Source organism: Nannobrachium achirus, assembly GCF_963921795.1.
Source record: "Nannobrachium achirus genome assembly, chromosome: 4".
NCBI classification, from domain to species: Eukaryota; Metazoa; Chordata; class Actinopteri; order Myctophiformes; family Myctophidae; genus Nannobrachium; species Nannobrachium achirus.
Genome location: NC_137813.1, coordinates 36,218,225 through 36,290,313, shown reverse-complemented (window position 1 = coordinate 36,290,313; position 72,089 = coordinate 36,218,225). Strand labels below are relative to the sequence as shown.

The 72,089-nt window shown below is 42.8% G+C and overlaps 5 protein-coding genes across 5 annotated transcripts in view; 4 read left to right on the top strand and 1 right to left on the bottom strand.

Moving 5' to 3' along the window:
• LOC308282872 (large ribosomal subunit protein uL3-like) overlaps nucleotides 1-1,665 on the top strand; it is a gene marked incomplete at its 3' end in the record, with an annotated part of 29,585 nt that extends 27,920 nt beyond the window's left edge. Inside the window, exon 13 of the mRNA XM_080723259.1 lies at nucleotides 1,441-1,665. Within this exon, the coding sequence (XP_080579385.1) occupies nucleotides 1,441-1,665 (225 nt within the window). The remainder of the gene's footprint in view (nucleotides 1-1,440) is intronic.
• A 14,924-nt stretch (nucleotides 1,666-16,589) lies between these two features.
• Nucleotides 16,590-18,524, top strand: LOC308282871 (thimet oligopeptidase-like; the record flags this gene model as incomplete). The annotated part of the gene is made up of 1 exon (XM_080723258.1): nucleotides 16,590-18,524. One exon carries the CDS (start codon nucleotides 16,590-16,592, stop codon nucleotides 18,522-18,524), a length of 1,935 nt encoding a protein of 644 aa, XP_080579384.1.
• Nucleotides 18,525-32,649: 14,125 nt separating this feature from the next.
• On the top strand, nucleotides 32,650-39,451 carry LOC308282870 (large ribosomal subunit protein uL3-like; the record flags this gene model as incomplete). The annotated part of the gene is made up of 12 exons (XM_080723257.1): nucleotides 32,650-32,694; nucleotides 34,685-34,877; nucleotides 35,124-35,292; nucleotides 35,922-35,961; nucleotides 36,074-36,202; nucleotides 36,427-36,613; nucleotides 36,844-37,004; nucleotides 37,091-37,192; nucleotides 37,277-37,372; nucleotides 38,065-38,184; nucleotides 38,985-39,005; nucleotides 39,317-39,451. The coding sequence occupies 12 exons, from the start codon at nucleotides 32,650-32,652 to the stop codon at nucleotides 39,449-39,451; spliced, it is 1,398 nt and encodes a 465-aa protein (XP_080579383.1).
• Nucleotides 39,452-56,897: 17,446 nt separating this feature from the next.
• On the top strand, nucleotides 56,898-58,829 carry LOC308282869 (thimet oligopeptidase-like; the record flags this gene model as incomplete). Its single annotated transcript, XM_080723256.1, has 1 exon — nucleotides 56,898-58,829. The coding sequence occupies one exon, from the start codon at nucleotides 56,898-56,900 to the stop codon at nucleotides 58,827-58,829; it is 1,932 nt and encodes a 643-aa protein (XP_080579382.1).
• Nucleotides 58,830-66,296: 7,467 nt separating this feature from the next.
• Nucleotides 66,297-72,089, bottom strand: part of grna (granulin a) — a 15,027-nt gene continuing 9,234 nt past the window's right edge. The window contains exons 11-16 of the mRNA XM_080722954.1: nucleotides 71,505-71,801; nucleotides 69,261-69,557; nucleotides 68,844-69,143; nucleotides 68,263-68,499; nucleotides 67,758-68,030; nucleotides 66,297-67,442 (exon numbers count right to left, since the gene is read on the bottom strand). Coding sequence (XP_080579080.1) covers nucleotides 67,299-67,442; nucleotides 67,758-68,030; nucleotides 68,263-68,499; nucleotides 68,844-69,143; nucleotides 69,261-69,557; nucleotides 71,505-71,801 — 1,548 coding nt within the window. The 3' untranslated portion in view covers nucleotides 66,297-67,298. The remainder of the gene's footprint in view (nucleotides 67,443-67,757; nucleotides 68,031-68,262; nucleotides 68,500-68,843; nucleotides 69,144-69,260; nucleotides 69,558-71,504; nucleotides 71,802-72,089) is intronic.

Sequence of the window (72,089 nt, the reverse complement as noted above, 5' to 3'; positions counted from 1 at the left end):
ACTCCACGGCTATGCCGCTCCGAGATGTGGTTCCTAGTCACTCCATGCCCAAATGAGGCGTCGCCGGGGGTAGTTCACCAGGTTTTCAACAGCTCTTACCGTCACCAAGCGTTGTATCCAAAAAGCAATGGTCCTGTACCCGTCTCTTGCATCTCTACTTCTTTAGCAGAAAGGGTAATCCAAGCGCTGTGTTGAAACAATACTTAAACTAGAAGCAGTGCTCTTCCGAGCACAGGTCTCCACCAGGCCTTGCGTCCTGGTGGTGCTACTGTATAATAGGCCAATGTAAAAAGGGTGGCATATGTTCTTCACCTTAGACCTTTCATGGCAATCGGACGCTGCATGCATGATTTGAAGCATTGTGTTCCAAAAATGTATTTTGCTAAAGTCTACCTGCTGGTGGCGCTATAACAGTCTAATGTGAAAATGGTAGCATTTTTTCCTGTCGAGATACGTAAGATTTTTGGACAAAATCTGTAAGAGTAGTGCACAGAAATGTGTCTTGCGAACATCGGCCACTAGGTGGCGCTAGAAAAAGCCCATTTGAAATATTTAAGGCAGAGGTTCTAGATTGGCATCCAGGGAATGTGTGTGCTCACTTTGGCAGCGACCGGGCCAATGGCGACTGAGATTAGCTGCACACAAACTGCGAGGACACACGCACGCACGCACGGACGCACGGACGGACACACGGACGGACGGAGGGGAAAACATATTCTCCCCCATGCCTTCGGCTGGTGGAGACAAAAACGCTCACTTTGTCAGGCCGGTCTGACGGGGGTCTGACGGGAGCAACCACGTGACTCGCCATTAATCTCAAGCGAGAAATGGGAGCGTGTCGCGAGATTTCCTCGCGAGAAATGGCAACAGGCTGACGAAAAACACAGACCGGGCTGACAAAGTGAGCGTTTTTAAAGTATTGCTTGAACAAATCGCTTGGATTACCCCCGCCGCTAAAAAAGTAGAGATGCAAGAAACGGGTATAGGGCCATTTCTTTTTGGATACAACGCTTGGTGACGGTAAGCGCGGTTGAAAACCTGGCATAGAGTGACTAGGAACCACATCTCGGAGTGGCATAGCCGTGGAGTGAGTGGTTCCGAAAGGAGCTAATGTTTTATATACACTGATTTACAAATAAAAGAGCACCGGTAATGGTTTATGCTTTCAATTATAACCCAGTATCCCAGTCCCAATGATATTACTTATGTCATTTGTTCTTTCAATCTGCATACTTGGATCAATGCAATTTTCTTTAATAAAAGTTAATCTTTCAAATTCATCAGACCTTCATCAGCGCCGTGGTGAAGTCTGACCAAACCTTGGCTCCTTCCCTCATAGATGACCATTACCTGAGCCCTGATCTGATGAAGCTGCTGTAAGTGTGCAGATCGAACCTCCTTCCCTTATATTATATTCAGTTTTATCTTTTCCAAATATAGCTTACAACCCCAATATCATCTCTGGTGATGGAGGTGCAGCTCCCACTGACATCAACCATTGGAGTGTACGTTGATCAGCCCACCGGCATCATCAAGTTCCTCATAGTAGAGGGAGAGAGTGAGGACGAGAAGGAAGTACGGCTCATTCACAAGTACAAAGCCAACTTCAAAGACAAGCTGCTTCAAGCTGTTACCCGGACTCTGGATCGACACAAATTCATTTAGCCAATTCAATCAACAGCATATTTTCAGATGGGGGTCTGATGTGAAATAGCCTACACATTTATTATAAAAAGTTCTAAAAGCACTGCTCTGAAACAACATCAGACAATACAGTTTGACAGACTCTTATTATGGGCTTGCTTCAACTGTAGACAGAGTTTTCAGAAGGTGGCTTATACCTGTTTCCTCTTCCAGTTCTGTTTCCCATAGCTTTGTTTTATCTCAGCAGCAGGTTTGAACCAGAAACACACAACACCTTCACTTGTTTCTAGTCCAAATCCGCTGCTGAGCCAATCAAACAAAATGACCAAAATAGTGTCACCAGGGTTACAATGGGTAATATATGTATAACTGATGTATATTTGAACATTTACTCTACTTGTCTAATAAAACAATGCCGTCTTTCAGAATGATCTGTCTGAGGGCTTTGACAAGATTTGGCTGTTGTCCCCTAGCTGGCCCAGGTAATCCAGCCTTGGCCGAACACACACATGCACACACACATTTAGACACACATAGGCCTAGTTTAGATTCAGTGAATAAACGGTTCCGACGGGAAACACTGCTGTCCTGAGGGCCACCAGTGTAGCACAGACTCCTGCATTAAAAAAGGCTGATGCTCGCTGATGTTTTATACACAAGTCTCTTATTGTCATCATGTATATTTGGAAAATCAATACAGTTTTCAAACAATCTGTTTCTTCTATCTTTGCAGAGCTAGTCAGCACAGTGACGTGCAGTGATTGCAAGTCTGAATGTTCTGAAGAGACCACCTGCTGTGAGGCCTCAGATGGGAGCTGGAGTTGTTGTCCATTCCAAAGGTACAGATCCACTGAGGGTGTTTTCCTCCACAGTAAAATCCTGAGTGTTCAGTTAAGTCTACGCTTTCAGAGTTAAGAGAAGTTTACTATGTGTAGACAGACATTCACAAGATGCTGACTTTGGGCGTAAAACTCACCTTCGATGATCTTTGAGAGTCTGTGAACTGGGGACAAAACCAGAAAATTACTTACTGCTGGACTGATATTTTAGATTCCACGTCTGCAACCAACATCATTGAATAATTGCGACCGTAGGTCGCACTTTACTATCAAAACCACCACAAAGTGTAAGTAAGTAACTCCGTCTGTCTGTCACACCTCACACGTCACACTTTTTCCCTGCTTATATCTCCGCAACCGTTGCCCCGATCCATGCCAAATTTTGCACACACGTTCCTTGGCTGCCAAACTACAACCTCCAAGGACCCCCGGAGCTCCAGGGACCCCCAGGTCCCTGGGGGACCCCCAGATGTAAAAAATGACCAAATGCGCAAACATGACCAAATGACCACCCCAACGGGGCTGCTCACGGGGAATTCCCGGGGACCACCGACTCCTGGTGCTCCAGAACGGATGCAAAAGTGGTGGCGCCCCCAGTGGAGGACCCCATCACTGCAGCTCACATAAAATGCCGTAACTCCGGCTAGGAGCGACCGGGACAGCCGGGGCCGGTACCTATTCGTCCGCCTTGCCGGCGCGGAGACCCCACCCCTCATTTCTCACATGGCCCTCTTCTAGCGCCACCATGAGGCCGATTCTTGCAAAACACATTTTTGGACACTGCTCCTACAATTTTCGCCCTAAAATCAAGCAAATCTGTACACAGTATGTCTACACTCATCCCATCAACATGAATCTGTCCCATATAGCGCCACCTACAGGCCGATTTTTAAAATCAAATTTTTGGACACTGCTCCTACAGATTTTGCTCTAAAATCACGAAAATCACTACACAGTATGTCTACACTCATGTCATCAACATGGATCAGGAAGATTTTGGCAAAACACATTTTTGCCCTATTTGTGGAGATAAGTGACCTACGGTCGCTTATCTCCCGATTAGGGAGCCTTACTGGTAATAATCCTAATCTATCTATAAATGCGAGAAGTCTCTGCGTGTGTGTGTGTCTGTCTGTCTGTCTGTAATCCGCGTATCTCGAGAACCATTCGTCCCACCGGCTTCAGATTCGGCACGCGCGTTCCCCGCCGCGGCACGGAGTGCAGTGCCGGGTCTCGACCCGACCCGACGCGCGGTTTTCCCGAACCGGCGCGAAACGTTCGGAATCTCCTTATGCGGTGTTGATTGTTGACATCAGGCTGTTCCGGAGGAAATCGGCACAAGCGCTGACTCATTGTGACATCACTCATAAAAGGCTCTGACATCACGTACGCCACATGAGTCAACAAAAAATCTCTGAATATCTCCATATATAGCATATATGGGCATAAAATATAAAGGGACACAGACAGACGGATACAGAGATCTCCATAAATGGGCATAAAATGGACGCAAATGGCATATATGGGCATAACATTTACGCAGAATCACAAAGATCTCCATATACGGGCATAAAGGGACACAGACAGACAGATACAGAGATCTCCATATATGGGCATGAAATGGACGCAAATAGACAAATATCTCCATATATGGGCATATATGGGCATAAAATGGACCCAGAACTATATCTGCAGTGATCTCCATATATGGACATAAAATGGACGCTGACAGACAGACAGATAACAGATATCTCCATATATGGGCATAAATGGACACAGGCAAACAGATGGTCAAAACGGGTCCTATGACAACAGGTATAATGGGGTTTGCATTAAAGGGCGGGGCATTCATTCCCTATTTACATCGTTCCCGAGTTGGCCAGGTCGCCGACTAGACGCCGACTAGACGCTGCCAGCGTCTAATCAAAAATAGGAATAGTTACAATAAAAAACCTTGGATAACAAAAGGATTACAGAATGCATGTAAAAAGAAAAATACACTTTACAAAGACTTCATGAAATTTAGGACAAATAATGCTGAAAGCAAATATAAGGTTTACAAAAATAAATTGACAATAATAATGAGACGGGCAAAGAAAGAATACTATAACAAGAGATTAGAGGAAAATAAAAATAACCTTAAAGGTACGTGGAAAATCTTAAATCAGGTAATGGGGAATAAAAAGGCATCCACTGATTTTCCTACTTATTTTACAAAAGATAATAATACAATTATAGAAAATATGACTGAAGTGGTAAATGAATTTAATTCTTTTTTTGTAAATGTTGGGCCTAGTTTGGCTAGTGCTATTCCACAACAAGATGAGCATAATGATGGGGAATTGGAAGGAGGAAGTAAGATTATGCAGTCCATGTATCTAGGAGAAGTGAGTGAAAGTGAAATTAAATCTATTGTAGCAAAATCAAAGAATAAAACATCAACTGATAGTGATGGGATAGACATGATTATTGTGAAGAAGACAATTGACTGTATAATTAAGCCTCTGACCTATATCTGCAATCTTTCTTTTAGTACAGGAGTTTTTCCAGAAAAGATGAAAACGGCTAAGGTAATTCCACTTTTTAAAACCGGAGACAAACATGATTTTACCAATTATAGACCAGTGTTGTTGCTATCACAGTTTTCAAAGGTGCTTGAAAAGTTGTATGTACAGAGATTGGATTCGTTTATTGAAAAGAATAATTTGTTGAGTGAGAGCCAATATGGTTTTCGGAGCAATCGATCTACAGCTTTGGCACAGGAAAGCGTTTGACACAATTGATCATCAAATATTAATTTCAAAACTGAACAGATATGGTGTGAGAGGTATAGTTTCAGACTGGTTAGTTAGTTATCTTCATAACAGGCAACAATATGTAAATGGAGGGTTATTGTTGGCGGCGCAGCCATATCTAGGCAGCTAAGGTCTGGCTAAGCCTTGGACTAGCACGGAGAATAATGAGAGACAAACGCACTGCTTGGGGTTCACATCCCGACTGGCGTAACTGATGAGTGGCGCAGCCGTGAACACTTTATTGAATAAGCATTGTCACACACACACCCACATTGATTGTGATTGACAGGCAACAATGACGTCATAAGTAAAGAGCATTCAAGATACCCACAGTTCATAATAGTGCAACACCCCCACTTGCTCTTATACTGACAAATCCTGTCATACATTTATTTATTTTTTTATTTTTTTTTCCTTTACATTTTAACCTTCAACACCAAAAATAAAATACAGAAACTTTTCAAGTGTAACCTTTGATACCGGTTTAGTTAAAATATCAGCTACCATTTCTGATGTTGGACAGTATTCAATGACAATATTTCCATCACTTACAGCAGATCGGACAAAATGATATTTAATGTCGACATGTTTACACCTTTGGCGACAAACAGGATTCTTTGATAGTGCAATTGCGCCCTGATTGTCCTCAAAGATAGTAACTGGTTCATAGTCACATCCATTATCCATTCCCTTCAATAACTGCATGAGATAGAAACTTTCCTGTGTAGCAGCGGCCAATGCCATGTATTCTGCTTCACATGTGGATAAAGCTACTGTAGGCTGTTTCTTAGACTTCCAAGAAATAACAGGGCCTGTCTCACAAAGACTAAAACAATACCCAGTTGTGCTTCTTCTGTCATTTTGATCGGCTGCCCAATCAGCATCACAATATGCAACAAGTTTAAGTTTTGAATCACTTCTCTTGTAACACAACTCCTGTTCTACAGTTCCTTTTAAGTATCTTAACACATGTTTAGCAGTTACCATATGTTGTTCTTTTGGGTCGGATAAGTGTTGAGACAACTTACTGACAATATAACTTAGATCAGGTCTAGTACATGTCATTACGTAGATCAAGCTGCCTACAACTTCACGATACCTCTTTTGATCAACAAGTTCACCTTCATTGTCAAATTGTAGTTTATACTCGCATGGAGTGGATCTTGCCTTGCAGTCAGACATGTCAAACCGTTGCAAAATTTTCATGATGTACCTTTTCTGGTTCATCTTTATTTCACCATCTGTCTGTGTGAAATCAATACCAAGAAAGTTCTCAAGTTTGCCAAGATCTTTCATCTTAAATTTGGCTCCCAACATTTCTTTCACATTTCGAATGGTTTGACTGTTGCTTCCTGCAATGATAAGATCATCAACCCAGATTATCAAAATAATCTTTTCACCTTTAGATGTTTCTTTGTTGTAAACACAATGGTCAGCCGGATTTTGAACAAAACCATTTTCACTAAGAAAATCATGGAGCATTTTATTCCAATTCCGTCCTGACTGTTTTAAACCATAGAGTGATTTGTTAAGTTTACAGACTAGTTTCTCCCCCTTCTCTGACTTAACCTCAAATCCCTCTGGTTGTTCCATATACAACTCACAATCTATAGGAGCATGCAAATATGCAGTTTTTACATCCATTTGATGCACCTCTAAATTGTGTTGTACTGCAATTTGCATTAGACTACGTACCGATGTCATATTTGCGGTTGGAGAAAAGGTTTCTTTATAATCAATCCCAGACACTTGACTATAACCTTTTGCTACATACCTTGCTTTGTACGTTTTTACAGGGTTGTCTTTAATTGTGTAAACCCATCTGCCCCCCACTGCATGTTTACCTTTTGGCAGTGTGGTCAGGGTAAATGTGTCATTTTCTTTCAAAGAATCAATTTCCTCCTCCATAGCTTTAAACCACAAGTCTGAATTTGGTGATGTCATAGCCTCCTTCACTGTGCAAGGAACATCACAAATGACTCTATAACAATAATCAAGGGTTAGTTCTTCTTGGTCAACACATTTTACTTGACACTCATAATCCTTTAAATATTCTGGAGCTCTCCTTTCCCTTTTTGGATAGGAAGTGCTCTGGCTACTTAGGCCTTCACTGGTCTCAATGTTAACCATATCAGACTCTGTGTCTTGTTCCTGAGATTCTTTTGGAATTTCTTTTACCTTTTCAACTTTTGGTTTTACAGCTCTGATACTGAAATCATCATCACAAATGTCCTGCTCAGTTTGAGTCTGAATCTCAATGACACTCTTTGTAATGAATTTTACCTGTCTATTTTTGACTACTTTACCTGTGTTAGGAAAGAACACCAAATAAGCTGGGCTGTTTTTGTCATAGCCTACAAAAATGCCCTTTTCACACCTTGAGTCCAACTTTTTCTTGTCTTGCTTGTAAGCATAGCATGGTGACCCAAATGTTCTCATTTTAGAAAGGTTAGGCTTCTTTCCTGTCAACATTTGATATGGAGTCTGACCTGCACGTCTGTTGTAACACCTATTACGAATAACAGCAGCAGTCATGACTGCATATGTCCACAACTCCTTTGGTAGGTTACTCTCAATGAGCATGCATCTTGCCATCTCAAACAATGTTCTCCAATTTCTCTCAGCTGTCCCATTCTGATGGGGTGAATAAGGAGCTGAGGTCTCATGCCTGATAGCATTTGTTCTTAGCAGTGTTTGAAATTGGCCAGAAGTATACTCGGTACCATTATCCGACCGCATGCATTTAATTTTCCCATAAGGTGACACATCAGCAATAAACTTCTCAGTAGCCTTGACTGTGTCACTCTTAGCTTTTAAGAAATAGACAAAAACTGCTCCTGAATAGTCATCAGTAAATGCTAAAGTATACCTGAAACCATCTTTAGCAGTAGGATCAATGGGTCCTGACAAATCTGTGTGTACAAGGTCAAGTGCAACTTTTGCCTTTGCATCTGGCTCTCTGCTTCTGCTCTGAGCAAATTTACCTTCGGTGCACACTTCACATGAGAAATTAGATTTATCAATTTTGCCTTTAATTGCCATACCCTCTCGACCCGTGTCATCTTTCAGCCAAACTTTTGCAGCACCTCTCTTCAGCGCAATGCCAGAGGCCCTCACTCCATCAGCCAACTCAAGAACGTGCTTTCTTGGCTCGAAGCTGTCGTCAAAACTGTTGAATTTGCCCTCGTCGGTCACGATGTGCGACGTAGCACCGGTGTCGACCATAAGCCCCCTCTGCTTCAGTCCGCCGCCCCGGTCGCTGTCGCCCACCTTGAAGGCAAACGTGTGGTGCTCCTGGTCCTCATCATCCACGGCCTGCTTCGCGTTGTCGCGCCGTCCTCTCCGCCTGCAGTTGGCATCGTTGTGCGTGGAACTTTTGCAGAAACTGCACCACTGCCTCTGCTCCCTGTGGCCAGCACCACGGCTGCTGCTGCACTCACGAGCCCGGTGCCCTGGCTTCCCACAGGTGAAACAGGTAAGCAGCTTCACGTCTTTTCCTCTTACTTTCATCACGCTGTCGTCACCGGAGCTTGCACTAAACTTCTCAGTGCTCTCGTAGCTCCGCAACTTTGTCTTGAACTCGGCGAAGGTGATCTTCTCGTCACTTTGTGTAGTGTGGATGGAAAACGGTTTAAATGACTCTGGCAGCCCCTTCAGAATCATAGCGATTAATAAACCGTCACTCAAAGTCTCTTCTGCATTCCTCAGTGCAGTGATGGCTGTCTCTGCTCGTATAATGTAATCGGTGATGCTTTCATTAGCAGCTTTCTGGAGAGACGTGAGCTCTGTGTACAAGGCGATCACTCGTGGTTTCCCCTTACCAGCATAGTGATCCCGCAGAATCTTCAACGCTTTTCTCCCATCGTCTGCTGCATCCCTCATGACCAGAGACAAACTTTTGTCGTCCAACACCTGAATGATTTCAGCGTACACTTCTTCATTTCTATCGGCGTCTTCTGCAGCTCTCGCGGCGGCGTCCTCTTGACTCTCGTCGTCGCCAACCACGGGCGGATTCAATATTGTGCTTTTCAGCCCCTGGAGCCGCAGGTGCCCGAGAAACTTTGTTTCCCATAATTCGTAGTTTTTCTCATCTCCGTCAAAACACAAACGATTCCATCGGCTTCCGAGATCCTTCCTAGGCCCATAACCTGTTGGCGGCGCAGCCATATCTAGGCAGCTAAGGTCTGGCTAAGCCTTGGACTAGCACGGAGAATAATGAGAGACAAACGCACTGCTTGGGGTTCACATCCCGACTGGCGTAACTGATGAGTGGCGCAGCCGTGAACACTTTATTGAATAAGCATTGTCACACACACACCCACATTGATTGTGATTGACAGGCAACAATGACGTCATAAGTAAAGAGCATTCAAGATACCCACAGTTCATAATAGTGCAACAGTTATAGTTCGGAATGCATGAAGCTTGAATGCGGGGTCCCACAGGGTTCGGTTTTGGGACCAAAGCTCTTTATTTTGTATATTGATGACATTTGTGAAGTATCAAGGATTATGCAGTTTGTTTTATTCGCAGACGACACAAATTTCTTTTGTTCAGGGGTCAATTTAATAAGTGTAGCCGAAATTATTACTAATGAAATGGTTAAACTCAAAAATTGGTTTAATAAAAATAAGTTATCATTAAATTTGAAAAAAAACAAGTTTATGATTTTTTCTAATTTGAAAAAGGATGAAATTGTACTTTCTATAGATGGTGTGAATATTGAGCAAGTTTATGAATTTAGGTTTTTGGGTGTTATTTTAGATGACAAATTGACATGGAAAAATCATATAGCATATGTAAAAAGCAAGGTGGCTAAAAGTCTTTTTATTTTGAATAAGGTAAAATATGAGTTAGACATGACTATATTGAGGATGTTGTATTGCACACTGGTCTTACCATATTTTGTTTATTGTCTTGAAGTATGGGGCAATACATACAGGAGTAATATCGTTCCCTTGATAATGTTACAAAAGAGAGCTTTAAGAATTATTCACAAAGAAGACTTCAGGGCGCATACTAATAGACTCTTTATGTTATCAGGGTTGTTGAAAATTATGGATTTGATTGAACTTAGAACATTATTAGTTGTGTATAAAGCAAAAAACAGAGAATTACCAATACAGCTGCAACAGTTATTTGAGTTTAGTTCCGAAAATGAGGACCACAGAAGAAGATATGATTTCAAACACTTGTTTGCGCGGACAACATTAAAACAAATGTGTATCTCTGTTACAGGTATAAAGTTATGGAATGCCCAAAACAAGGAGTTGAAGAGTTGTACATCAATGTTTCATTTTAAGAAAGTGTTTAAAAGGGGGAAAATTAGAAATTATGAGCTAGAGATATGATTATCTTTCTTCTTGCCGTGTGGGTGTACGAATGTATGTTGTTGTTTTTTTTGGGGGGGGGGGGGGGTTGTGTGCATTTTTTTGTTTTGTTTGTTAGTCCTTGATTGTGTTTGGTTTTCTTCCTTGAATTTGATGTACTGTATATACAGAGGCCATAACAAGGGTGTTAAAATGTTTTTAATTTGATGACCGGGGCAGGCTTAAATAAGATGAATCTTCTGCCTGCTCCCTTTCAGTTCATTTATGAATGATGTATAAATAAAACAAAGTAAATTGTATGTAATGTAAAAAAGAAAAAAAAAACATGAATGAAATGAAATAAACAAAAATGAAATGAAATGAAATGAAACAATAGACACAACACATAACAAGAAAACAAACAATACATTGACAATACTACACTATTTCCATGGCATTGGTGACTTTGGCCCAGCTCCTCATCCAGACATTCAAAACTCGAGTACTGTAACTATCCTCTGTGGCCTCCCAGCATGTGCACTTAAGTCTCTCCAATTGATCCAAAATGCTGCAGCATGATTGCAAGGACAACAATCCACTTGTCCTAGAATCTTACTGTGTAGTACCACCTTGCGTGATTTTAGGGCAAGATCTGTAGGAGCAGTGTCCAAAAATGTTTTTGAAAAAATCAATCTGATGGGGTGCTAAATGGGACAGATCCATGTTGATGTGTCGAGACATACTGTGTACCGATTTGTGTGATTTTAGGGCAACATTAGGAGCAGTGTCCAAAAATGTGTTTTGCAAGAATGGGCCTCATGTTGGCGCTGATGCTAATCAGTGCCGTATTGATGTATAGGGGGTGCGCTCTATCCCTATAATAGCTTTCCCCATCAGTGAGTACCCGGATCTCGTACATTGCTGTCATACAGCTATCTTGCTGGATACCTGTACATTCCCGATTGTAGCTGTCCCAGCAATGGGGGGGCTAGGTAAATATATAATTTTATTGTTGGATGTTTGGGTTTTGCTGAAATGTTGGGGTTTTGCCAATATGTTGTATTTATGTGGGTGACATATGTTTTGAGGCCATCTGGTGTCTGTGTGGTGCCATGGTAGGGCATAGACAATGGTCACATGTTACCAATCAGGGCTGGTAGGCTATATAATGGTGCACCTGGTAAGGTGCAGGTAATGAGAAGCTGATCAGAACAGAAGGAAGGAGCTCTCCTGTGTGAGAGTCTCCGAGTTAATGGACAGAGCCAAAGAGGTCTCTACAATTTAAAGATAACTTAACTCTCCTAAATGTATTCAGAGCAGAAGGCCACACGGTATGTCACTTTTATGTTTATTGTTTTGTATCTTATTGTTGGTTCACTGTTTTTGTAAAGTTATTGTTATTTGTTCATCTTATTTGCATTGCCTTTTATTGTTTAATTGGTCATTGCATTGTTTTGAGTATTGTTTGTAATTTCATTATGGCTAAAACATGTTTATTTGTATGATTCACAGTTTTTCACCTTGTCCACAAATTGGTGCAAATAAAAAGCCATATTGTGAGATATGAGTTTGGAGCTGAAGTTATTCTGCCTGGAAAAAGACTGTTTGGGAGCGTTACAGTGAAAAACGTCCGCCCTCACTGCCATGCCAAGGTGAAGACCGTTTGGAGCCCCAAACGAAGTCACGGCGTGACGGAGTCTCCTTGCCTGGAGAGCGTCAACCACTCATCTTGCTGCACCGGCGGTGAACATTGGCACTTAGGTCCAAATCTACACAACGATCCAAAGCTACACAACATTGGAGAGGAGCGGCTCCAATGCCTCACATCAGCCTAGCCTGCCATGCCTGTCTGGGGTGACCGGGGACATCATACATCTGAACTTAAACCAACGGGACGGCCTGTAAGCTAGAGAGAGGAGCAATAAGTTGGCGCTGCAGTAGTGGAGTCACAAGAGCAGCGTCGTCTCCTTGGTCTTCAGCTTCCCATGAGAGGTGGTGGACGGTTCAGTGTACAAGAGTCTGAATATCCTTGGTGATCACAGGTCAGACTGGTGTGTGAGTAGAACAGAAAAAATGGGCACTTTGACAAGTTGAACATTTTATTTTTTGAAGTTTGAATAGATAAAATTGTACACTGAGTTTTTATTGTTGGTTGGATATTTATTTAAATATATTTAGATATTCCACTGCAATATTAATTTATAAGAACTGCTAAAATAGGCTAAGAGTTTGAGAAGATGTTTGACAAAGTGTATTGCTAAACTAGACTACCAAGAGTTAAACAAAGTTTTCTGACAAAGAGTTGACTTGAGCACAGTCACTTTATTCTGGTGTGTGCAATAATAATCTGAGCGAAGTCACTTTAGTCACTTTACAGAGCAAAGTCACTTTATTCTGTGGTAATTCTTTTGAACAAGACACTTTAAATTTAAAGCAAAATGGAAGATGTGGGTTATACCCCAGAAATAATTGCTGCATTAGAAGAGGGTTTTACCCCTGAGCAAATTGGGGCGGCTCTACAAGAGGAAAAGCTTTACTTAGAGGAAGTGTTGGAAACTGAAACTGACGAGTCAGAAAGACTAATAATTCAAGAACGAATAATAGAGATTTATGCATACCTTGCCAGCCAAGATGTCTTAAAATTACCACCTGGAATTGAAATTAATGAGGCACCAGAAATCCAAACAATTCAAGATTTAACAACAGAAATTGACGAGTACTTTTGCACAGTATGTAATGCAACCAGAGGTACAAGCTGAACTTAAAATTGAAAAAGGGGTTGATTCAGAAGTGGAAAACCACCCAACTAACTTGTTAAGGCGGGAAATTCAAAAAAGAGAAAAAGGGTTTCTGTCAATGTACAATAATTTTAAATCAGAGGTTCATTATGCCAGAACTAAGCTAAAAGAAGGGTACTCAAAGGTTGACCTGGAGGGATGTGTACTTGCACTGAAAAAATGGGAGTCTGACTTTAAAAGGGAATATGTTGGCTTATGGGAACTGACAAATCCTAGTAAGGAATTTATACGAAAATTTGAAAGCGGTGTCTCAGCAACTGATGAGGTGGTTGCTCTTTTGAGAGAACGTTTAGCTGAGGTGGGAACTGAGTTGGATCCAATGGCTGCAAACCCTGCAGTACCCAGAGAGGTTTCAGCCCAAAAAGAGGAGTCGGGAAAATTTGAGACACAAAGTGACTTTGACTTTGAGGCTGCAGAAGCTCAATACAGGTCCAGCAAAGATGGCTGCAACTGACCCATGTTTCTCCACCATGGAGAGTGCTGCAGGGTCTGGTTCCAGTCTGTGGCAGGAAGGACAGCCCAGCAGGGGACCGGATGCAGCTCCTGTTTAACTCTGGACTGTCACAGACAGACTTGGCCAGATGGATAACCACGCCCCCGGTAATCCGAACCGGCCCCCAACCATCGCGATTGGCTGGCTGTACGCCCTGGCTGTGTCCTGTATGTTCTGTTGCTGTCATATAGCGCTAGTATGTGTGGAGCCCTGGCCTAAGAACGCTACGCATGATATAATACTTGCTGGCTACAATGCTATAGTACTACCAGTAAGACTCCCTAATCGGGAGATAAGCGACCGCCAGGTCGCAGCGTGATTTTAGGCCAAAATGTGTAGAAGTGTGGAAAAATGTGTATGTAAAAATCGGCCTGATGGTGGCGCTATATGGGACAGATGCATGTTGATGAGATGAGTGTAGCCATACTGTGTACTGATTTGCGAAATCTGTAGGATCAGTGTCCAAAAATGTGTTTGAAAAAATCTGCCTGATGGTGGCGCTATATGGGACAGATCCATTTTGATGACATGGGTGTAGACATGCTGTGTAGCGATTTACGTGATTTTAGGGCAACATCTGTAGGAGTAGTGTCCAAAAATGTGTTTTAAAAAATCGGCCTGAAGGTGGCGCTAAATGGAACAGATCCATGTTGATGACATCTTTCACCGCTGTACGGTTTTGCGGAGCACGGCCGTAGCGCAGTACGGCGCTGTGCGGTCATAGCGATTTCGATAATTATAATGAATAAGCTTACAATAAACAACAAACAAGTTCACATGAACGACAATGATGTACAGTAACTAAGATATTCGATTGGTTAAATATATTTTAAATGGGCAGAATTACAATTAAAATACATGTTATGTTGACAGCCCAGCCTATAATAATAATTCCACAACTTCCTACCCAAGATGCACTGCACTTTCTCTCACACACACTAAAACTAAGCTCCAAACAGCCCAAAACAAACTAATTAGGGTCCTGCTTAACCTTTCCTATCAAACCCTAAACTCGCCTTCTGGGAGAAAGCCTGGTATTCGTTTACTAAACAGGTTGGCTAACCAACCGGAATCAGTTTTAACCCAGTTAGCATATGCGCAAAACTGGGTTAAAACTGATTCCGGTTGGCAGTTCTGGCCAAAGTGTAGTCCGTTTTGAATACAAAATGACGTAGGACGTCATCCGCTCCCGACCGAATCAAAAGCCCAAAATTGGAAGCGATCCCAGTCTAATCAAACCCTACTCACCAGTTAAGAGTGGGGTGGCTCAGAGTAGATGACAGCATCTTGCAACGGGCCTGGTGTACAAGATACACTACACCAGGGGTCTTCAACAGGGGGTCCGCGACCCTTAGGGGGTCCGCGGAGGTACTGCAGGGGGTCCGCGAAATTATTGCAAAAAAAAAAAAAGATTTCAAAAAATGTTTTTATTTTTTTTCACATTTATGTTAAAAAATTAATCATGATTCTATCCATTTTGAATAGCTTGAATACATGATTACTATGCAATTGACAGATTGTTGATATTATTGACATTGGTTCTCAGTTAATAAGTAGTAGACCTATGTTTAGAAATGGTAGTGGTACGGCCCACCCTGCTCGCTGTAACTTGTACATGTTTAAAATAAAAAATATGTCGTAGCCCCGACCCCCCCACCCTACGAGGTGGTAGGGGGTCCCTGCTCCATCTCCCCATCAGTTTGGGGGTCCCCGGCCTGAAAACGTTGAAGACCCCTGCACTACACCACTAAGATACCCATGTACCTGACAAAATAATTTAAAAACGTTAAGGATGTCAACACCAGAGGCAGCGCCACAGATCACGTTCAACCAAGGGACAAGTCAAACAAAGGGTCAAACTTGTTCTGCGATACCACCAAAATGTGGAATGCCTTACAGAAGGCCTTAAAGGAGTGTAGATCCCTAACATCCTTTAAAATTACCCTGAAAAAACACTTACAGGCGGCAGCTGCTTGTAACTGGTAAAAACAAACCTCGTCCAGCCCAGCCAGGATTGTGCACGCGAAGCGCACAGGGGGAAGACGACTTGGCCAAAATCCCCACTTTATGCCAATGCAGATCGAGAATTTCGCCTTGAAATTCCTTCCCTGGTCTTGGCCATATACGGAGCCTGACATGGGCGTGTCTGATTGACTTGACAACGGAAGTAGCCCACTCATCTTACAATAAATGCGAGAAATCTCTGTGAGTATATGTGTGTGTGTGTGTATGTAATCTGCGTATCTCGAGAACTGTTCATCCCACCGGCTTCAAATTTGGCACAGAGTGCAGTGCCTGGCCTCGACCGACCCGATACGCGGTTTTCTGGAACCGGCGCGAAAAGGTTTCGGAATCTCCGTATGCAGAGCTGATGTCTGACATCAGGCTGTTGCGGAAACCGGTGTGAGCGAGGCCAACGAGGAAGCAGCAAAAACTCCTTTTAGCTAACAAGGAGACATCTATGATGTCATCAATAGTAATATGACTTCATAAACTGGCTTGGGAGTAAAGGAAACCCCTTACTGTTACAATAAACAAGTAAAAGTAAATGTTGAAGTAAACGTTACTAAGTAAACGATGAAGTAAACATTACTAATTGATGAAGTAAACATTACTAAGTAAATGATGAAGTAGAGTTTACTAATTAAAGGATCAAGTAAACTTTACCAGCTGGAAAGAGTTTCCATGCTTTTAGCTATTACGGTTAACTAATGGGGGTTTACAGTGCATTTACAGCAGAGGTGGGTTTCAGCAGACAGATCCGGCAGATGTCTGACGAGCTCATCACCAAGACCAAGAAGGTGCTTGCCACCGTGGGGTCCCTGGACCTGGACAGTGTGACCTTCAACAACACTCTGAAGGCCCTTGCCGACATGGAAGCTGAGTACGCCGCACAGAGGAATACGTTGAACTTCCTCAGAAGTGTGTCTCCCAGTGTCAAGGAGAGGACCGCCAGCACAAAAGCATCTAAGAAGCTGTCTAAATTTGAGAAGACGTTCATGAGAATGACAATGACAATCTACAAAAGGATTCTTGCTCTGGGATTGAATGTGGATGAAGACAGTCTTAGTGCAGAGGATAAGAGATACATGGAGATGCTGGTTGGGAAAAGTATCAGAGAGATAAAATCTGAGATGGAAAGTATGAAGCGTTTAAGTAATTTAAGAAATCTAATAACCACAAAGGCGATTGCACCACGGTGGATTCGAATTCGTAGTCATGCTATAAAGGCTAAGAAATACAAGGGGGAACACCGAGCAGAACAAATTCCTCGTATGTGCAACAACGTCTTGGGGGAGTTGTTGGAGCGACATGCTCAACAGAGGGCTTTGCAGGGCTTTTACACCTTTGCTGACGACCTGAACACAAACATGAAGATGGCACATTCTGCCAAGATGGTCTCCATCTTCCTGGACGAGCTGGCCGATAAGCTGAAGCCACTGGGAGATAAGGAGAGAGTGAACCTCCTCAAACTAAAGGAGGTTGCGTGTCAGAAGAGAGGTCTGCCATTCAATGGAGAGCTGTATATGAGGGACCTGCCAGAATACATGGCCCAGGCTGTGAAGTACCAGTATGGAGTGGATGACGACCAGTTGAAGGAGTATTTTCCCTTGGAGGTTGTGACCCAGGGTATGATGGACATCTTCCAGGACCTGCTGGGTCTGTCCTTCAGCCTGGTGCACGGTGCCCCTGTGTGGCATCCCAATGTCACTCTGTACTGCGTCACCGACAGCTGCTCTGGACAGACAGTCGGACAGTTCTACCTTGACCTGTTCGAAAGAGAGGGAAAGAACATGGAAGCATGTGTCGCTGGAACTTGCTACTCACTGCAGCCCGGCTGTCTGCTGTCTGATGGGAGAAGACAGGTGGCTGTCGTTGCCATAGTGACAAAGTTCAGTAAACCCATGGCCGATGCCCCTTGCCTGCTGATCCACGATGATGTAATTACCTTATTCCATGAGTTTGGTCACGCCATGCACTACGTCTGTGCTCAGAATGACTACGCTGTGTTCAGTGCAGTCGACGTGGAGCTGGACTTTAGGGAGGCTCCGTCCCAGATGTTGGAGAACTGGGTTTGGGAGAAGGAACCGCTGCAGAGAATCTCAAAACACTACAAGACGGGAGCTCCGATTCCTGATGACCTGCTGGACAAACTCATAGAGTCTCGCCTCGCCAACATCGGTATGTGCACCCTGAAGAGGATAGTCTTGACTAAATTGAACCAGGCTCAGCCTGGGATAAGGAACCGCTGCAGAGATGAAATCAACCTGAAATCAAGAATTCCAAACGATCCAAACGTATACTTCAATAAAAGTATGTGTGAGGAATACGGCAGGCTCAGCAAGGAGATTCTGGGAGTTCCTGTTTCTCAAAGGAAAGATATAACAGCTAACACTTGGCGAGAACCTGGCTTTGATGTTGTGTATCACTACCTGTGGAGCGAGGTGTTGTCCATGGACATGTTTTACAGCCGTTTCAAACTGGAAGGAATCATGAACCCCAAGGTGGGTCTGGACTACAGGAACTGCATCCTGAAGCCTGGTGCCTCTAAGGACGCCGAGGAGATGCTGAAGAACTTCTTGGGTCGTGAACCCAATCAGGAAGCGTTCCTCCTGAGCAAAGGAATAATGGTTTTAAAAAGATAAGTCGGCAGGTTTCTAATGTGTTGCCAATTTTACTGTACTAATGGTCATTAGTCGGGGGGCGAGGGGCAGATGAGTAAGCCTGGCTATGTGAGGGGGTGGAGTTTAGCATAGATTTCATTACACAGAAAGCTGTCCGAAGTGAATTCATATAACAAAAAATAAAAGTAACTGTTGGAGGCATAAACATTATAAAAGATTCCACAACTTCATGGTATATTTACCGCAAAAGAATTACAAAGCTTGTAAGAGATTAGCTCTGGAGGTCTTGAGCCGGTCATGTCCTGCTGTCCCTTCAGAGCAGGGAGCGATGTGTGTGTGTGTGTGTGTGTGTGTGTGTGTGTGTGTGTGTGTGTGTGTGTGTGTGTGTGTGTGTGTGTGTGTGTGTGTGTGTGTGTGTGTGTGTGTGTGTGTGTGTGTGTGTGTGTGTGTGTGTGTGTGTGTGTGTGTGTGTGTGTGTGTGTGTGTGTGTGTCTTCAGAGCACGGAGTGATCTGTGTGTGTGTGTGTTTTGACAGAAAACAGCCAATCTACAAGCTCACAACGTGTCGCAGTGTGTGAGCTTGTATATCGGCTATGTGCGGGGACCACCGAGGGACCCCCGGAGAACTGTGGAGCCAAGTTGCACATCTTGAGCTTGTTATAACTTAGGCTATATCTGCTCTTTTCAACAGCTGCTGTAGGCTAAATCCGGAGTTAGCCTCTCCATGGGTTGAATCTAAGCTTCGACAGACCTCCGGGGGCATGGACACTGTTGCTAAAACTAAGAGGTAATCTAATTTTTATATTGGCCTACATAGATTTTGTAATGAAGGACATTCTATGTAGAGGCGACTTTGTTAAGCCCCTATCATAGTCGGCACCGCGGTGGTAAGCTTCATTACTCGCGGTGAAGAGCTATCCACCGCAAACCCTGACACATCTCTGTTTTTACTATCAGACAGATCGGCCCATCACCCCGTTCACTGATTGGTCGATCTAGACCAGTCAGTCACAGTGATAGGACTTTACCGTGACTGACTATCATGGCCTCCACTTATTTTCTCACTTTAGGTGGATAGCTTTACACCTAAATTTGCAGTGAATAGCTCTTCACCTTGGATTCTGATAGAGGCTTTACACTACTTTGCCTCTCGGAGGGGTGGGGAGGGGGGATCGGCAACAGACATTAAAACAATGTCTATTCAATGTTGGGCATTTCAACATGAAAAAACATTATCTATACTACATTGATTCAACAACATTTTTTCAATTGTTGAAATGGTAGCTGTAATTAAACTTTGAATCAACATAGCTTTTCCAACCTCAACCAAAAATAACCAATCTGACCAAAATCCAACATTGAATTAATGAATTTTGCTATCTGGGATAGTATCATATTTCTGATATACATAATCTGCCCTGTACCTAACCTGGTTCACACACTGTTATGAACTTGGGTTCCATTCCAGTGCCAGATTGAGATTGTGCTGGGTCACAATTAAACTGTTTTAACACTTTTCGCACATCAGTGTATTTATCAAACATTTAAAAATCTCATCAGTAGGCTACTTCAGTGGTTCTCAACCTTTTCAGGCTGCGCCCAAAATAATTGCGACCAAAGGTCGCATTATACCCTGAAAAACCTTATCGCTTGTCTGTCTGTCCGTCCGGCTGTACAAGTGATGTCAGTGTGACTCAGTACAGGAAGTGATGTCACATGATCGCACATGAGTTCTGGGCAAACCTGCCCAAGAACCTCCTAAACCTAGGGTTAGGTTTAGGAGGTGCGACCACCTTAACCTCAGTAAAACTATGCCTAACCCTAACCCTAACCTCACTGAAACTAACGCTGGTGAGTAACTAACCTGCTGACGGACCCAAGGCCCTGCTTGGCAGCCCATATATGGAGATTCCTAAATTGTCAATATTAAGGCAAGGACTCAGCAAGGACATATCAGAATGTCCTTTGCTGAGTCCCCAGCATTTATTAGCCAGGCCCCGGGTCCCAAGATACTCGGTGTGAAGTGCCTGGTCCAATTTAGCTCTGACTATTTCCTCCAGGTCCAGGTCCATGTCCGTGTTGGTGAGGCGAGACTTGACAAGTTTGTCCAGCAGGTCGTCAGGAATGGGAGCTCCCGTCTTGTAGTGTTTAGAGATTCTCTGCAGCGGTTCCTTCTCCCAAACCCAGTTCTCCAGCATCAAGGACGGGACCTCCACAAAGTCCAGCTCCACGTCGAATGCATTGAACACAGCGTAATCGACCTGAGCACAGAGGAAGTGCATGGCATGTCCAAACTCATGGAAGAAAGCTATTACAGCATTGTGTTCCAGCAGGCAGGGGGCACCGGCTGTGGGTTTGATGAGCCCAGTCACTATGGCAGCGACAGCCATCTGTCTTCTCCCATCAGACAGCAGACAGCCGGGCTGCAGCCCATGGCAATATGTCAATAGCTGCAAGTCCTTTCCCTCTCTTTGGAACAGGTCAAGGTAGAACTGTCCGAAAGTCTGTCGAGAGGAGCGGTCGGTGTCATGGTACAGAGTGACATCGGGATGCCACACAGGGGCGTTGTGCACCAGACTGAAGGACAGACCCAGCAGGTCGTGGCAGATGTCCATCAGCCCCTGGGTTACTACCTCCAGGGGAAAATACTCCTTCAACTTCTTCAACTGGTCATGATCCTCATACTGGTTCATCACCTGGGCTCCATAGTATGGCAGGTCCCATTGATACAGCTTTCTATTGAATGGCAGAGCTCTCTTCTGACACTCATCCTTCTGTAGGAGGTTCGCTCTCGTCTTGTCTCTCAGTGGCTTCAGCTTATGGACCAGATCGTCCAGGAAAATTGAGACATTCTTGGCAGACTTTGCCATGCTTGACTTAAGGACAAAGTCAGCATAGGTTCTGAAGTCCCATGAAGGGCTCGTCCATGAACATGAATTCAACAACGCCACATCAGCCAAGCTCTCTTCATGGTGCAAATTAATCGCTTCCCCGAGTATCCTACGTGTTTCAGGGACAAAGCATTTCTTCATGAAATGGTCGCAGTCCTCCAGTGTGACCTTCAGCTTGTCTCCATCTGCAACCAAGAAGTTCATGTCGTCCTTGGGAACACCTCCCAGTTCATCCCTGCTGAAGCTCAAACTTGTGCTATTGATCTTGTCTTGTTTCTTTTTGGAGAGACGATGGACTCCATTCCTTTTTTATGTTTTAAGGGGTATTTATCCAGGGCTATTTTCTCAAGCCATCTCTCCACGTATCTCTTATCCTCCGCGGTAAGACTGTCTTACAACTCCAACTTCAATCACAGAGCATGAATCCTCTTGTAGACGTCGTCCTTTGTCATGCTCATGACCTCTTCAAAATTAAGCAGCTTCTCACATGCCTCTCTGCTGGCGGCCCTCACCTCCTTACTAGGAGAAACAAACTCAAGGAAGCCCAACATGTTCTCCTGGACAGTGTACTCAGCTTCCATGTAGGCCAGGGCCTTCAGGGTGTTGCTGAAGGTGACACTGTCCAGGTTCAGGGAACCCACAGTATTGTACACCTCCTTAGTGTTTTGGGGATGAGCTCATCGGACATCTGGCTGATCTGTTCGGGGCTCAGATCCCAGCGCAGGCGGTTCTCCGTGCAAACCCGAGTGGTGCTGCTGAAATCCACCTCTCCCATTTGTTCGGGCAGCGTAGTCTGAGCTCTGTAAGTCTGTTTGGGTGTTACACCTTTGGTCAGAGGTAGATTGTAACACAAAGGGATTCCTGTGCACCCCCCCCTCTTTGTTTGGATCAAAAGGTGTGGAGGAATGGCTTCCAGAGGTCAGAACACTTATGAATGCTCTGGTTTGTCTTCTAAGAAAAGAAATGCAATGCAGTTCAGAGATCCCCCTTAAGATTGTCTGTGATGTCAATGTTGATTTCTGCTGTCAAGTGATGATGTAATATTGATGTCAAAGTCTTGCCCAATATGGAAGTGTGGCGGCTTGCTCACATGGGTGTCGTTAAAGGAGGCCTAGGAGGCCTCTTATATAGTGCTCATCTGTGTACAGTGTGACATCAGAACCCGTCATGCTGATGTCAGCAGCTAGACGTCTTTGCTGGTTCCATATATGGGCTTTCTCCATATATGGAGGTATCGTCCAGGTCCAAATATGGAGCTTAAGGTCAGACTTAGTGAGATAGCCTTCCGGACGAGTCAGGATATCTGGCCTTACAACCCAGATAACTCTGCGTTATACAGGGATCTTCAGATCCATTATCCATAAGCATGAGGGTTGATATCTCAGTTAAGTTCTTACCAGACACCACTGCGGCAGGTCCTAATCCTGGACAACCAATCCCTTTGAATAGTATTTCATATTATACAACAGGTAGTCAGGCTCTCAATGGAAAACAGGCTCTCCAACCGTGCATATAACGAGCACAGATGCACTGTCTCTCATCAAGTAAAGAAATCAGCTGCGTTGGTCACGAAAGACAGCAAGCGCTCCTCTCTCCCCACACTATGCTAGGCGGCTAGGTTTTCATGTGACGTTCAGGGACATAGTAGCTAAATGTGGCATTAAAAAATTACAAATTCCTACCGAATATCTTAATTACAATGAAATGAAGTTGACGTTTTTTTTAAAGGGCAGTTGTATAATCGCAATATTACACTCAAGGGTCTGCATATAACACGGTTATCCTGCACTCCAGCCCTACCTACGGAACTCTCCTGTCGTTCCTGCGGCAAGGCTGTCGTGCAGGACAACCGTGTTATATGCACACCCTCTTGTGTAATATTGCTTAATTATTACACAGCTTCGAGAAAGCCATTGTGCTGAGGTCTTACGTTCCTTTTATATGACTTGCTGTGATGTCTATGATGCAGAATAACTAGAATTACATATACTGTATGTATGGCACTACACTGCCCTACAAAGCCAGAGTGCAGTAGTTACTACGCTCAAGGTGAAAGTGAGAATTGGCTTTAAAAATGTTCAACTGGCCGGCCGAAATGGGTTATGACTATGAGCATGATATCATGATATCTGATATCGCTTTAATCGTTGTGGTTGTTATAGGCAACACACTAGTTGCCAACACACACAGTTCTCGGAACAGTCTGAGAAGTTTTTGCCAGCAAAGTGAACCTGATCTTTGTAAACTTTGACACAACAGAAAAGGTTACGTTTTTGGTCATGCTTCACACACTGTTGTCACTGTTGTCATAGCCTCGGAAACCCAGACTTTTACTGTTGTCATGCTTCATGTGACATCACAATATACTACGTATATAATATGAATGGTAAGACAGAATTCAGTTCCCTGTGGATTTATTGTGACAAGTATCAGTGCATCCACACTTGCAATTTCCCAGAATTGCAAGTGTGGTTGCTTCACTTGACATCACAATGTATAATATAAGTGGTTGCTATAGGCACACAATATTGTTCTCGGTCCAAGAATCTTTTGCCAGCTTTTGTTAACCTTTGCAAGACAGAAGCGTGAAGCTTTTGGTCATGCTTCACTTGACATAACAATATATAATCTAAATGATCTAAATGATGATAAGACTGATTAATTTCTCAGTAGACTCCTCGTGGCTCGCATCAGTGCAACCACACTTGCAATTTCCCAGAATTGCACCTTTCTACTTTAATTATTTACTACTAGTAAGACGCCTCAGGGCGACCTCGCCCTGGTCACAGCAATTCCTTGCCATCTGGCCAGTGATGTATATCGGACCAGTTACCCATATATGGAGATCCATGTACTAGTACACCCCTTTTATGCCCATACATGGAGATAGGGGCTTTATGGACATTCCCCATACGAAGTCCTGTTAGATATTGGCTTAATATTGATGACATCAGGCATCTCCATATATGGGCATAAAAGGGATTCTGTTTCCCATGACATCACAACAGAATAGTCTTCACTTTACATTAGGGCTCTTGATTGACAGCCAGCCCCATGGCCTCCCCTAAAGTAACAAGAAATCTTGTGAAATATAATATCGTCAACCAATGATCAAGGATGATGATACACGAAAGAAGAAGGGCTCTTGATAACACCTACTGATGATTTATAGATATTTAAGGAATGTTTTACAAAGCATATGTTAACCATGAACAAACAAGGTGGCCACATTAACAGACAGCCAAGGAGTGTGTGTGCAAAGTTTGGCATGGATTGGACCATGATGCCGGAGATAAGAGTAGGGCTATAGTCAACTTTTTATTGAAAAACCGACGCTAAAATAAAAATGTTTTGAAAATATTTTATAAAAAAGATTATGCTAAGTTTCTATTCACAAATGACCACAAAAAGCGTAAAATAATGATAAAATAATCATTTTGGCCATTGTCAGGCCAACTTTGTTTATATCCCTCTATTATTCTTTTATATAGATTGATAAGGGATGTAAACAAAGTATTTTGAGTATTTTTCCAGGGACATAGATGAGGAAATAATAGCAATAATACTTTTTCTTTTTTTCTTTTCTTTTTTTTGTAGGATACTCATGAATTTAACATATTCTTTTGCGAAGGTTAAAAGCCCAGAATAAAAAAAAATCCTTAATTTCTTTTTTCCCCACATACAATGAATGTGTATGATTCAATCATGGCATTTAATGTAGGTATCTGGGATGTTATCCATGAATTTATGCTGTTTAACAAGGATTTTATATGCATCAACCATTTACATTGAAGTATAACTTGTGTTGACTGTTTTCATCCGGGCTGTGTCCCTCTTGTGCTCTAAAGATACAGTATGCCTATGTCCTCACATGTTTAAAAGCATTCAACTCTGAAGTTTCACATGAACCAGATGTGAAGACATCGTACCAAAATGAAATTAAACCTTTACTATGACAATCCTAAAGAAATAAGAGTTGCCGTGGCCAAATGATTTTGAGAGGACAATTTATGGTATTTGAAGAAGTGTTTTCTTGGAATGTCTTATTTAGCTGACACTTCTTACAATTACAAGTACTTCATCTTTCTAGAAGGAAGTGAAAGTGTAGAATAATCTAAAAAGAATTCAAGCAGAAACGGAAATGAAAACAATGAAGAGTAATGAGGCAGTGTAAAAGGAAGTGGAGGAAAAAAGCAATGGAGCTGAGCTGACCAGAGTATCTGCATACCATGGACAAGAATATATTCATTGTCATGGTTATAAACTGTGCTGTTGAAGTACAGAAAACATCAGAAAGGATGGCAGCCGGCCTGAATGTGCCCCTCCTGCTCATGTGGGCAGCAATCAGCTGGTTGAAGCTGAACACTGAATTTACGCTGTGCTGTGTGGACCGTCAAACTGGTCTTATTAATTTATTGTTCAGGTGATGCAGATCATGTGGTGATCTAGATCAGTGGTTCTCAACCTTTTCAGGCAGTGACCCCCAAAATAATAATATTTCAACTGGGGACCCCCCACCCCGACAAGCTCTTGGAATTGTAGGAGTTGGCATTACATTAGTTTGACTCCATCTGTTCCATTGTGAAAAATAGCAAATCTCATGCTCACCATGCCTTGCGTTGTAAGCATGTAGATCTGCTATTTTCTAAATTTCTGCCTCTAATATGGCATTTTGGCCAATGTTTGACGGTTACAAAGAAATGTGCAGATATTAGGTGAGATGAGATATACTTTATTAATCCCATACAAACACTGTTTTCATCAGAATTATTAACCAAAAATACAAATGACTATATGCACTATTATTTTGTGGCGTGAATATAGAAATGCAAACAAATTGAACTAATGAATGGAGATGTGTCAGGAAGTGATGTCGGCCAAGATCTGAGATGAAACTGTGCCACAGGTTTAGAAGTCAAAGACAAATGCATGTTACACAAAATGTAACAATACAAATATCACAGTGTAACATCAGCTAACAATTTCCCTAATTCATTTGAACACATTGGAAGGAAGAATGTCCTTCGATTTGTGTTCAAATTCATTCTCGACATTGTACCTACAGAAGCAAGCAGCAGAAGCAGTGTTTAAATTCAAACAAACATAATATGGTGGCTATTAATTGGCAGTGTAAAAACAACAACAACATTGAACCTGATAAAATGATCGTGCCCTTTTAGAACCCAAAGGGTGGTTTCAAGTAACACATGCAGCATCTCTAGTGCAATTTGTCTCAAGCCCTGAGTGCAAGCTTAGTGCAATTTAAGAGTATCCCAACCTACATTTAAAATGTCCCCTGGGGAAAATAAATAATCTATTCATAATTCCCAAAACTACATTGCATATGCAAATTATGTGCAGTAGTCTTCACACAAGCAGAGCTCGTTTCTTGTTGAAGAAGAATTGCTGCCAGTTGTCCCAGCTGAGTTGTGTGTTCTGTGTGCAAGTCCCATCCTTGTTGCAGGTATGGCCAGTAGGACAGCAATGCTTCATGTCACTGCAGCACACCGCCTGGTGAACGAGATAGAGGAAAGAAGGACATGGCAGTTGTTATGGATCTGAATATTCAAATACGGCTCCTTCAGAAGGGAATATTTAAATTACATGCTGATATGGTGTCTTTCTACTACTGTAGATACTACTACAGTTTGATTACTATCATGGTGGAAACGTGCAAGGATAACGTATGCAAGACAATTGTGGGTTCACTGTAAGCTAGTCCCTGCAAAACTTCTCAATATCCTTTTGTAGTTGTTTTGTTTTTCACTTGTGCTTGTTTTCCTGTCTATAAAATGTGCTATAAATGTAGGCCTACTGTATGTCATACATTCGGAGACGGACAACAGCCCCACTTAGTGGTGGATGTCCTGCAGCATGTCTCTCTGTCTTTGCAGGTGGACTGACCCTCGCATTGGACAACCCTCCCTAAGTCATAAAACTCGGGTAGGGGTTTAGGCTGCGACAGTGATGCTAGCCCATAAACCCGGGTTGATGGCACTCTCTCTAGCTGTAGCACGGTGGCTTTCAGACAGGATGCTGAGCCCAGGTTGCAGCTGTAGCCTTGTGGACAGCAGTGCTCCATATCTGGGCAGCATACAGCCTGAAGGAAGACAAGATACAGGATGTTACTGTTAAAGAATAGGCCATTTATACTGCATGTGTCCTGGGTTAATCCATGGCAATATTGCAGTTTGTGTACTGCGGGCTGATGAAATCTTTGCCTCTGTCTCTCTCACTTTCTTTCTTTTGCCCGTGACACACACACACACACACACACACACACACACACACACACACACACACACACACACACACACACACACACACACACACACACACACACACACACACACACACACACACACACACACACACACACACACACACACACACACACACACACACACACACACACTTCAATTCAAATGGCTTTATTGGCATGAGAAAACATACCGGTACGTTTACATCACCAAAGCAGACACACACTCACCTCGTGCAGAGGGCAGCAGCCCCACTGTCCTGTGGAGAGCCTGCAACAAGTGGTGTGTTTAGGGCATGAATTCTGGACATCACACTCCACAGAGTTGGGAACAGCTACTAACAGCCCGGCTGTTAGTAGCTGGGAGTTTGTTGTACCATGGAATCACCACTTCCCCTTTGTAACACATGGCTCTTATTCGGATCACAAGAGTAGCCTTTGGGGCAGCAATGGATTCAATCTTTATAGCATATTGCCTATGGAGAAGTGAGAGAAGAAGCATTCAAATTGACTTCAGTCTTATGTCTTAATAACTAGTGCTACTAGCAGTAGCCAAATCACTGCAGCAGCGCTCTTAGACGGACATTTACATGCAGTTTGTGACTCTCTACTACGAACACGTTTGGAGTAGTTGCTGGCGGGAGGTGATTTGCTGCCCGTCCATCTATCGTCAAGCAGAGACGCTTTAGTTTTTTCCCCCCTTTGTCAGTCTTTCAGGGGCAGGCAAGAGCTCACTTGGGCAGGCCTCACTTGCCTCTATGGTGGCTACGCTTCTGCGTAAGAATATAGCGACCTTAAGCAACGCTACGGCAACGGCAGATGACAACTGTAACCGGAAATGATCCGCGCTCGATAGATAAACCTGCCGTCGCCGCAGTCATCTCTACTACGACAGAAGGTCCCTGCACTTAGCGCCTACTTTGTCTGCTGCATGTACGCGTCGCCATGGGAACCAAAGCGTTCAGTGAAAGGGGTGGGAACTGGGAACCCGTCGCAGCTGAGGCTTTGCTTAACCATTTTGACCGCTACGGCGATTACGTCATAGCAGCCGTAGTCCGCCTGGCGTTTCCGTCCTGAAAATTATCGAGCTTAAAGTCGCTATTATCTTCAACGGAGGATCCACCCCTGTTCCCCAAATGTACTGGGTTTGGGTTGGGTTTACTTCAGTTGGTAAGTTTTGTACACTCTCAGTGTTTAATTAACAGCAAGATTTGATTTTACTGTGTGCTAATGTCCTATGTGAGACCGCTATGAAACCGGATTGATAAACTCTCTGCCTCTATCAAACACAGAGCCAGACATTTATTATGCTTCACATACTCATGGTTCAATCAAATGAGACCATGATAACCTTGCATTTCTGGGTTTTAACACTCCCTATTGTAGTTAGACAGGCAATGGGAATGGGGAAGTCTATAGGAGGGTGCGTGTACATGTATACTGTATATTAATACAGACTCTTACACACAATGCACGCTACCAGAGCCTAGGTGACCGCTAGGCCAATTGTACGTGCCAGATATATTCTGTTTGTCACACGATGTCCGTCCTGTGTGCATTTGGTCGTAGCTTGTGCAATGCGGCACTAATTCCTAGCATGTTACGCATTTCACATATACGTTTTGTTTTTAATGAACAAAATCAATAGCCAAAAACAATCAATTGAAACATTTTGCTAACTATTTGATTAATTCCAAACCTTTTCCAGGTACTTTAAAAACATTTCCAGGAATTTCATATGACCATGAGAATGTTTGAATAACTTAATTTGGCACACCTACAGTATAGCGTAGGTGTCAGTACTGTCAGTACTGGAAATAGGCAATTGGCCTCAATGAGGCTCTCTAACAAGAAGCAAACAGTTGGGAAACACTGCTCCCTGGTGTACAGACTTTGTAAAATGTGCAGCTACACAAAGTGGAGGGTAGGATTGTTCAAATCAATACTAAATAAGGTGTGTGTGTGTGTGTGTGTGTGTGTGTGTGTGTGTGTGTGTGTGTGTGTGTGTGTGTGTGTGTGTGTGTGTGTGTGTGTGTGTGTGTGTGTGTGTGTGTGTGTGTGTGTGTGTGTGTGTGTGTGTGTGTGTGTACGTGTGCCCTCTCACCTGGCTCTGTACACATAGAAGCAGTAGATGTGGAAGGTGAGCATGTCTGACAGCAGCGACAGGGCAAAGGTCAGACCCAGGCATGCCAACAGGCCCACGTAACACAGGATTCCCTCTATGAACGGAGACATCAGGACTTGGAGGCCATGGATGAGAAAGAACAAGGACGAGTGAGAAACTGACTGTATCAAATATGATGGTACAGAGCCACTTCCCCGACCCTATTGCCAGACAGTTTGTTTATTTTTGGACCACGATTCTTATACGAGGTGATTTTAAGATGACCCAATGTTATTCTCCGTAGATTAATTACTTCGGGGAACCAGGGGATGAACGAGTGACGCCAGGACTTCTCTAATCTAGGACTACAGATGTTGACAAAAACAATGGCGATATCATACTGAATTGTGTGTGTGTGTGTGTGCATTGGTCGTGTCACGTGGGTTAAGCGATGTGTGTTCGACGTCAGTACATGACCGTCCAGGTGTATCACCAATGCAACACTATGTGTGTGTGTGTGTGTGTGTGTGTGTGTGTATGTGTGTGTGTGTGTGTGTGTGTGTGCGCGTGTGCGTGTGCGTGTGTGTGTGTGTGTGTGGTGGGACTCACTGATCCAGAGGTAGATGTGGTAGAGGCAGAAGCGTCCCAATACCTGGTCCAGAGCTCTGTTCATCTTCAATCCCGCCTGCGCTCCCATCAGCCACTGCAGCAGCTCCTCTAGCTCCTTGGCCATGCGAGAAACACATGCACAGGGTTGGAACAGGAATGTCTATCCCAGAATAGGGACGCTAGGATTCATGTGGTTAAAGCTTCAGTCCAAATTTCACCGTTACAGAACTCAGAGGGGTCCAAGCTTTCATGTGACCCCCAAAAATGTACAGCCCAACTTCCGGGAAGAATGTGTCCGTGGCAAAGACTTGTCCTTGTCCGTGGCAAATATTCGATTTTCTGTTTTACACACCATTATAATATTCTTATTTAGTCTAGTGATCAAACATTTTATTTGCTAGGATCACCATAACTCTGAGAGTGTACAAATGGACCCAACGGTTCCATTTGTATGCTCTCAGAGTTACAGCTCGTTATGTGTTTCTGGTAATATTATTGTGCACTCATTTTGTATGTCAATGATGGCAAAAATTGAATGTTGACTAAAGCGAGCATGGTGATGACCCCTGACACTCCCACCCACCCACACACCCACCCACCCACACCCACCCACCCACCCACCCACACACACACACACACACACACACACACACACACACAGACAGACAGACAGACAGACAGACAGACAGACAGACAGACAGACAGACAGACAGACAGACAGACAGACAGACAGACAGACAGACAGACGTACGTCAGCGATGATGGGTACCAGTGTGTTGGCCAGCATGGTGATGCGGTTCTGTCTGTAGAGCCAGGAGATGAGCAGGAGGCCCAGAGCTATGTCCACTATGAAGGACACCAGGATGTTGGCTTTCCTATTGGACACACGTACGTACGCACACACGCACGCACACACACACACACACACACACACACACACACACACATCACCGGAAAATCGGTTATTTATCCACCTGTTTCCATGAGAATTTACTGTTGCATTATCTGTAGGACAGTTAACAGCAGACATAAAAGCTCACGTCGCGTCACAGATGCAACCGTTGTGAGCTTGTAGATCACACTCGGCTGCAACCCCGGAAGCTGCCGCACACCTTCTGCGCAATGCACGATGGGATGTTGGAAAGTTGTGGATAGCAGGTGACAACCGTTGTGCGATTAAGCATAAATTTGTTTTAGGTTGGAAATGGAACCTTTAGTTGATGACCATTCCTGCTCCTTGTCGCACAGATTAAGGGGTCAGGAGGCCTAATAACAAGGGATCTAATATCTAGTAATAGTAAATTTACACCCATTGATTCCGGAATCAATGGGGGTACATTTATTGTAATCAAAGTATTGTCTTTGTAATGCGACAAAAACTACAAAATATTATTGAACTCAAGGTGAACTACTCCTTTAACAGCAATTTTACTCTTGAGAGCATTAAGTGAATCATTTTACGCTCTCAAGAGTTGCAGATCTATAAGGGTCCATTCATTGGTTACCAACTCTCCATCATTTAGCTGAGGACCACCTGGAACCCCCTCAAGGACCACTGGTGGTCCCTGGAAAACTGGTTGAACTGGTCCATACAGTATGTCAATATATCCTCTTACATTAACCATCATGATAACTGATTATTATTATTAAAAATAATTAACCACCAGCCCTATTATAAATGTCGGCCATTTGAAAATAGCCAATCAAGCTCACAACTGCTGATAGAGATTTTTATACATTTGAAAACTTGAAATGGGTCATTCTGAATAATGAGTAGCCTACTTTTGGTACTTTAAGTAGGCCTACATATTGATGCCAATACTTTTGTACATTTCTAATATGGGACTTGCACGTGTAACAGAGTAGGCCTATATTTCTACATTGCAGTATTGATAGTTTTACTAGTATAAGTAAAACATGCGAGTAGTTTTTCTTCCACCACTTTAGCACCCGCAGGTGCGTGTGAGTGCAGTGGTAATGAGTAAATGTAGCTACAGTACTTACAAGGGATTTCTCAGAATATGGACGCTATAGGCTCAACATGTGTGGAGGACCCCCTGTAGTAACTCTGAGGACCCTCTGTTGACGACCCTTGCATTAGGCCTATAATGTTGCATTGATATCACTAAATGTGTATTGTGTAGGCTACTTTGGACAGGTGGAAAGGGAAACTTCAGCTAAACATTACTTTACCTTCATATCATCAACATCGATCTGTCCCATTTCCCATATTCCCTCCTGATTGCGTACGATTGCCTTCTAAAATGTGTGTAATGCGACGTGATGGTCCAGTGGATCAGACAACCTCTGAGTCTCTCGCCCAAAATCGTGCATTGCCTGACTCATTGGCTTTCCGTACATATAATACGAAAGGAGTTGATGGGACGTTCGCGAACGAATCGAGTCTTTTGAACGGCTCTTAGAAATGAACGATGGGATCCGGTTCGCATTAGCTGGGAGCCGTTCCTTTCTGATGAACAGTGGTGTAAAAAGTACTTAAATACTGCAATGTTGAAATACTCTGCCATAGGTAGCAGTTCGGAATTCAAAATTTAAAGTAGGCTACTTGTATTGGTATCAAAATGTCCTTAAAGCACCAATAGTAGAAAGTACTCATTATACAGAATGTCCCACCCCACAGTTTTCCAATGAATAAAAAGTAGAAAAATCATTTGAAAATAGCAGAGCTTGTAGATCGTCTATTTTCAAGTTGCAGAAATGTATAGGCCTACATAGCAGAAATGTATAGGGTTTAAGTAGCCTAATTTGTAACCATATGCTAATAGAAATCTACAAAGTAACTAAAATGAGCCAGTCTTTTGAACAGCTCTTTGAAAATTACGAATCCCAGAGATCCAGCTCACTTCAAAGAACAATAAATCCCATAGTCCATGCTTTGGGAAGATACCAAGTTAGCAGACAGGGGGAACCTAATATAGATGTTGATTAAAACAAGTATGAAAACAACAATACAAACTAGACATTTCTGAAAAGCAACATTTAAGTAGAATTAATTAAAGTGCTTTTACTTGTAGTGGAGTATATTTTGACCAGGAGGAGCGTTTGTACTTTTACCTGAATACTTCACTTCACTACACACCTCTGCTGCACTCTCTCTCTCTGTGTACTGCCAAATACGTCTCCCTAGTACTTCCTGTCCCTTTCCTGTTGTGACCTGAAAGACAATGGTATGTTAGGGTACACACAGCCTCATAATCCATCACCATCTAATTAAATCCTATAAGATTAGCTCTAATTGATCGATTAAATCATTGATTAAATGATTGAACTTAATGATTTTGCCCCATGGGCTGTTCAAATATGATGTTAAAAGCTGCTTTTCTCTAGATAGCTAGCTGCTAGCATGAATGGAGCATGGCTGCTAAGCTTGTAGGCCTACTACTGTACAGTACATTTCCTATGCAAACTTCTAATTAAGTATGCAATCAATCAAATGTAAACCTAATGTTTACATGTAGGTTTTATGATACTAATTACATGTTAGTGCAAAATTATAAGCTTTCATAAACCAAGCTTTGTAATGTTTCCATAACTTTATTGTATTCTAACAAAAAAAAAAAGCTTTTCCTTTTTAATTTAACTACACCTATTAGGCCTAGCCTACAGTTTATTACAAGTAATCCAACTACTATTACTTATTCTCTAATTAGATTTACATAAGATAAATTGCAAAGGAAAAAAAAAACAATGATGTGGGCATTGCAAAGAGACTGTTCTCCTTGAGATGAGTTACTAACAAATAATTTAATAGTCTATCCTTAACGTTCCTTTTGATGGCATAGAAAGCCCTTCTCGCCTTTTATCCCTCCTAATACGTGAGGGGGCAGTTTATTTTTTATTTCATTTATTTTTAATAATTCTTAATTGTATTTAATTGTTTCAATTTTCCCAAAGAATTATTAAAAATAAAAAAGTTATGGAAAAAGAAAACACAGCCTGCTCACGTATTAGGAGGGAGGAGAGTCACCAGAAAAAATAATGGTTGTTTTAAATGGTGGCTAAAATGGAGTTTGAAGTTACAATGGGTTTACTTTGTATGGGGAGGTGTCCTGCAGGAGGAGGGCCTGATAACATTTACATCAAATATCTAAATATTGAATGAAGCAAATTAAAAACTGGTCAGGGTGTTCATAAAAGCCTGATTAGACGATAAAATGACCAAACATTTCTTTTTTTTTTTTTTTTTTGAAAGTGGAAACAGTGACTACACTGCAGTATTGTTACTTTTACTCAAGTAAAACATTTTAGTATTTACCACCACTGTTTGTGACTAACAACTGGTCTTGTCCTCTCACAGTCCCACCGTAAATTTTCGGCTCCAAGACACGGCTCCCTGGGCTTTCTGCCCCGGAAGAGGTGCAAGGTTCACCGTGGAAAGGTCAAGAGATTCCCCAAGGATGATCCCAGCAAGCCTGTCCACCTGACTGCCTTCCTTGGCTACAAGGCTGGCATGACCCACATTGTCCGTGAGGTCGACAGACCTGGCTCAAGTGAGTGCAGGACCAATGGGTCCTCCAGCTTCTACTTTAAACATGATGCAGTAAATGAGAGTTAATTAATGAATACCTGAGAGGTAACTGAAGTTATATATTTAACATGAACTTTCTCGACGGGCGGACAGAATGGGTTGGTAGCCCTTGCTGAATGTCGAGTACTGAGTGCGGTCTATCTCAAGAGTTGAGGATGCATTTCACAAGCCAAGAAGTGTATTTGACTGTACTTTTGTGACTTAACAGAGATGAACAAGAAGGAGGTGGTTGAGGCCGTGACCATAGTGGAGACGCCTCCCATGATCGTAGTTGGTCTTGTTGGCTACGCTAAGACCCCCCGTGGCCTGCGCCCCTTAAAGACCATTTACGCTGCGCACATCAGTGACGAGTGCAAGCGCCGCTTCTATAAGAACTGGTGAGTAATTGTTTGCATAATTGATTAAAAATGAGTGCTGTTCAACGATTAAATATTTTAATCGCGATTAATCGCATGATTTAGCTAGTTAATCGCATGATTAATCACAAATAAGTCATCAGCTTTTATCAGTTCACAATGTAACTTAGAGGGATATCTTTCAGCTCTTTTGTGGCCCTATTAACTTGGGAGTGGAAAAATATGCTGGCTTTATGCGAAAGTATGTTAATTCAAAATCAATTAAAAACCCAAATAAATCATAATGGTATTGCATTTAACAGACTGTAGCTGATTGGTAAAAGGATCTGCTAAATTTATTTAATCTAATTACTGTCGTGTCCACCTTTGCTTTATTTTATATCAGGGATGGACCATTTTAGTTAATTACTTGTTGAGACAATTAGAGATATTAATACAATATTTAAATTGGCACTTTATAAATGTGTAGATATACCCTGCCTGTATATGTATGTTGGTTTGTTCACTGTTGTTGAGTGAGAAAACAATATTGCACATTTTAACTAAGCTAATCATTAGTAATGTTGAGCAACAGTGTCCAAAGGCAAAATGGCTATAATATATAAATATGCATTTAATTGCGATTAAAATAATTAATTGCGACATAACAGTGAGTTAATCGCGAGCAAGGAGCCAAGCAAAGGAGGAAGGGTGAACAGCTGTGCATTGTGTTCTTCCTCTGGCCCACTGTGGTTATGAAGGACCTGTGCCAAACTGTGCTGATCTCTTGTATACTGCGGTCGCGTTGCATGCTCACAGGTAGTCCAAGAAGAAGGCCTTCACCAAATACTGCAAGAAGTGGCAGGATGAGGACGGGAAGAAGCAGCTGGAGAAGGACTTCAATTCCATGAAGAAGTACTGCCAGGTCATCCGTATCCTGGCCCACACTCAGGTCTGTATATTAGATATATTGCCTTAAATCCTATATTTGATCGATTACCTTAAATCCTATTCTCCCCTTGTGTGTATGTGATGAGACCACGGAAACTGCATCAGGCATGATGCTCGAACCGCATGAGGAGACAAATCCGCTGCCTTCCTTCCACAAGCTCTTGAATTTGGATGTCTGTCATTTTATGGGCATTCTTTGCGTTTACTGTGTTTTTATCATTGCAGATGCGCCTGCTGCCACATAGGCAGAAGAAGTCTCACCTGATGGAGATTCAGCTCAACGGTGGCTCCATCGCTGACAAAGTTGATTGGGCCCATGAGAAGTTGGAGCAGGCCGTGCCAATCAATACGGTCTTCACCCAGGATGAGATGATTGATGTCATTGGCGTCACCAAGGGTCATGGAAACAAAGGTATGTCATGATATAATTATCCTTGGTGTAATCTGATAACAGGGTATTTCGCAGCACTCCTTCATGCCTTCTAGGGCTGCATGATTCTAACTAAAATGGCACACATTTGAGATTATCATTCTTTATTTTCAATGACCATTTATTGAACTCTTTACAAACATGGTAACTTTCAAGTGCTTGACTAAAATGTAAGTTTTCAATACCGAATGTTTCCCCCTTCTGCTGTGTAGGTGTGACCAGCCGTTGGCACACGAAGAAGATGCCTCGCAAGACCCATCGTGGTCTGCGCAAGGTGGCCTGTATCGGTGCCTGGCATCCTGCTCGTGTGGCCTTCTCTGTGGCCCGTGCTGGTCAGAAGGGCTACCACCACCGCACGGAAATAAACAAGAAGGTGAGTGACGCCGTTTGTCAGTGTTTCATTTAGTTAAAATGGCATTTATGTGAGTTGTAGGTATTAACTATCTCTCTTCTTTGTAGATCTACAGAATCGGCCAGGGGTACCACAACAAGGATGGAAAGCTGGTTAAGAACAATGCCTCTACGGAGTATGATCTTTCAAATAAGAGCATCAACCCAATGGTGAGTGCATTAGTGTGTCAGCAATTATGTAGCATTCCTGTTTTATACTGTTTCAGTATAATAATTATTTTCTTTTGTCTCTAGGGAGGCTTTGTCCATTATGGAGAGGTCACCAATGACTTCCTAATGTTGAAGGGCTGTGTCATCGGGACCAAAAAGAGGGTTCTCACTCTGCGCAAGGTGAGATCAGATGCAAGCACATTTTGACTGCACAGTTTTCATCTGCTTTAACTTAAAGGCTTGAGCGTGGACATCTGAGCAGCCACTTTACTAACATTTTGCCCCTGAAGTGTTCCTGCAGTCCATCCATGCATTTGTTTAATTAAATCATGGCATGGCCAGTACTGTTTCATATTGTATCATATTTCTGATTTACGTGACCTGCACTGTACGTAACCTGGTTCACGCTCCATTATGAACTTGGGTTCCATTCCAGTGCTAGATTGAGATCCAGTGAGGCAGGGGAACAGTGCCCTTTTGTGCTAGTTCCCTGTTCACTCTCTGGGAACAAAACCACTTGACCAGCTCGTCAACTGTAGGAATGGCAGAAATCTGTTACTTCTAGGTTTGGTGCACTCAATGGCAGAAATATTAGAATCGTGTTCATGACCCCCATTTTTACCTCTCTATGGCACGTCTTGCTGAATTACTGTTCAATTAATCCCCAGGTTTAGTGAATCAAATGACTATTGCATTTTATTTCAGTCCCACTTTAAATTCTACATATCTCAAGCACAACTTGAATGTTTAAACTTTGGACTGCTGGTTCTTGGAGACTCTTGATGCAGACACCTGGAGTATCCTAAATTGTTAACTACCCTTTGGCCTGAACTACGAGTCTTCATGCTGTTTCTTTTTACCCCCCTATTCAGTCTCTGCTGGTGCAGACAAGCCGCCGGGCTCTGGAGAAGATCGACATAAAGTTCATTGACACCGCCTCCAAATTTGGTCATGGCCGCTTCCAGACAGCAGAGGAGAAGAAGGCATTTATGGTAAGACTTGCACATTTATTGCACCGCATCATGCTTTCAAGATCTCATGACTAGTTTCCCCTGCATAGTACCAGTAAGACTCCCTAATCGGGAGATAAGCGACCGTAGGTCACTTATCTCCACAAATAGGGCAAAAATGAGTTTTTCCAAAATCTTCCTGATCCATGTTGATGACATGAGTGTAGACATACTGTGTAGTGATTTTCCAGCTGTCCCGGTCGCTCCTAGCCGGAGTTACGGCATTGTATGTGAGCTGCAGTGTAGGGGGTCCTCCATATGAACTAAATAAAAAGAAAATAAACAAAAATAAAAAATAAAACAATTCACAGGAGGCAGGCAGTGAAATTTGCTTCTGGGTGGTCCACCACTTTTGCATCTGTTCTGGAGCACCAGGAGTCGGTGGTCCCCGGGAATTCCCTGTGAGCAGCCCCGTTGGGGTGGTCATTTGGTCAGTTTAGCACATTTGGTCATTTTTTACATCTGGGGGTCCCCCAGGGACCTGGGGGTCCCTGGAGCTCCGGGGGTCCTTGCTGTAGTTTGGCAGGTAAGGAGTGTGTGTGCAAAATTTGGCATGGATCGGGGCAACGGTTGCGGAGATATGAGCAGGGCAAGAGTGTGACGTGTGACTGACGGACTGACTGACTGACTAACGGACTGACGGACTGACTGACTGACTGACGGACAGCCTGTGGAGGTTTTGGTAGTAAATGCGACCTACGGTCGCAACTAGCATATTGTTTTTAATTTACGCTAAAAGGTCTGCACACTTCCTGATTTTTGATCTTTTTCTTTCTCTACAGGGACCACTGAAGAAGAAGGAGGTGAGAAGGTTTTAATGTTCTTTTCTTTTTCTTTTTTTATGTTTAAAAATTTGCTTCTGGGTGGTCCTCAATAGGTGAATAAATTAACTATTGAATTTTATTTCAGTATCCGACTTAAACTAAATTTTACGCATCTGAAGCATATCTTTTTATGTTTAAACTCTGGACCGCTGTTTTTATTTCTTTCGTCTTTTTTTTTTTTTTTACTCGAGTGCAGTAACCCAGAGGATCTTAAATTGTGAACTACCCTTAGCCTGAACTATTGAGTCTTCATGGGGGTAAATATATTCTCTTTTCACCCCCCTTTTCAGCCTCCGCCTCCACCTCTTCCTCCTCGACCTCCTCGACCTCCTCGACCTCCCTCGACCTCCTCCTCCTCGACCTTCTCGACCTCCTCCTCCTCGACCTCCTCGACCTCGACCTCCGAGGAAGAGGGCCAATGTTGACGACAACGGGAACAGGGCTCCGCCTAATACCCCTGTGAACACAACCAAAAAGGAGAACCGCTTTCCCAAACCTCCCACTCCTCCTCCTGAGGACCGCGTTACCAAATAGTGGGAGGGAGGGTTGACAGGGTTCATAATCAGGAGTTGGGAAGGGTCTCCATGTCTGCCATGTCTTTAATAAAATACACGTAATTCCTCACAAAGTCTTGGTGTATGTTTAAAATGTGTTTCTAGGTGGTCCTGGAACAACATATTTTGAGATGGGGGGGGGGGGGGGGGTCCTTGACATGAAAAAGTTTGCTGATTTAGAAGGATTTAGATCAGAAGACTTAGAATCAGTCTAAAACTATTCAAGGACAAATGTTCACGATTTTTCAAAAATAGATCTACAAGCTTGTTTGCTTAATAGTTAAATCATAACTTGTTTTAAGTAGAACCCCTTTAATGTGTTAAGTGGTTCTAATCTAAAGTGATATCTAGATTTGCATTCTGGCTTAAATGGCTTTTAAATGATGGTTCCACCATAATTCATAGTTATTGCTGGTATGTCAAATAGTTTTCTGACCGGCGTCATATTCTGTAGTATATGTGTTTCTCATTTTATTTTATTTTCATATCGCTAGCTTTTTGTTCTCTGACATGGGAAGTCCTTGAAATTAAAATGGTTGAGAATCACTTCTAGAGCCAAATAAATCTTCTCTTATAGTGGTGATGGGGTCCCTGGCATATATTTTTTAAATGTGGGGGTCCTTTAGAAAATGTTTGAGAACCACTGGAATAATGAGGTTAGTGAGGCCACAAATTCTCCTTTATTGACCAGTAGAGGGAAGCAAAGCTGTTATTTAGCTTGTTAACCTGTCCTGAGCGTTGTGTGTTGTCATCGGTGGGACGTCCCTACGTCACTGGTTTATAACCATGGATTAATAGATTGATCCACTAGAGTCTAGACTCTAGACCGTCACGTCGCATACACACACTTTAGAAGGCAGTTGTAGGCAATCAGGAAGGAGTGTGGGACAGATCGATGTTGATGACATGAAGGTAAAGAAATGTTTAGTTGCCTGAAGTTTCCCTTTCCACCTGTCCAAATTTCACATTTAGTGAATGCAACATTATAATGCAAGGGTCTTCAACACTACCACTGCACTCACACGCAGCTGTGGGTGGTATTAATGGTGGAAGAAAAAGTACTCACATGTTTTACTTAAGTAAAAGTATCAATACTGCAGTGTATAAATAAATATAGGTCTACTCTGTTAGGCCTACAAGTGCAAGTCCCAAATGTTTTCAAATGTATAAAAATCTCTAGCAGCAGTTGTGAGCTTGTAGATCGGCTGTTCAAATGGCCGACATTTATAATAGGACTGAAGTGGCTCATATTTTTTTAATAATAATAATCAGTTATCATTACGGTTAATGTATGTTTTGTAAGAGGAGATATTGAACCTGCATTGAACTAAGCAGAGCTTTGGTAGTTGACAATCCTGACATATGGACCAGTGGTTTTCAACCAGTGGTCCAGGGACCACCAGTGGTCCTTGAGGGGGTTCCAGGTGGTCCCCAGCTAAATGATGGAGAGTTGGTAACCAAATGGACCCTTATAGATCTGTAACTCTTGAGAGCATAAAATGATTCACTTCATGCTCTCAAGAGTAAAATTATTGTTAAAGGAGTAGTTCACCCCCACAATTACCTTTTTTTTTTCTTTTTTCGATTACTCGTGCCAAAGCCATGGAGACTTGAGTTCAATAATATTTTTTTGTTTTTGTCACATTGCAAATCGAAGACAATAATTTGATTATAATAAATGTAGCCTACCCTCATTGATTCTGGATGGGTGTAAATTTACTATGGCTACTAGATATTTAGATATCTTGGTTATTAGGCCCCTTGACCCCTTTATCTGTGCACCAAGGAGCAGGAATGTTCACCCACAAAAGGTTAAATCTTCCATCCGTAAAACTAATTTATGCTTAATCGCACACCGGTTGTCACCTAGATTTTCCGGTGATGTGTGTGTGTTTGTGCCGTGCGTGCGTGCGTGTGCATGTGTGCGTGTGTCCAATAGGAAAGCCAACATCCTGGTGTCCTTCATAGTGGACATAGCTCTGGGCCTCCTGCTCATCTCCTGGCTCTACAGAGAGAACACACTGGCCAACACACTGGTGCCCATCGCTGACGTACGTCTGTCTGTCTGTTGTTCTTCCTGCTTGTCTTTCTGTCTGTCTGTTGTTTTATCTTTTCCAGCTTACAACCCCAATATCATCTCTGGCGGTGGAGGTGCAGCTCCCACTGGCGTCAAACATTGGAGTGTACATTGATCAGCCTGCCGGCATCATCAAGTTCCTCATAGTAGAGGGAGAGAGTGAGGACGAGAAGGAAGTACAGCTCATTCACAAGTACAAAACCAGCTTCAAAGACAAGCTGTTACCCGAACTCTGGATCGACACAAATTCATTTAGCCAATTCAACCAACAGCATATTTTCAGATGGGGGTCCGTTGTGAAATAGCCTACACATTTATTATGAAAAGTTCTAAAAGCACTGCTCTGAAACAACATCAGACAATACAGTTTGACAGACTCTTATGGGCTTACTTCAACTGTAGACCGAGTTTTCAGATGGTGGCTTATACCTGTTCCCTCTTCCAGTTCTGTTTCCCATAGCTTTGTTTTATCTCAGCAGCAGGTTTGAACCAGAAACACACGACACCTTCACTTGTTTCTAGTCCAAATCCGCTGCTGAGCCAATCAAACAAAATGACCAAAATAGTGTCGCCAGGGTTACAATGGGTAATATTTGTATAACTGATGTATATCTGAACATCTAATAAAACGATCCCATCCTTGCAGTCTTTCAGAATGATCTCTCTGAGGGCTTTGACAAGATTTGGCTGTTGTCCCCTGGCCCAGGTAATCCAGCCTTGGCCGAACACACACAGACACCTGCATTAAAAAAGGCTGATGCTCGCTGATGTTTTATAAACAAGTCTCTTATTGTCATCATGTATATTTGGAAAATCAATACAGTTTTCAAACAATCTGTTCCTTCTATTTTTGCAGAGCTAGTCAGCACAGTGACGTGCAGTGATGGGAAGTCTGAGTGTCCTGAAGAGACCACCTGCTGTGAGGCCTCAGATGGGAGCTGGAGTTGTTGTCCATTCCAAAGGTACAGATCCACTGAGGGTGTTTTCCTCCACAGCAAAATCCTGAGTGTCCAAAGTCTACGCTTTCAGAGTTAAGAGAAGTTTACTATGTGTAGACAGACATTCACAAGATGCTGACTTTGGGCGGAAAACTCACTTTCTATGATCTTTGAGAGTCTGTAAACTGGGGACAAAACCAGAAAATGACTTACTGCTGGACTGATATTTTAGATTCCACTGCAACCAACATCATTGAATAATAATAATCCTAATTCCTATATAATGTTGGATCCAACAGGATAAAGTTGGTGACTACTGTTACGACTTCTGACTTCAGTCACTGCACTGTCTGTCCAGCCAGTCAATGTGACAGTGGAGACATTTTATTTATTTATTTATTTTATCTTTCGACTTTCCCTGATGGGAGTCGACTTGTGTAATGAAGTCGACTGAGTCGACTTGTTGACTTTTTGGTTAATGCCCTAATACATAGACAGAACCCAATTTTTTTTTATACATATAGATTTTGATAACAGACATGTACTTCAACAATAGACACAACACATAACAAGAAAACAAACAATACATTGACAATACTACACTATTTACATAGACAAGGCATTGGTGACTTTGGTTCCAACCAAGCCCCCAGAACGGCTTGTAAACATTGAAGCGGCCGCCCTACTGGCCAAAGCTGGAATTTCAGGTGGGGTGAAACATACATGCACGAGCATAAGAGCGCGGTGCTGGGGTCTACAATAGGGTTCAATGGATGTCGACGTCGTTCGTGACGTCATTCGTGACGTTTTGGAACCAGAGCTGGTTCCTATTTCCCCCAGAATGCACCTGGATTAGCTACATGCTAGCACGTAGCCGTTGCTTCAAAACGCCACTGAGCACTTGCATTGAAATGATAGTGGGGGCGGGGCCCGTCCGCTCTCTATTTTATATATACTCTATGGTTCCAACTGCTAAGAAGTTACTTGGTGTGGTCCTGGACAGCCAGCTCTCATTTAAGGCACACATTGCATCAGTGACCCGATCCTAGGTTCACACTCTATAACATTCTAGGATCTGACCCTTCCTCAATCCTCACCCAGGGGTCAGCCCAGCTCCTCATCCAGACATCAGTCAAAATTTGAGTACTGTAATTATCCTCTGTGGCCTACCAGCATGTACACTTAAAGGAGCTATAGTCAACTTTTTCTTGAAAAACGGATTCTAAAATAAAAATAATGTTTCGAAAATATTAAAAAAAAAAAAGCTTCATATATGTATTTCTATTCAAAAATGACCACAAAAAAGCGTAAAATAATGATAAAATAATCATTTTGGCCATTGTCAGACCGACACTTTGTTTACATCCTAGTCTATAGACTAGGATGTAAACAAAGTGTCGGCCCTACAATGAAAAAGTTGACTATAGCTCCTTTAAGTCTCTCCAATTGATCCAAAATGCCGCAGCATGATTGCAAGGACAACTCGTCCTAGACTCTTTGCCCTCCTCTCCCCCAAACTGCTGTTGCACTTAGAAAGGCAGACGCACTCCCTAGCTTCCGCCGTCTGAAGACTCACGTCTTCAGACTCACGTCTTCAGACTCCACCTTAGCCCATAGCACTTAAAGGACAACTTTAGTTTTTTACAACAAGGGTTCATATTTTAGATTGTAATTAAAGAATATAAAAGATGAGTGTTAAATTGATTTCATTGACTTCTTTTTATTGTTTTAGAGATTCGTATTTCAGTGGTTGGGCTGGGGGCATGCGTACAAGTGGCTAAATAATGTAAATATGTCATTTTACACAGAATAAGCCCATTCCCAAGATACAACGCAACCTTTCATGGTTGGATGTGACTTAAGGGGGCTAGAAGTGTTACTGTAAATAGCAATAAAGAAACTGCTGGCTTATTGTGTCTAAAAATACATATTTAGCCACTTGTACGCATGCCCCCATGCGTACGCATGCCCCACATTTCAGCACTGTAAACGCGATAAAACAATAGAACGAAGATTGTTGTAAAAAACTAAAGTTGTCCTTTAATGTAGCACTTGCTTACGCTCAATGACCATACATGTTTTTAAGATAACATTTTTATCTGTTCTTTCTGGTTCTTAAAAAAAATCAAACCATGTTTGAAGTGAGCGGTGGTGTGTGTATGTGTGTTTGTGTGTGTGTACTCAGGCTACATACACCTCAGGCTACATACAGACACACATACTGTACATACATACATACATACACTGCTACACACACGGCCATGCTATGGAGACGGTGTTACCACCGCTAAATATATATATATATATATATATATATATATATACTGTATATACTGTATATACTGTATATATATATATATATAGTCTATATGTGGCGGAGAGAGTCGCAGCCCCAGCCTGAAGCCTCAAAAGTCTAGTATCTGCTCTCGTTCCATAGGGATATCCCTTTGGAGTAATGGTTAAGATATTGGACTTTCACGTGGGAGACCCGGGTTCGAAGCCGGGTGGGGAGGTTCCGGGCCCGTTTCCACGGGGGGGCCTCAGGGTGCAAGTTAGGCCCCCTCAGTTTATATTCTAAATGACGGTCAATGCGTCCATCAGAAACCCGCCCCTCTCACATTGGGGCCCCCTTTCGCTAACGCGCTGGTGCTGCCTAGTTCCTGTGGCCAGGGGGGACTCCGACTGCCGGTTAATCTCAGTCCAAATGATGGTCAATGCAATTGACCGTCCATCGGAAGCCCCCCTCAATGGGCCCCCCTCTATCACACTGTGACGCTGCACAGCGTTCGGTGCACTCAGGCGCGCGGTTTAGTTGTACAGTATTATGTACTATAAATAGATGGACTGTCAAAACAAGTTGTTATTAGTTAGAATGCATCACAGACCCTTTCAAACGAGAGGGCACTTGAGTGAGTAAAGTTGGCAAGTTGTTCAACCACTAATTAACAACAATGCACGCTCATTTTAAGATGACAACAACAAACATGGACGCAACACTGGTCTGTCGCATCCAGTCAGATGAAACACGGTGGACAGCTGGACACGTTAAAACGTTACCTTGAATGGAATATATATATGAGGAGCAATTATGTCAACTTCCCCAAAAGGCTCTCCTGTCCTATTAAACCAGACGCTGGGACAGCATCCACTGCCAGGGCCGTGCTTAGCGATTTGGAGGCCCCAGGCAAACCCCAGTTTGAGGCCCCTGGGTCGGGAGCCATATGCGGGTCGCGGACCAATTTCTAGGGGTCGCGAATAAATACTCCCTTATGTTTTGTTTCCTATATTTTAGCTTTTAATTATTTGAAAAAAAAAAATATATATATATATATAAATATATATATATTTTTTTAATAACACAAGTTTAATAGCCTATAAACTCTAGCACTTTTTCAAAAGAATTCCAGAGAAAATAATAAGAGGAGGAGGGAGAAAACAGGGGTTGGGTGTTTTACTCAGGGACACTGCAACACATTGATAACCTGGCCTGGAATCGTACCTGTGACAACCAGGGATCTGGTTCCCTTGGCAGGCTCACTAACCACTCAGCTATGGATGGCCACAATGTTTGACATATAGAAGATAAAGCATGAGCTTCAACTTCTCTCACCAGAAGCAACTTACACAGGACAGGTAAAGTAATAAGAATAAGAATACTGAGTTAAACATTACATTACATGACCATGTTAACAGCCTTTTGTTAAGGGCCCTTTTACTATTTATATATGAGGGTATTGAGAGCTTGAGTTTGAGAGCTGGTGGGGCACCAAATGAATTTGGGGGCCCTCAAAACGTTAAATATAAATATATACAGTATAAATCTTGTTTATATTTTTAAGGAGACTAAAGTAACTTGTGACATTAAAGCTCTTTTCAGATAATCAGAGCCCATTGTTGCAGCGACATAGCCTCGTAAACCAGTCTCCCTTCCTGCCTTCATTCGAATGCGAGCATGGGAGGAGTCAGTTTACTAGGCTAGCAGCGACAGGCCAACTTCTTTCAGGTGGTAATTAGCTGCATGTCTGTGGCAGAAATGTCATCTAAGTATGGTTGCTTCATGTTAAATAACACATTTCAGCTCAAGTTTCATACACTATTAAACCTATGAATTGAATCAGTGTTATTACTTATAGTGTTTTAAAAAAACTTAATTATAATAAGAATAAGAATAACTTTTAAGTGCATGTTTTGCAGTGGTTTTCAAAGACAAAGTTTGTCTCACAGGACAGTCAGTGGGTTAAGGCACATATCCATTCGAAGTTAAACACATACATTACATGACTATGTTAAGGGCCTTTTTACTGTTTATTTATATTTGACGATAACTCATGGAGCCCCCTGGGTGTTTCTGTTTGAGAGATTGATAGGCCCCAAATGGATATATTTGGGCCCCTCAAAATGTTAAATATAAATAAACAGTATACAAACTATGCGTGCCATCTTTAAGAAGCCCCAGTAAACCCTGTGAAAGTATTTCAAGTTAAACATCACATTTCATGTTAAGGCCCTTTTTACCCTTCTTTTATATTGATCTCATCCCGGGCCCCACTTCAAACTATCTGGGGCCCCCAAAATGAAATGGAATTGATACACATATATTATATGTATATATAAATATGGGGGCCCTCAAAACTTTTTTTAAATATAAATATATACACACACTTTAGAAATAATGTATCCATTCCCTGCATCGATCCTTCTTAAAGTTAAAGTAATGTACGTGACATCACAGAACAGACACAAAAGAACCGCTTGGGTAATCAGGACCATTGTTCTCTGGTCACACCTTTGAGAGCCACGCTCTTTTCAGATTCTAATGAGCTAATGTTAACCCTCACCCTCACTTCAACTGTTCTCTGTCTCACAGTTGAGAGCTCAACTGGGGCCCCCTGATGGCCATGTTGGTTAAAAAATAAAATAATAATAATAATCTCATGAGGCCCCCAGGCTGTGAGGGGGCCCCAGGCGGCTGCCTATTTTGCCTGTATGGTAAGCACGGCCCTGTCCACTGCTTGTATCCACAATATAACTTGTGAGTACCTATCCTAATGTATTACCTTAACATGTCACGCCAATGCGCAAATGGTAATGTGGGTACAGTAATTAATGTACAGTATTTGTGCAAGTTGGCCCTAACATTTGAGTATAGCCTATATGCATTATGATCAGACAGTTCAATCCAAAACATAATGCTTATGGTTGTGTAAGGCTGCTTTTATACAGACCTGGTTATCATTAATGCATACAGATATCTATGAAAGGACTTTTTATTAGATGTCTGGTAGATTGTAATCGTGCCAGGTCACGCTGACCAGCAGTTTAAAATACTAGCGCGATCTCTGGTAGACCTACTGGTACAGTATATCTTTAGAAAAAAAAAGATAGATATGTTTTTTATTATAAGCGACTTTGGTCTTGTTTTCCTGTCTTGTTGCCAGGTTTGCTTATTATAAGAGACTTTGATTTTGTTTTCCTGTGTAGTTGCTTATTTGGCATTGCTTTCAAGATTAATTCTGAAACTAGCTGATGTAATAGAGCTAAAGGGTCTTTTGGGCTTGTTTTCATAGACCTGTTCAGTGTTCACTTGTTTCCCTCACAGAAAATAAATGTTGCAGCTCTCTCAGTGAGAGAAAGTGAACACATTGCATATTATATAGCTGATTGATTGATTGATTGATTGATTGATTGATTGATTGATTGATTGATTGAATACATTACTCACAGTTGGCAGATTGTACACTTAAATTCTATTTAATGGCACTTATATCAGCTATTGTGTTGTTAACCAACTTAACTCTAATGTTCAGTAAACAGTGAAACACCAGGCATGGATTACAGACAGTTAGCTGGCATGAGCCCGACTCATGCGCACCGGGCGGGCGGGGGTGGGCGGGGGCGTGGGGGGGGGGGGGGGGGGGGGGGCTAACTTGCCCCCTCACAATTTTCAAAAGCCCCCTTAGTCATTTCATCCTTCAGCCGGCCCTGGGAGGTTCGGATCACCTCCGTTACATTGGTGCCGTGACCCGGATCGGGGCTTCCCCGTAGGAGGAGGTCAAAGGGGGGTGAGTGTGGCGGAGAGAGTCGCAGCCCCAGCCTGAAGCCTCAAAAGTCTAGTATCTGCTCTTATTCCATAAAGATATTCCTTTTGAGTAATGGTTAAGATATTGGACTTTCACGTGGGAGACCCGGGTTCGAAGCCGGGTGGGGAGGTTCGGATCACCTCTGTTACATTTATATATATATATATATATATATATATATATATACATATATATATATATATATATATATATATATATATATATATATATATATATATATATATATATTTAATAGGTGCTTACTGCTTGGTCTGCCTATGTTCTTCTTAGATTACTATTGCTGTGCATTTGATGTATTGATATATTACCTTGCTTATTGTAAGTCGCTCTGGATTAAGAGCGTCTGCAAATGCCTGAATTGTAAATTGTATAGCTATATATTGTACACCGATCGTACAGAGAGGAAAATGGAGTAGGCTACCATAGTCATAATTCGAGAGGCATCACATATTACATTACACACCAGTAAGACTCCCTAATCGGGAGATAAGAGACCATCAGGTCGCATGTAAAAATCGGCCTGATGGTGGCGCTAAATGGGACAGATCCATGTTGATGACATGACTTTAGACATACTGTGTAGTACCACTTTGCGTGATTTTAGGGCAAGATCTGTCGGAGCAGTGTCCAAAAATGTGTTTGAAAAAATCAATCTGATGGGGTGCTAAATCCTAAATGGGACAGATCCAGGTTGATGATGACGGGGAAATCCTGCTAAGGCAAACGCCGATAAGGCAAACGCAGATAAAGCAAACACATTGCAAGTGGCGCCCGGGTCTCCTACCGTAGTGATGAATAAATAATTTTGAGCAATACAATGGTTATATGTCACAGTTATTGTCCACGACATTGCAAGCGGCGCGAAGGCCAGCGGACCTTGGTCCTGCTCTTCGCGCCCGAGCGCCTCACCTAGGGGAGGCAGTCGTTATGCGAGGGCAGGCGAGTGCCTCTCCTTGCCTAACGTAGTTCCATGCCTGTTCCAGGGGGTCCACAACTACATTTCTTAATACAGCATAACAATCATTTGATCCACTTCATCAGGGACGTGCTGGCCATTGGGAAAAGCGGGACAACTCCCGAACGGCCAGTTCATTCCCGGCCGGCCATTAGGAAAAAAATAAAAATAAAATGTCGGCCTTCGTTCCATTTTGGGGGCTGGGCGGCCAACAAAGTAAATCGTCACTGTTGGGCCGAAACCTCGTCTCCAAGTTTCAAATTAGATTATTTTTTTCGGAAAGCAAAGCCCTGCTTCATCATACAAGGCTGTCACACAAAAGTAGTGAAAACAGCAGATCTACAAGCACACAACGCCTCGCTGTGCTTTAGTACACTCCTCCTGCCATGTCTGAAGCGTGACACTCAATGATATTGCTGCTGTGCTGGTGGAGCTCTGTGCATCATATTTTGCCATGGAACAATGAAAAATCCATCCTGTAAAAACACATCATACTAACTTGCATCACAATACACAATTGCAATATGGTGCAATATGGTGGAAATTGTTATTTAATTTTGTGTGTGATTTTTGTTGTGTGATTTTATTTGTCACTTTTATTTGTAAAAAAAAACAAAAAAAAAAACGTATTTGCTCATTTAAACACCTATTTAAAACCCACCTTTAAGGGGAGACATGGCAGGTGAAAACATGTAAAAAAATGAGATTTTTTACTATTTTGCTTCCTAAACATGCCTTCTTTCAAACAAATGCAAAATTAACGTTCAAAATACACATATAGATGTTCATTTCATACGTGAAAGTGCCGAGTTAACAGCATTTGTTTTCATACATATTTTACAATATATATATATACCGGTATATAGACAATAAAAAATAAATAAAAGATGAATCAAAGAAACATGGCCCCCTCACGTATTAGGAGGGCAGTATGAGTCACCAGAACCGAGGACAGGTGTTTTTGATGAATCTAACATGATTAAAAAAAGTTTGAAGTTACAATTGGTTTGAATAGGATGGGGGTGTGTCCAATCTTTAAAGTTGTACCATGTAACTTTTTTTATAAAACAAATCTTAAAATTGTCCTAACTGTTAAATCGCTAAAGTTTTAGAACACCCACTCCGTTATTTTCAGCTTCTGAAGCCTTCTCTTTATATGTTTTCTATGATCCTGGCCGCGGACCGGATTTCGCGCAAAATTTACGTAATCTGCATTATCTGTATACGTTGTGTATACGTTGCCCAATCACATCGCCGATCATGCACACATGGTACACTACCGGCCAATCACAGCGCATCTTGAAGTGGGGTCGCCATATTTGTAGTCGCCCGTGTGTCTCTTTACTCAAAAGGTAATCTCGCCTACCAGGCAGGGTGAAGTAGTCCGTTTCTCCGGAATGCCTGAACGCACAGGAACCAGGGACCCCTCCAAAGATAGCTCTCGGCGTTGTGGAGGCAGACGCGGGGGTGTGAAGGTACGAAAAACGGGCGAAAGACGCGAACGCGGTTTGCTATAGGGCTACTGACCACTAGTTGAGAATCTTACACAGTATAGCATAGCTTTAAAGGCCATTTCCCAAAATGTGTTTTTCCTCATACTTAGGTACATAAATCTCCACTTCAGTTGCACCTACATACACCAAACCTTCCAGTTTTATTCTTATCTATATCCTGAAGATATTTACAGAGGGGTTTGTTGATATATCATTCAGAGTCTGATTTACATCACATTATATCACAAAAAACATGGCGAAAATGTTTTTTTATGACTGTTGACACTATTTTATGATTTATGGAGTGATAAAAAGAGATATCCAAAATCCCCTCTGTAATTTTTTTTGTCTCTAATATGTTAAGAAAGGGAAACAATAATTTTGAACCTGGCATTATCCAATCTTCAGATTTATGTACCTAAAAAGTATGCAAATTAGGCATTATTAGTGCATATAATGCCTCATTTGCATATCTAAACATATCATTTCAGAAAACTTGTAATTAAAAAAATCTTAGTCTTGATGTAAGTAATCAACTGGAAAAGTTTCATATTTGTAGCTATTAGTTATTTTTTTTACCCTATTCACCTGTAGTGTCTCGCCTTAAAGTTAAATGGGGATGTTTACTTGTTGTATTTCTCACTAGTATGTCTTTTGTTATAAACAAAACAAACTATTATGAACACATACTATAAAAGTAATGAACAAAATCATTTTTGAAAAATGGCATTGACATTGATATTTCAAAGACAAGATTATCCTTAATGGTCAAAACAATATCAGAAATGAATTATACATGTCAGAATTAGTTGATTTTGCACCAGTTTTTATACTCGGTCAAGTTATGGCCATGGTCTTCAGAATAGCTAAATTACCTTGACCATGACGTTTCAAGGTCCAAATCACCCAAAATGGTCAAAACAATATCAGAAATGAATTCCCCACACTCCAATTAGTCCAAACGGAGGTATTACATGTGCATATACACCCAGAAACAGAAAAGTTGGATTTTCATCATAGCCAATGGCGGCCATTTGATTCAGCCATTGCGCCATTCGTGCCACTATGGCGGACGAGCACCTCTGTGATTTTTCATGTCTAGCGACCCACTGACTCAGGTCAGGTGAGAAACTCCCCTCGCAACAAATTGCGAACAGGACTTTAAGCCAGGTACTGGATTAATTCATTGTATCAATTATTATTATATCTTTTTTCATACATTAGGAACCCAGTCCAGCAAAGATGGCTGCAACTGACCCATGTTTCTCCACCATGGAGAGTGCTGCAGGGTCTGGTTCTAGTCTGGCAGGAAGGACAGCCCAGCAGGGGACCGGATGTAGCTCCTGTCTGACTCTGGACTGTCACAGACGCATGATTCCAAATGCCACTTGGCCAGATGGATAACCACGCCCCCGGTAATACAAACCACGCCCCCGACCATCGCGATTGGCTGGCTGTATGCCCTGGCTGTGTCCTGTATGTTCTGTTGCTGTCACATGCTAGTATGTGTGGAGCCCTGGCCTAAGAATGCTACGCATGATATAATACTTGCTGGCTACAATGCTATAGTACTAAAAAGAATGTATGAATACGCGGAGACCGCCGTCTTGTTCTCTGTTTGTCAAAATGAAAATGCGCTTGTCTGTTCTTAGTTTCTTACTGTTCATTCACGACGGGGCCGACCGACTGATGAAATACACTTTTTCTGTTGTTGGACTGTTGACACACGTGATGATGGTGATGATGATGGATGATGGTGATATTTCACCACGTGCTTCTCTGCTGGCTTAACTAAAGTACAAGTAGTGTGGAAGAAGATTCTACTTCTACTAAATAAACTCTACTACATAGCCTATAGTAATTTATTAATCTCTGGTGGTAGGCTAGGGTGGGGTTGGCATTTTTGTTATGCCACACCATTCAGGCATGTAGTAATCGAATTATACATCATTATATGGTATTTTGCCACGTAGAATCTTCTTCCACAATATTTGTGGTTAAATTAAAAAGGTCGGTCGGCCCGTCGTAAAAAAGAACAGTAAGAACAGATACGCGCATTTTCATTTTGACAAACGGAGAATAAGACGGCGGTTTAGCACTATAGCATTGTAGCCAGCAATTCACCGTTTGTCAGCCTTCTGATTGGTCCCTGAGACTCCCTTCACTTTTCGCTACCGGGGGTGGAGTTATGCAGTGGGAGAAAGTCCTTTCGTTCTTTCACCGCGGTGCGGTTTTGCGGAGCACAGCCGGAGCGCAGTACGGCGCTGCGCGGTCATAGCGATTTCAATAATTATAATGAATAAGCTTCAACAAACAAGTTCACATGAACGACAATGATGTAACTAAGATATTCAATTGGGTAGCGCATGCGCAAAACTGGGTTAAAACTGATTCCGGTTGGTAGTTCCGGCCAAAGTGTAGTCCGTTTTGAATACAAAATGACGTAGGACGTCATCCACTCCCGACCGGATCAAAAGCCCAAAATTGGAAGCGATCCCAGGCTAATCAAACCCTACTCACCAGTTAAGAGTGGGGTGGCTCAGAGTAGATGACAGAGTACAGCATCTTGCAATGGGCCTGGTGTACAAGATACACTACACCACTAAGATACCCATGTAACTGATAAAATAATTTAAAAACGTTAAGGATGTCAACACCAGAGGCAGCGCCACAGATCATGTTCAACCAAGGGACAAGTCAAACAAAGGGTCAAACTTGTTCTGCGATACCACCAAAATGTGGAACGCCTTACCGAAGGCCTTAAAGGAGTGTAGATCCCTAACATCCTTTAAAATCGCCCTGAAAAACCACTTACACGGTGGCAGCTGCTCGTAACCGTTAAAAACAAACCTAGCCCAGCCCAGCCAGGATCGTGCACGCGAAGCGCACTGGGGGAAGACTATTCGGCCAAAATCCCCACCATATGCCAGTGCAGATTGAAAATTTCACGACAGCCATGGCCGTCGTGGCCGCCGTGAAATTTCTGCCCTGGTCTTGGCCAATCAGACACGCCTGACATGGGCGTGTCTGATTGACTTGACAACGGAAGTAGCCTACTCATCTTACAATAAATGCGAGAAATCTCTGTGAGTATATATGTGTGTGTGTGTATGTATGTAATCCGTGTATCTCGAGAACTGTTCATCCCACCGGCTTCAAATTTGGCACAGAGTGCAGTGCCTGGCCTCGACCGACCCGATACGCGGTTTTCTGGAACCGGTGTGAAAAGGTTTCGGAATCTCCGTATGCAGAGCTGATGTCTGACATCAGGCTGTTCCGGAAACCGGCGAGAGCGCTGACTCTTTGTGACATCACTTCTGCTGACTCATTCTGACATCACTCCTGTGCACTCCAAATATGGGCATAGAATGGACGCAGACAGACAGATATCTCCATATATGGGCATAAATGGACACAGGCAAACAGATGGTCAAAACAGGTCCTATAACCTCGGCCGACCTGATATGTGGTCCCGAAAGGTTCGGAGCTGATGTCTGACATGGTTTTCCGGAACCTGCACTGTCAACATAGTCAGAGGCACAGACAGACAGATGAGATACAGAGATCTCCATATACAGAGATATCGTTCCCGAGTAGGCCGTAGGCCGGTCCCCGACTAGACGCTCGGCAGAATGTATACAAATCTTTTGAAAATAGTAGATCTACTAGCTCACTCGTGGACATGTATGGCCTACTTGTGCGCCAGCAGAGCATGCCTTGTTATTTATACCAAGTCACCCTTGTTGATGGTGACATCACCAAGAAGGAACCTGGACATACCTCATCATACGTGATACGTAACATTTAGCCAACAAGGAAGCAGCAAAAACTCATTTTAGCTAACAAGGAGACATCTATGATGTCATAAATATTAATATGACTTCATAAACTGGCTTGGGAGTAAAGGAAACCCCTTATGATGATTTGATTGATTGATTGATTGAAGGCTTTATTAGAAGTTTGCATAGGAAAATGTACAGTTTCATGACGGTACAGTTCACTGGTACAAGGTCTACTAAAAGGAGATCCATGAAAAGACTAAGCTTATTTCAACAGGAAACCATTTAAGTATCTCATATAAAATTGAATGACAGACAAATAGAACACAGTACTATGCAGTAGATATGTAAAGAAAAGGGGAAAAAAAAAGAAAACAGTAAGTCTAAACAAACAGTAAGTATATACAAGGAAAGGGCAGGGGAGGGTAGGGTTGGGCTAGGTTTATACCAGTTGCGAACAGCTGCTGCCTGTAAGTGGTTTTTCAGGGCAATTTTAAAGGATGCTAGTGATCCACACTCCTTTATGGCCTTCGGTAAGGCATTCCACATTTTTGTGGTATAGCAGAAGAACGAGTTTGACCCTTTCTTTGAGTTGACTCTGGGTTGAACGTGATCTGTGGCACTGCCTCTGGTGTTGTAATTATGGACATCCTTAACGTTTATAAAGTATTTTGACAGGTACTTGGGTATCATAGTGGTGTAGTGTATCTTGTACACCAGGCCCATTGCAAGTTGCTGTACTCTGTCATCTACTCTGAGCCACCCCACTCTTAACTGGTGAGTAGCGGTGAGGTGAGTCTGATAGGGAAGGTTAAGCAGGACCCTAATTAGTTTATTTTGGGCTGTTTGGAGTTTAGTTTTTAGGGCTTGTGGGGCGTCACGATACCATACTTGGACTCCGTAGTCAAAGAGGGGCTGGATTATTGCACCAGCTATGGTCTTCAGTGTGTTGAAGTTGACCATTAGGGAGATCCTCTGTAGGAAACGAGTTCGTTGGTTGATTTTTTTTATTACTTTAGAAGTCATCTTTTCGCTGGAAAGATTAGCTTCAAGGATACATCCTAAGTAAGAGATTTTGTTTTTTCGTGTTATGACATTGTCACCCACTTTGATTGTGAAGTTATCTACCTTTTTGAGGTTATGATTTGATCCAAAGAGGATGGACTCGGTTTTTCCCAGGTGAATTGATAATTTGTTGTCGTTAAGCCATGTGCAGATCTTACTCAGTTCAGAGTTAAGTGTCTTTTCAACCTGCAAGTGGTCCTTGCCCGAGACTAGGAGAGCCGAGTCATCCGCCAACAGGAACAGGTTGCAGTCGCAAGCAGATGCCATGTCGTTGACGTATATTAGGAACAACAGAGGTCCCAGTATGCTACCTTGAGGAACACCACAGCTTACTTCGAGGGGGGGGGGGGGGGGGGGACAGGGTACCGTTAATCTCCACCACCTCTCTCTCTCCACCAGGTAAGATTGCATCCAGCTCACTGCTGCGCTGTCAAGACCGATGGCTTTTAGTTTCTCAATCAGAATAGCATGATCCACGGTGTCAAATGCCTTCTGGAGGTCCATCATGACCATGCCGCTATATTTGCCCTGATCCGCTTCGCGTTTGATTTGGCCAGTCAAATAGAGAAGGCATGTGTCAGTGGAATGGGATTTTCTGAATCCAGATTGGAACTCGTAAATCAGATTATTCTCATCGAGATATCTTGCAATCTGTTCGTAGACTATTTTCTCCATGACTTTGGATATGGAGCTAAGAATGGAAACGGGGCCTTTTTTGGAAACTATGAAGTAAACGTTACTTCATAGTAACGAAGTAAACGTTACTAAGTAAACGATGAAGTAAACATTACTAAGTGATGAAGTAAACATTACTAAGTAAATGATGAAGTAGAGTTTACTAATTAAAGGATCAAGTAAACTTTACCAGCTGGAAAGAGTTTCCATGCTTTTAACTATTAAGGTTAACTAATGGGGGTTTACATTGCATTTACAGCAGAGGTGGATTTCAGCAGACAGATCCGGCAGATGTCTGACGAGCTCATCACCAAGACCAAGAAGGTGCTTGCCACCGTGGGGTCCCTGGACCTGGACAGTGTGACTTTCAACAACACTCTGAAGGCCCTGGCCGACATGGAAGCTGAATACGCCGCACAGAGGAATACGTTGAACCTCCTCAGAAGTATGTCTCCCAGTGTCAAGGTGAGGACCGCCAGCACAGAAGCATCTAAGAAGCTGTCTAAATTTAAGAAGACGTTCATGAGAATGACAATGACAATCTACAAAAGGATTCTTGCTCTGGGATTGAATGTGGATGAAGACAGTCTTAGTGCAGAGGATAAGAGATACATGGAGATGCTGGTTGGGAAAAGTATCAGAGAGATAAAATCTGAGATGGAAAGTATGAAGCGTTTAAGTAATTTAAGAAATCTAATAACCACAAAGGCGATTGCACCACGGTGGATTCGAATTCGTAGTCATGCTATAGAGGCTAAGAAATACAAGGGGGAACACCGAGCAGAACAAATTCCTCGTATGTGCAACAGCGTCTTGGGGGAGTTGTTGGAGCGACATGCTCAACAGAGGGCTTTGCAGGGCTTTTACACCTTTGCTGACGACCTGAACACAAACATGAAGATGGCACATTCTGCCAAGATGGTCTCCATCTTCCTGGACGAGCTGGCCAATAAGCTGAAGCCACTGGGAGACAAGGAGAGAGCGAACCTCCTCAAACTAAAGGAGGATGCGTGTCAGAAGAGAGGTCTGCCATTCAATGGAGAGCTGTATATGAGGGACCTGCCAGAATACATGGCCCAGGCTGTGAAGTACCAGTATGGAGTGGATGACGACCAGTTGAAGGAGTATTTTCCCTTGGAGGTTGTGACCCAGGGTATGATGGACATCTTCCAGGACCTGCTGGGTCTGTCCTTCAGCCTGGTGCACGGTGCCCCTGTGTGGCATCCCAATGTCACTCTGTACTGCGTCACCGACAGCTGCTCTGGACAGACAGTCGGACAGTTCTACCTTGACCTGTTCGAAAGAGAGGGAAAGAACATGGACGCATGCTTAGGAACTTGCTACCCACTGCAGCCCGGCTGTCTGCTGTCTGATGGGAGAAGACAGGTGGCTGTCGTTGCCATAGTGACAAAGTTCAGAAAACCCATGGCCGATGCCCCTTGCCTGCTGATCCACGATGATGTAATTACCTTATTCCATGAGTTTGGTCACGCCATGCACTACGTCTGTGCTCAGAATGACTACGCTGTGTTCAGTGCATTTAACGTGGAGCGGGACTTTGAGGAGTCTCCGTCCCAGATGTTGGAGAACTGGGTTTGGGAGAAGGAACCGCTGCAGAGAATCTCAAAACACTACAAGACGGGAGCTCCGATTCCTGATGACCTGCTGGACAAACTCATAGAGTCTCGCCTCGCCAACATCGGTATGTGCACCCTGAAGAGGATAGTCTTGACTAAATTGAACCAGGCTCAGCCTGGGATAAGGAACCGCTGCAGAGATGAAATCAACCTGAAATCAAGAATTCCAAACGATTCAAACGTATACTTCAATAAAAGTATGTGTGAGGAATACGGCAGGCTCAGCAAGGAGATTCTGGGAGTTCCTGTTTCTCAAAGGAAAGATATAACAGCTAACACTTGGCGAGGAACTGGCTTTGATGTTGTGTATCACTACCTGTGGAGCGAGGTGTTGTCCATGGACATGTTTTACAGCCGTTTCAAACTGGAAGGAATCATGAACCCCAAGGTGGGTCTGGACTACAGGAACTGCATCCTGAAGCCTGGTGCCTCTAAGGACGCCGAGGAGATGCTGAAGAACTTCTTGGGTCGTGAACCCAATCAGGAGGCGTTCCTCCTGAGCAAAGGAATAATGGTTTTAAAAAGATAAGTCGGCAGGTTTCTAATGTGTTGCCAATTTTACTGTACTAATGGTCATTAGTCGGGGGGCGAGGGGCAGATGAGTAAGCCTGGCTAGAGTGGTAAGCCTGGCTAGAGTACTCCTGGGTGGAGTTTAGCATAGATTTCATTACACAGAAAGCTGTCCGAAGTGAATTCATATTTAAAACTAGAAGCAGTGCTCTTCCGAGCACAGGTCTCCACCTTGGAGGCAACAACAATTTATTGCCTCCACCAGCCGAAGGCTGAGGGGAGAGTATGTTTTCCCCTCCGTCCGTGCGTCCGTGACGTCATCCATACTATGACGTCTATGGTGACGTCATGGACAAACTTTGGGGACGGACGGACGGACGCACGGACGGAGGGGAAAACATACCCCTCCGTCCGTGCGGAGTCTCCCCTCAGCCTTCGGCTGGTGGAGACAAAAATAAAAGTAACAGTTGGAGGCATAAACATTATAAAAGATTCCACAACTTCATGGTATATTTACCGCAAAAGAATTACAAAGCTTGTAAGAGATTAGCTCTGGAGGTCTTGAGCCTCCAGAGCTAATACATATGTGAGTAGAGCATCTCATCTGTCTCTCTGTCTGTGTCTCTCATGCTGGCATGTCGCATCACAAGGCTTTCACGTTGTGGGAGCAGAGCTTGTTGCTCCGATAAAACGCTTGCTGTGCAGTTATCAGGTGCAAACGACGCATCGCCGGCGTCTTTTCTCTTTACTAGGCTATTATTTATATTGTCTTGCATGAGCAACTACGAGGTGTGCACTGTGTGTGCACTGTGCAGCATATCTTGATACAATCTGCCATAGTTCTCCATCTACTCATCATTGCTTTTAAAAATGGCACTGTTGAATAGGATAACTATTTAATGTGCAGCTCTGAAAGGCTTGCATAGACCTAGTGTTCTATTTATTTGGTCATGTCAGAGCCTATTAAAAAAAAGGTGCGCACCAAGCAACATATCCAGGTCCTCTCTGTCCTGAAGCCCCAAAGACACCCGAAAATGACTTGATAAAGGAAACCCGTTTTAGTCGTTTTAGACGACTTTATGACCGCAGATAACCGATTTTCGCGGCGCCGCTTTGCGGCGCCAAAAAAAAAAAAAAAAAAAAAAAAGAAGAGGATTTGTGATCCCCCTAGTGGGGACAGAGTTAGGCGCCGGTGACTCGCGGTGAAGAGCTATCCACCGCAAACCCCGACACATCTCTGTTTTTACTATCAGACAGATCGGCCCATCACCCCGTTCACTGATTGGTCGATCTAGACCAGTCAGTCACAGTGATAGGACTTCACCGTGACTGACTATCATGGCCTCCACTTATTTTCTCACTTTAGGTGGATAGCTTTACACCTAAATTTGCAGTGAATAGCTCTTCACCTTGGATTCTGATAGAGGCTTTACACTACTTTGCCTCTCGGAGGGGTGGGGAGGGGGGGATCGGCAACAGACATTAAAACAATGTCTATTCAATGTTGGGCATTTCAACATGAAAAAACATTATCTATACTACATTGATTCAACAACATTTTTTCAATTGTTGAAATGGTAGCTGTAATTAAACTTTGAATCAACATAGCTTTTCCAACCTCAACCAAAAATAACCAATCTGACCAAAATCCAACATTGAATTAATGAATTTTGCTATCTGGGATAGTATCATATTTCTGATATACATAATCTGCCCTGTACCTAACCTGGTTCACACACTGTTATGAACTTGGGTTCCATTCCAGTGCCAGATTGAGATTGTGCTGGGTCACAATTAAACTGTTTTAACACTTTTCGCACATCAGTGTATTTATCAAACATTTAAAACTCTCATCAGTAGGCTACTTCAGTGGTTCTCAACCTTTTCAGGCTGCGCCCAAAATAATTGCGACCAAAGGTCGCATTATACCCTGAAAAACCTTATCGCTTGTCTGTCTGTCCGTCCGGTTGTACAGGAAGTGATGTCAGTGTGACTCAGTACAGGAAGTGATGTCACGTGATCGCACATGAGTTCTGGGCAAACCTGCCCAAGAACCTTCTAAACCTAGAGTTAGGTTTAGGAGGTGCGACCACCTTAACCTCAGTAAAACTATGCCTAACCCTAACCCTAACCTCACTGAAACTAACGCTGGTGAGTAACTAACCTGCTGACGGACCCAAGGCCCTGCTTGGCATTACTAACATATGTTTTATGCCCATATATGGAGATTCCTAAATTGTCAATATTAAGGCAAGTACTCAGCAAGGACATATCAGAATGTCCTTGCTGAGTCCCCAGCATTTATTAACCAGGCCCCGGGTCCCAAGATACTCAGTGTGAAGTGCCTGGTCCAATTTAGCTCTGACTATTTCCTCCAGGTCCATGTCCGTGTTGGTGAGGCGAGACTTGACAAGTTTTCCAGCAGGTCGTCAGGAATGGGAGCTCCCGTCTTGTAGTGTTTAGAGATTCTCTGCAGTGGTTCCTTCTCCCAAACCCAGTTCTCCAGCATCAAGGACGGGACCTCCACAAAGTCCAGCTCCACGTCGAATGCATTGAACACAGCGTAGTCGACCTGAGCACAGAGGAAGTGCATGGCATGTCCAAACTCATGGAAGAAAGCTATTACAGCATCGTGTTCCAGCAGGCAGGGGGCACCGGCTGTGGGTTTGATGAGCCCATGTCACTATGGCAGCGACAGCCATCTGTCTTCTCCCATCAGACAGCAGACAGCCGGGCTGCAGCCCATGGCAATATGTCAATAACTGCAAGTTCTTTCCCTCTCTTTGGAACAGGTCAAGGTAGAACTGTCCGAATGTCTGTCCAGAGGAGCGGTCGGTGACATGGTACAGAGTGACATCGGGATGCCACACAGGGGCGTTGTGCACCAGGCTGAAGGACAGACCCAGCAGGTTGTGGCAGATGTCCATCAGCCCCTGGGTCACAACCTCCAGGGGAAAATACTCCTTCAACTCCTTCAACTGGTCATGATCCTCATACTGGTTCATCACCTGGGCTCCATAGTATGGCAGGTCCCATTGATACAGCTTTCTATTGAATGGCAGAGCTCTCTTCTGACACTCATCCTTCTTTAATTTAAGGAGGTTCGCTCTCGTCTTGTCTCTCAGTGGCTTCAGCTTATGGGCCAGATCGTCCAGGAAAATTGAGACATTCTTGGCAGACTTTGCCATGCTTGACTTAAGGACAAAGTCGGCATAGGTTCTGAAGTCCCATGAAGGGCTCGTCCATGAACATGAATTCAACAACGCCACATCGGCCAAGCTCTCTTCATGGTGCAAGTTAATCGCTTCCCCGAATATCCTGCGCGTTTCAGGGACAAAGCATTTCTTCATGAAATAGTCGCAGTCCTCCAGTGTGACCTTCAGCTTGTCTCCATCTGCAACCAAGAAGTTCATTTTGTCCTTGGGAACACCTCCCAGTTCATCCCTGCTGAAGCTCAAACTTGTGCAATTGATCTTGTCTTGTTTCTTTTTGGAGAGACCATGGACTCCATTCCTTTTTTTATGTTTTAAGGGGTATTTATCCAGGGCTATTTTCTCAAGCCATCTCTCCACGTATCTCTTATCCTCCGCGGTAAGACTGTCTTCATCCAACTTCAATCTCAGAGCATGCTCTTGTAAATCTTGTCCATTGTCATGCTCATGACCTCTTCAAAATTAAGCAGCTTCTCACATGCCTCTCTGCTGGCGGCCCTCACCTCCTTACTAGGAGAAACAGACTCAAGGAAGCCCAACATGTTCTCCTGGACAGTGTACTCAGCTTCCATGTAGGCCAGGGCCGTCAGGGTGTTGCTGAAGGTGACTCTGTCCAGGTTCAGGGAACCCACAGTATTGTACACCTCCTTAGTGTTTTGGGGATGAGCTCATCGGATATCTGGCTGATCTGTTCGGGGCTCAGATCCCAGCGCAGGCGGTTCTCCGTGCAAACCCGAGTGGTGCTGCTGAAATCCACCTCTCCCATTTGTTCGGGCAGCGTAGTCTGAGCTCTGTAAGTCTGTTTGGGTGTTACACCTTTGGTCGTGGGTAGATTGTAACACAAAGGGATTCCTGTGCACCCCCCCTCTTTGTTTGGATCAAACGGTGTGGAGGAATGGCTTCCAGAGGTCAGAACACTTATGGATGCTCTGGTTTGTAGGAAAGAAATGCAATGCAGTTCAGAGATCCCCCTTAAGATTGTCTGTGATGTCAATGTTGATTTCTGCTGTCAAGTGATGATGTAATATTGATGTCAAAGTCTTGCCCAATATGGAAGTGTGGCGGCTTGCTCACATGGGTGTCGTTAAAGGAGGCCTAGGAGGCCTCTTATATAGTGCTCATCTGTGTACAGTGTGACATCAGAACCCGTCATGCTGATGTCAGCAGCTAGACGTCTTTGCTGGTTCCATATATGGGCTTTCTCCATATATGGAGGTATCGTCCAGGTCCAAATATGGAGCTTAAGGTCAGACTTAGTGAGATAGCCTTCCGGACGAGTCAGGATATCTGGCCTTACAACCCAGATAACTCTGCGTTATACAGGGATCTTCAGATCCATTATCCATAAGCATGAGGGTTGATATCTCAGTTAAGTTCTTACCAGACACCACTGCGGCAGGTCCTAATCCTGGACAACCAATCCCTTTGAATAGTATTTCATATTATACAACAGGTAGTCGGGCTCTCAATGGAAAACAGGCTCTCCAACCGTGCATATAACGAGCACAGATGCACTGTCTCTCATCAAGTAAAGAAATCAGCTGCGTTGGTCACGAAAGACAGCAAGCGCTCCTCTCTCCCCACACTATGCTAGGCGGCTAGGTTTTCATATGACGTTCAGGGACAAAGTAGCTAAATGTGGCACAAAAAAATTACAAATTCCTATCGAATATCTTAATTACAATGAAATGAAGTTGACGTTTTTTTTTAAAGGGCAGTTGTATAATCGCAATATTACACTCAAGCGTCTGCATATAACACGGTTATCCTGCACTCCAGCCCTACCTACGGAACTCTCCTGTCGTTCCTGCGGCAAGGCTGTCGTGCAGGACAACCGTGTTATATGCACACCCTCTTGTGTAATATTGCTTAATTATTACACAGCTTCGAGAAAGCCATTGTGCTGAGGTCTTACGTTCCTTTTATATGACTTGCTGTGATGTCTATGATGCAGAATAACTAGAATTACATATACTGTATGGCACTACACTGCCCTACAAAGCCAGAGTACAGTAGTTAGTACGCTCAAGGTGAAAGTGAGAATTGGCTTTAAACTGGCCGGCCGAAATGGGTTATGAGCATGATATCATGATATCTGATATCGCTTTAATTGTTGTGGTTGTTATAGGCAACACACTAGTTGCCAACACACACAGTTCTCGGAACAGTCTGAGAAGTTTTTGCCAGCAAAGTGAACCTGATCTTTGTAAACTTTGACACAACAGAAAAGGTTACGTTTTTGGTCATGCTTCACACACTGTTGTCACTGTTGTCATAGCCTCGGAAACCCAGACTTTTACTGTTGTCATGCTTCATGTGACATCACAATATACTACGTATATAATATGAATGGTAAGACAGAATTCAGTTCCCTGTGGATTTATTGTGACAAGTATCAGTGCATCCACACTTGCAATTTCCCAGAATTGCAAGTGTGGTTGCTTCACTTGACATCACAATGTATAATATAAGTGGTTGCTATAGGCACACAATATTGTTCTCGGTCCAAGAATCTTTTGCCAGCTTTTGTTAACCTTTGCAAGACAGAAGCGTGAAGCTTTTGGTCATGCTTCACTTGACATAACAATATATAATCTAAATGATCTAAATGATGATAAGACTGATTAATTTCTCAGTAGACTCCTCGTGGCTCGCATCAGTGCAACCACACTTGCAATTTCCCAGAATTACACCTTTCTACTTTAATTATTTACTACTAGTAAGACGCCTCAGGGCGACCTCGCCCTGGTCACAGCAATTCCTTGCCATCTGGCCAGTGATGTATATCGGACCAGTTACCCATATATGGAGATCCATGTACTAGTACACCCCTTTTATGCCCATACATGGAGATAGGGGCTTTATGGACATTCCCCATACGAAGTCCTGTTAGATATTGGCTTAATATTGATGACATCAGGCATCTCCATATATGGGCATAAAAGGGATTCTGTTTCCCATGACATCACAACAGAATAGTCTTCACTTTACATTAGGGCTCTTGATCGACAGCCAGCCCCATGGCCTCCCCTAAAGTAACAAGAAATCTTGTGAAATATAATATCGTCAACCAATGATCAAGGATGATGATACACGAAAGAAGAAGGGCTCTTGATAACACCTACTGATGATTTATAGATATTTAAGGAATGTTTTACAAAGCATATGTTAACCATGAACAAACAAGTGGCTGGTGGCCACATTAACAGACAGCCAAGGAGTGTGTGTGCAAAGTTTGGCATGGATTGGAGCAATGATGCCGGAGATAAGAGTAGGGCTATAGTCAACTTTTTATTGAAAAACCGACGCTAAAATAAAAATGTTTTGAAAATATTTTATAAAAAAGATTATGCTAAGTTTCTATTCACAAATGACCACAAAAAGCGTAAAATAATGATAAAATAATAATTTTGGCCATTGTCAGGCCAACTTTGTTTATATCCCTCTATTATTCTTTTATATAGATTGATAAGGGATGTAAACAAAGTATTTTGAGTATTTTTCCAGGGACAGATGAGGAAATAATAGCAATAATACTTTTTCTTTTTTTCTTTTCCCCCACATACAATGAATGTGTATGATTCAATCATGGCATTTAATGTAGGTATCTGGGATGTTATCCATGAATTTATGCTGTTTAACAAGGATTTTATATGCATCAACCATTTACATTGAAGTATAACTTGTGTTGACTGTTTTCATCCGGGCTGTGTCCCTCTTGTGCTCTAAAGATACAGTATGCCTATGTCCTCACATGTTTAAAAGCATTCAACTCTGAAGTTTCACATGAACCAGATGTGAAGACATCGTACCAAAATGAAATTAAACCTTTACTATGACAATCCTAAAGAAATAAGAGTTGCCGTGGCCAAATGATTTTGAGAGGACAATTTATGGTATTTGAAGAAGTGTTTTCTTGGAATGTCTTATTTAGCTGACACTTCTTACAATTACAAGTACTTCATCTTTCTAGAAGGAAGTGAAAGTGTAGAATAATCTAAAAAGAATTCAAGCAGAAAGGGAAATGAAAACAATGAAGAGAAATGAGGCAGTGTAAAAGGAAGTGGAGGAAAAAAGCAATGGAGCTGAGCTGACCAGAGTATCTGCATACCATGGACAAGAATATATTCATTGTCATGGTTATAAACTGTGCTGTTGAAGTACAGAAAACATCAGAAAGGATGGCCGCCGGCCTGAATGTGCCCCTCCTGCTCATGTGGGCAGCAATCAGCTGGTTGAAGCTGAACACTGAATTTACGCTGTGCTGTGTGGACCGTCAAACTGGTCTTATTAATTTATTGTTCAGGTGATGCAGATCATGTGGTGATCTAGATCAGTGGTTCTCAACCTTTTCAGGCAGTGACCCCCAAAATAATAATATTTCAACTGGGGACCCCCCACCCCGACAAGCTCTTGGAATTGTAGGAGTTGGCATTACATTAGTTTGACTCCATCTGTTCCATTGTGAAAAACAGCAAATCTCATGCTCACCATGCCTTGCGTTGTAAGCATGTAGATCTGCTATTTTCTAAATTTCTGCCTCTAATATGGCATTTTGGCCAATGTTTGACGGTTACAAAAAAATGTGCAGATATTAGGTGAGATGAGATATACTTTATTAATCCCATACAAACACTGTTTTCATCAGAATTATTAACCAAAAATACAAATGACTATATGCACTATTATTTTGTGGCGTGAATATAGAAATGCAAACAAATTGAACTACTGAATGGAGATGTGTCAGGAAGTGATGTCGGCCAAGATCTGAGATGAAACTGTGCCACAGGTTTAGAAGTCAAAGACAAATGCATGTTACACAAAATGTAACAATACAAATATCACAGTGTAACATCAGCTAACAATTTCCCTAATTCATTTGAACACATTGGAAGGAAGAATGTCCTTCGATTTGTGTTCAAATTCATTCTCGACATTGTACCTACAGAAGCAAGCAGCAGAAGCAGTGTTTAAATTCAAACAAACATAATATGGTGGCTATTAATTGGCAGTGTAAAAACAACAACAACATTGAACCTGATAAAATGATCGTGCCCTTTTAGAACCCAAAGGGTGGTTTCAAGTAACAAATGCAGCATCTCTAGTGCAATTTGTCTCAAGCCCTGAGTGCAAGCTTAGTGCAATTTAAGAGTATCCCAACCTACATTTAAAATGTCCCCTGGGGAAAAGAAATAATCTATTCATAATTCCCAAAACTACATTGCATATGCAAATTATGTGCAGTAGAGAAACACAGTGTGGGCTTTTTTTCTTCTTCACACAAGCAGAGCTCGTTTCTTGTTGAAGAAGAATTGCTGCCAGTTGTCCCAGCTGAGTTGTGTGTTCTGTGAGCAAGTCCCATCCTTGTTGCAGGTATGGCCAGTAGGACAGCAATGCTTCATGTCACTGCAGCACACCGCCTGGTGAACGAGATAGAGGAAAGAAGGACATGGCAGTTGTTATGGATCTGAATATTCAAATACGGCTCCTTCAGAAGGGAATATTTAAATTACATGCTGATATGGTGTCTTTCTACTACTGTAGATACTACTACAGTTTGATTACTATCATGGTGGAAACGTGCAAGGATAACGTATGCAAGACAATTGTGGGTTCACTGTAAGCTAGTCCCTGCAAAACTCTCAATATCCTTTTGTAGTTGTTTTATTTTTCCCTTGTGCTTGTTTTCCTGTCTATAAAATGTGCTATAAATGTAGGCCTACTGTATGTCATACATTCGGAGACGGACAACAGCCCCACGTAGTGGTGGATGTCCTGCAGCATGTCTCTCCGTCTTTGCAGGTGGACTGACCCTCGCATTGGACAACCCTCCCTAAGTCATACAACTCGGGTAGGGGTTTAGGCTGCGACAGTGATGCTAGCCCATAAACCCGGGTTGATGGAACTCTCTCTAGCTGTAGCACGGTGGCTTTCAGACAGGATGCTGAGCCCAGGTTGCAGCTGTAGCCTTGTGGACAGCAGTGCTCCATATCTGGGCAGCATACAGCCTGAAGGAAGACAAGATACAATGGATGTTACTGGTAAAGAATAGGCCATTTATGCACTGCATGTGTCCTGTGTTTTACATTTACGTGAACTTACATTGCAGTTCATGTATAATGCGGCTGACACACACACACACACACACACACACACACACACACACACACACACACACACACACACACACACACACACACACACACACACACACACATACACATACACACACACACTCACCTCGTGCAGAGGGCAGCAGCCCCACTGTCCTGTGGAGAGCCGGCAACAAGTGGTGTGTTTAGGGCATGAATTCTGGACATCACACTCCACAGAGTTGGGAACAGTGTTTAGGCTGTTAGTGGCTGGGAGCTTGTTGTACCATGGAATCACCACTTCTCCTTTGTGACACGTGTTTTTTTCCGGATCACAAGAGTAGCCTTTGGGGCAGCAATGGTTTCCATCTTTACAGCATATCGCCTATGGAGAAGTGAGAGAAGAAGCATTCAAATTGACTTCAGTCATATGTCTTAATAATTAGTGCTTTTATTAACCATTCCTGGTATGATTGTTATCTATTGATCACATTCAAATAGAGAGATTCCTCACTCATTATACACATACTGGCAATGAAATAAAGATGAAATGAAGTTTCTCAACAGTGTGCAAAATGGCAAAGGGGCCAGTGTGTGAATATGGTCTATAATGGACATCTATAAGATGGACATTGTTATTGATATAAGATATGATATAGTACTTCATTGTCAGTTCACACTGAAATGTGTCCTAGTTTTAGTTATTAGTTATGGAGTATGGTAGCTTGCCTCTGGCAGTGGACAGCATCCCCATTTGTGAGATGAATCCATGAAACAACATGTGGTGTATTTGGGGCAGCTGGTGTGCTGGTCACATGGAATCCCGTCTTCTGCCCCGTCATCTTTTTCTTCTTCTTCTTCTGCGAGCTCTTGGGTTGTGGCTTCCACAGTACTGGGGGCAACCGTTGTATAAGCAGGCACCTTCTTCACAATGGGCACAGACTCTGAGGGACCGTTACACGTTTGGGTGGCCAGGTCACAGGTGTAACCATGTGGGCAGCAGTGTATATGATCATCACAGCACACAGCCTTTATTGGAAAATGAGAAAAACAGAACACAGTTGTCTGTTAGGATGTGGTCGTCTTGTTAATCTCGTTAATCATCTTTAAACAGAAATCACGTTCATATACTTGTACTCTCTTTACCTCAGGTATATTACAACAGGCCCAACCTCCTTCTGCAGTCTTACAGCAGGTGGTCTTGTCTGGACAAGAGGTGGTCGAGTCACATGATACATTACACGCCTTTTCAATGTATCTGTAGGTTGTCGGTACATTCTCTGTGCCCTGGGTGGTTCCCTGACTACTGGGGGCCACCGTTGTGTAAGCTGGTACCTTCTTCACAGCGGGCACAGACCCTGAGGGACCCTGACATGTCTGGCTGGCCAGATTACAGGTGGTGCCATGGGGGCAGCAGTGTACGTGGTCCTCACAGCACACAGCCTGTATGAGGAAAATTGGAGGGACAGAGATTATGGCCACTACTGAAGGCTTTTAGTCCAGGCATTTGGGGCAGTATTTTGATGGAATCGTGCACTTTATGAAAGAAGCATGACATTTGACACACAGTTAGAACATGCCATATGGAACATTTTTGGCTATAGGGGCATCGTAGATTTGTCATGGGAAACCTGTGGGAGCCAATCAAAGATGGGCTCTCACAGACTTTACTATAGAGTAAAATGATACAAAAAATAAATATGCTTTAAGTAGCATGTTGAGCGGTCAAACTAGGTGTTTTTCAGGATTCTGAATCCAATGCAAACATTTGTTTTGCAGGAAAAACATTCCTTAGATTCCGTAGATTAGAGATTATCATGATTGATTATGTGTGACGTTATAGAGTAGATAAAATGTTCATTGATTATATTAATATCTAGCCTAATGACACATCATTGATACTGTAAAGCTTGTAAGAGTCTAGATGTCTACCTAGGACTGAGTAGTTATTGTTTTGGTAAAGCCTATCTTGTTATGGTACAGCTCGTTCCAGAGGACTTGGAGCCACAGTATAACTCTAGTGTTTGACCATTCTTCTAGGCAGAACTACTTTACCACTGACCAGAGTGTTAAACTGTACTTCTGTCCATGCTATCATGTTATATAAACTTGACCACACACCACCTAATATAATTGTCTTGTCTCCTCATTCTCTCATGATTATTGATTGATCTGAATTCCACCACAAGCTAAAGACTGACCCCATAATTTTGCAATAAAACTATGATTAATAGTGATGAGTCATCACCTTTCACAGTTTTGTGGCAGACGTTTCTTGGAAAGGAATGTTTTTCGTGCAAAACAAATGCTTGCATTGGATTCAAAATCCCGAAAAACACCTAGTTTGTTTGACCCCTCACATGCTACTTAAAGCATATTTATTTTTTGTATTATTTTACTCTATAGTAAAGTCTATGAGAGCCCAACTTTGATTGGCTCCCACAAGTTTCCCAAGACAAATCTGCGATGCCCCTATAGCCAAAAATGTTCCATATTGCATGTTCTAACTGTGTGCCAAATGTCATGCTTCTTTCATAAAGTGCACGATTTTTGCCTGAAACGCTCTGACTATTTGGGCAAAAAGTTAAATAATGACTTGCGCCCAGCAGATCACGCAAGTAGGGTGATGAGTGCTGTGGGTATGTGGGCTTGGTGGGTATGTGTCTGACAGTAAAGGCAGGGCCTTTAGCCAATGAGGGAGCAGCGTTCTCAGTGATGTCAACACCAACCAACAAGTGCGATACTGTAAATAACAAGGCGCAAGTTGGCACCTTGGTAAGAGGGTGCTGTTGAGACTAGCCTGGGGGGGGGGGGGGGGAGAGACAGAATTCATAGATCTAGAACACATAGAATTCATAGATATAGAACACAGAATATGTACAGTACAGTACAGGGTTGGTGGGTAAACCACCACTCAGTTCACACGGGTGTGATTTTTCTTAATATGGCACTTTATTCAACTTTAAGCTTTTGCTTTTGCTTACAACAGACAGAAAACACGATTGTCTGGTAATGCGTGAGATCTTGTTCATCTTCTTTCAACAAAATGTCCCTCATTTATTTCACAATAGAGGGTATGCGCATGCATAAAGTGAATGACAAATCGAGTGGCAATCGAGTGGCAAAGTGAGTGTTCAAAGTGAGTTTAATGTCGTTTAACATCGTCAAAAGCAAAGATATGACTTTCCTGTTTGGATGTATGGGCTGTCAAGGCAAGAAAGTGTTTTTTTGCCACTCAGTAGGCATTCCCGCATAACTTCCTGGTACGATGATGATGTCACGCGCATACCCTCTATAATACAGTTACATTTTATTTTTATTTATTTTTTTAGAAACCTTGAATTTTCTCATCCTTAAATTCTTCATGCCAATTTGTTTTTACTCTCTTACCTCAGGCAGACTACAACAGGCCCACCCTCCTTCTGCAGTCTTACAGCAGGTGGTATTGTCTGGACAAGCGGTGGTGGAGTCACATGATACATCAAGCGCCTTTTCAATGTCTCTGTCGGTTGTCGGTACATTCTCTGTGCCCTGGGTGGTTCCCTGACTACTGGGGGCCACCGTTGTGTAAGCTGGTACCTTCTTCACAGCGGGCACAGACCCTGAGGGACCCTTACATGTCTGGCTGGCCAGATCACAGGTGGTGCCATGGGGGCAGCAGTGTACGTGGTCCTCACAGCACACAGCCTGTATGAGGAAAATTGGAGGGACAGAGATTATGGCCTTATGAACCCACTAGAAAACTTAGGTCATCTGGGGCTGGCCTGCTAATTGTTCAAACTGTTGGAACAAAACATGGCAAAGCAGCCTTTCACCATTATGCACCACACACCTGGAATACTTTATATTCGACAATCCCCAACCATAGCTGTTTTTAAGTCCAATTTAAAAACATATTTATTTGATATTGCTTACGCTACCCTATGATTTATTAATTATATATTATTTTCTTGTTTTAAATGTATGTATTGTATT